This window comes from Trichosurus vulpecula, chromosome 2 (assembly GCF_011100635.1).
Source record: "Trichosurus vulpecula isolate mTriVul1 chromosome 2, mTriVul1.pri, whole genome shotgun sequence".
Lineage (NCBI taxonomy): Eukaryota > Metazoa > Chordata > Mammalia > Diprotodontia > Phalangeridae > Trichosurus > Trichosurus vulpecula.
In genome coordinates this window covers 400,582,291-400,654,379 of record NC_050574.1, presented here as the reverse complement: position 1 = coordinate 400,654,379, position 72,089 = coordinate 400,582,291, and the positions used below count along the sequence as shown (strand labels likewise).

At 36.0% G+C, this 72,089-nt stretch overlaps 1 protein-coding gene across 1 annotated transcript; it reads right to left on the bottom strand.

The window, feature by feature from the left end:
* Positions 1–29,666: 29,666 nt before the first annotated feature.
* Positions 29,667–71,739, bottom strand: LOC118838427 (arylsulfatase F-like). The gene is made up of 11 exons (XM_036745722.1): positions 71,706–71,739; positions 64,818–64,891; positions 62,993–63,142; positions 60,843–60,964; positions 51,525–51,656; positions 45,840–46,263; positions 41,736–41,872; positions 39,696–39,830; positions 33,710–33,872; positions 30,627–30,748; positions 29,667–30,028 (listed from the first exon to the last, which is right to left on the bottom strand). Exons 2-11 carry the CDS (start codon positions 64,829–64,831, stop codon positions 29,667–29,669), a joined length of 1,761 nt encoding a protein of 586 aa, XP_036601617.1. The 5' UTR covers positions 64,832–64,891; positions 71,706–71,739.
* Positions 71,740–72,089: the final 350 nt, after the last annotated feature.

Here is a 72,089-nt window from a genome sequence, read left to right as displayed (position 1 = left end):
AGCCAAGCAGGGCATAGCACACATGATCTAGAAACTGGGCCATGACTTATGACAGGTTCCTGCCCTTAAGACAGGAACCAATAACTGAATTTAAAACTTCATTAAAAATTTCTCAGTGTTTATGCATAATCTTTAATAGAAAATGAAACAATGTAGTAGGCATTTCATATTTGACTTTAACTCTGTGTTGTCCAGTTAATTCTTGGTTACTGTCTTCTGGAGAAAAAGACTAAGTTTTTGACCACTCTCCTAATTTGTTTAAAATTTATTTATTTTGTTAAATAATTCCCAAACGCATGTAAAAAGTTTTACATTCTTTTTATTAACATTTTAAATTCTAAGTTCTTTCCCCTTTGTCACTACCCCCTCCTTGAGGAGAGAAGTATTTTTATACCAAATATATATGTGACATCGTGCAAAATATTTCAATATTAGCCATGTTGGAAAAGAAAACAGACAAAAAAAGAGAAAGTTTTTTCAAGTATGCTTCAAGCAATATGCATTCTGAATTCATCAATTCTCTGTTTGGAGGTGAATAATATTTTTCATCATGAGTCCTTTGGAATTGTCCTGGATCATTGTGTTGGTCAGAACTGTCAAATAATTCACAGTTGGTCATCCTTACAATACTGCTGGTACTATGTACAATGCTCTCCTGATTATCACAATCATCTACTACAACTCATACAGCCATTCCCTAATTTATGGGCATCTTCTGAATTTCCATTTTTTTGTCACTACAAAAAGAGCTGCTATAAGCATTTTTTTTATAAAAATGTGTCCTTTTCTCATTTCTTTTTTCCCTTTGGGTTACTGAGCCAGTAGTGCTATTGCTGGGTGAAAAGATGTACCCAGTTTTAAAGCCTTTTGTGTGTGGTTCCAAAGTTTGCTCCAGAATGTCTGGACTAGTTCACAATTCCACCAACAATGCATTGATGTCCTAATTTTTCCACATCTCTTCCAACATGTGCCATTTTTCTTTTCTGTTATGGTACCCAACCTAATACATGTGAAGTGGTACCTCAGAGTAGTTTGAATTTGCATTTCTCTGATTAGTAATGATTTAGAGAAGTTTTCATATGATTACTGATAGCCTATAACAACAATGTTACTTGGAGCTACTGTGGCTGTGTAAGGCCAATAACACCAGCATACAGGACAGCTGCTAGCACAGGTTCTTTGATCTGTTTTTCTAAGGAAAGGAATTGTAAGGGGCTTACAATCTCACTGTAATTAAATATACATATATCATTCACTTAGTTCAGGGGAAAAAAAATCAGCTCCCTGAACTTCAGAGAAAATACAAACAGAAATTACAAGCATGAATTACAAGCAGAGAAAAACAACACAAATCAAAAGGCTTCTAACTGTCTCACCATAGCCATACATATAGTAACCAGAGAGAGAAGCACCAACATCTGGGTTTTCAAAGCTGGGGGGCTCCCTAATGGCTACCCAGCATCTCCACACCAACACTCTTCCAAAGAGTCTGCCCCCAAAGCAAAACCTTTCCTCCTGCAATTCTAAGAGTTCTAGCTTAAGGGCTACCATTAAAGTATATATACCCTTCTTCAGAGCCTGAGGACTTCACTCCTTTCCAGGGCTTCACACCTCTCATGACCTAATTAGCAAAAGGGTATTAGCCTTTCTACAAACAAAGCAAGGCTCAACCAAAGGCACTTGGTTGCCTTAGTGCTAAGAAGCACTCCAAAAGAAAAAACAGTGAAAAGTCCCACTTTGCTTGCCATTACATAGCCTTGATTTCTTCTTCTGAAAACTGCCTGTTCATATCCTTTGACCATTTCTCAATTGGTGAATGGTTTTTTTAAAAAAAATTGACTGAGTTTCTTATATGTTTAAGAAATGAGACCTTTATCAAACAAATTAGCTATAAATTTGTGTCAGTTTATTGTGGTTCCTGTAACTTTACTGACATTAATTATTTTAGCTAGGTTTTTAATTGATTCTTATGGTTCTTTAATTATACCATCCTATCATCTGCAAAGAGCAATAATATTGAACAATAGTGGTAGCAATGGACATCCCTGCTTCATCCCTGATCTTATTGGGAAGGTTTCAAGTTTATCCCCATTACAGATAATGCTTGCTCTTGTTTTTAGATAGGTACTACTTACCATTTTAAGAAAGGCTTCATTGACTCCTATGCTAGTAGTGTTTTTAATAGAAATGGGTATTGTATTTCTTCAAAGACTTTTTTCTAAATCTATTCATATAATCATGCAATTTTGTTGGTTTTGTTGTTTATGTGGTCAATATGCAGACAGTTTTCTTAATATTGAACCAGCCCTGCATTTCTGATTTAAAGATCACCTAGTCGTAACGAATGTTCGTTGTAAAATATTTCTGTAACTTCCTTGCTAGTATTTTGTTTAAATTTTTTTGCATCAATATTCATTAGTATTGAGATTGATTGTTCCTTAAATATTTGGTAGAACTCACTTGCAAATCAATCTGGTCCTAAGATTTTTTATTAGGGAGCTCATTTATGATTTGTTGAATTTCTTTTTCAAAGTTTAGATTATGTGAACATTCTACTTCCTCTTCTGTTAATCTGGTTAATTTACATTGTAAATATTCATCCATTTCACTCAGATTGTCAGTTTTATTGTCATATAATTGGGCAAAATAACTCTTAGTAATTGCTTTAATTTCATCTTCATTAGGGGTGCATTCATCCTTTTCATTTTTGATACTGGTAATTTGGTTTTCTTCTCGTTTTTGAAATCAAATTAACCAATGGTTCAGCTATTTCCCTACTTTCATAAAACCAGCTCTTAATATTATTTATTAGTTCAAAGGTCTGTTTACTTTTAATTTTATTAATCTTTTTTTTATTTCCAGGATTTCCACTTTGGTATTTCATTGGTGTTTTTTTAATTTGTCCTTTTTTCTCTTTTACTGATTTAAATTATTACTGAAACACTGCTTTGGTTGCATTCCATAAACTTTGGTAAGTTGTCTCATTGTTCTTATTTTTGATGAAATTATTGACTGTATGATTTGCTATTTGAGCTACACATTTTTTAGAATCAGATAATTTAGTTTCCAAATAATTTTTAAATTACATATCCAGAGTCCTTTATTGAATGGACTTTTTATTGTATTGTGGCCTGAAAAGGATATATTTAATATTTCTGCTTTTCAGCACTTTGTTGTAAAGATTTAATGTTCTAATTTATAGTCAATTTTTTGAAGGTACCATGTACAACTATGAAAATGATATATCCCTTTTTATTCTCATTCAATTTTATCCAGAAGTTTATTGTATTTTCTTTTTCTAAAATTCCATGTATCTCCTTCCCATTCTTATTTACTTTATGATTTGATTTATCTAGCTCCGAGAGGGGAAAGTTGAGATCCCCTACTAGTACAGTTTTACTGCCTATTTTCTTCTGTGACTCACTTGACTTTTCCTTTAAGAATTTGGATGCTATGCCATTTAGTGCATATACATTAGCATTCATATTAATTCATTTCAAATCCATACGTTTTTGCATCTCAGTTTCAGAGGCTGCATTGAGCGCACAATCATCTTCAAACAGAAAATCATGCATGAACACTCCCTTCATTTTGGTCTTGTCTTGTAGCCTTTTCAAGTTTAAGAATTTACCATCAGTGCAATAGTTGACCTTGATGTTGTGTTCATTCTCATTCAAAGCATTGCCAGCATGGCTGAAAACATCATGCTAAAAAGCATGGGAGCAAGCACACAGCCTTGTTTCACTCCATTGGTGACTCTGCTGCTTGGGCTAATTTTGGCCTAATAATTACCACCAAGAAAATACTGGTGCTCCATAAAGCACCACCACACCATCCATATGTGGAACCATCAGTTACAATTGAAAAGTTTTGAATTCTGTGGATAAATTCACTTACCTTGGTAGTGTACTTTTTAGGGATGTACACATTGATAATGAGGTTGATACACCTAGTTAGGGTTTGAGCGGCTCCGAAGGAAAGTATGAGAGAGAAGAGGTATTAGACTGATTACCAAACTGAAGTCTACAGATTCTTTGTGCTGACCTCATTGCTGTATGTCTGTGAAACGTGGACAGTGTACCAGTGCCATGCCAGGAAACCAAATCTTTTCCATTTGAATTGTCTTAGGAAGATTCTGAAGATCACTTGGCAGGATAAGGTACCAGACACTGAGTTCCTTACTCAAACTAAACTGCCAAGCATTCAAATTCTGCTTCAGAGAGCACAACTCCTATGGGCTGGCCACATTGTTTGAACGCAAAACGTATGCTTGCCAAAAAGACTACTTTATGGAGAATGCATACAGGGCAAGCATTCACATGGACACTCTCAAGTCTCTCTCAAGAACTTAGGAATTGATTGTGTGACATGGAAGACATTGGAACAGGACCACTCAGCATGGCATGCCCACATCAGAGAAGGTGCTGTGCTCTATGAGCAAAGCAGAACGGAAACATCTCACAGGAAGCACAGAATGCAGATATTTAGAATATCAACCCTAAATGTTCACATGGACTATTTGTGCCAGACATGTGGTAGGTCATTCTGAGCTCATATTGGTCTGGTCATCCATGGTCAGAGAAATTGAAACTTGACTCAAGCATTGAAACTTGACTTAATGTCATTTTGTTCCTCTTCGAGAACGAAGGTCAACAACCAACTAACCAACCAACCAATTCATTTCCTGTGGTACCTTTTAGTAAGATTTGATTTTCCTGCTTATTTCTTTTAATTAGGCCTGTTTTTGCTTTTGCTTTGTCTGAGATCATTATTGCTACATCTATAAAATTTATTTTGCTTCACCCCAGTGTCACGGATCTCTCCTTCTGACCTCCTATGTTGTCTTTGCCTGGGAAAATGTCTTATCCTGACCTTTTATTGGTTCTGCAACTCCAGAATCCAATTTGAGACATTATTTTAAAGTTGTTTGGAGGTAAACGTTGAGAGAGTTCTGCTGCTTTTTTAATTATGTCATCTTGACTCTGTCTCTAGAAGTTTCTGATGAATTTGTTTATCAAAAATCTTAATAGAAGGAAATAAATCACCTTTTGGATGATTTAAAACACTAACCTGAGCAGGGTCTAACAGAGACTCTGACCTTAATTTTTTTTGGTGGGGGGGACAGGTACAAAAATGATTGGAAAATGCATTTTGATGCAAAGTTCATTAAGCAGAATGATGGAAAATATACAATTACTATAACTGCATAACAACAAGAACAATAACATAAAAATATGAAATTATAATGACCATGCTTGATATTAGAGAAGAAATTAAAAATGTGCCCTCCTCCCTTTTCTTAAATAGGTGGGTTCCCTTGATAAGGAATGTTGTATAAGCTTTCAAACATGGTTGGTGTTTTTATTAGTTTTATTGAACTTTAAAAACCTTTGTTAAAATTATAGGTTTTCTTGGTAGAGGATGCAAACAATATGTATTTAGAAGCTAATTTATATAAAAAGAAAAAGGAAACAATAATACTTTTTAATAAAGAAAATGCATTTCCTAAAAGCATAAGATAGATGATTTAGAATCTGTTCTCCTCCTACTAAAATAAAAACTCAGATTCTCCAGTTATTTGTTAAGGAAGGAGATCTTATTTTGATTTCTCTTTCTTATTAATGTCCATGAATATGCAAAGCAAATGTAAAATTCTGCTATCTTATTGGATTGAAAACTCTGCTGACCTTACTATCACTTATCTCTATGTATAATAATAAAAATAAAATAATATTGTATAATAAAACTAGAGCTTGTGCAGGTGGCTTTCCCCTGCTTCTCAGAAGATTGCATGATTGTTCCTGCCCCATTCCAACCACTTCATTCAACGAGCATTTATTAAGTTCTGAATATGCATGATGAACCCTACTAAAGGCTGAGGATACAAAGAAAAAAGGGGAAAATAGCCCCTATCCTCAGGTAATTTATGTTCCACTGGAATTTCCATGACCCCTAGATATTTTAAAATCTTCTTTCATATGAATAGCTATGCGATCTTGGGTTAGGAAATAATCTAAGCTCTCTGATCCTCAGATTCCTTATCAGTATAGAGGGAATGAAACGATTTCCATTCCTGACCTCACAGAGTTGTTAGGAAGAGGAAAGAATATAATGTGTCTAAGAGCTCCTTGGAAAGCATATAGCATAGCATAAGTGTCAGTTGTATTTTTGTTATTATGAAAAACAATCATTTGCTTAAGTTGAGTAGATTCTCTAGAGAGGAATTATGGAAAATCATGGACAAAAATCACACAGAACAAGAAAATTTAGTAAGGTTGTGATTTATGTTGGTAGTGGAAATAAACTTCCAAGGATGTAATAAAGTTACAGTTATTTCAAAATTCAAAAAAATTGTTATCATCATCACTGTCATCATCATCATCACCATCATAACCATCCTTACAGAAAGTCAGTTGTAGTGGATAGAGATCTGACCTTGAGGTCAAGTAGATCTCGATTAAAGACCTGCCTTTAATACATACTGCCTGTGTGATCCTGGATAAATTAGTTAATTTGATGGTTTAATCCAGTCAAACTCAAATAGAAGTGGGGGGCCATATAACAATATATAACGATTCATGCAAGCCACATATTGACTTAGAAAATCCCATATTAACATTATCTATGTTTTATTGTATTTTTGTATATTTGGATAAATATTTCCCAGTTACATTTTAATATGGTTGGGTCAGGAAGTATTGCCTGCCTGAGGTGGTTGCATGTTTGACACCTCTGCTCTAGACAATTCTCTAATACAGACAAGATGCTAATGTGTATTGAACATGAGCGGGACCCTCATCTAAGAGTTCCCTATACCAATGAAATTGCAGGTCCAGCCCCTACCCTTATTCTATTATCATCATCATCATCATCATCATCATTATTATTATTGTTATTATTATTATTATTATTATCAGTGCTAATAATGCTGCTTCCCAGACTTCCCTCCAGTGTGGTGCCATGACAGGGGAACCCACCTTTATCTAAGTGTCTGATTGGCCTACACAGCCCTGGGAAGTAACTACAGGGAATAAGTTTGCAGAACAAGAATGAAGAACTTCATTTTTACTAAGGTTCATTCCATCATTCCCTCTTCTATGAAACTGATAGGCATAGTTTCTTCCTTTTCCCCCCTCTAAAAGTCACTTTAATAATGATTCAAGATTCCTTTGTTATTGTATATCCTTATTATGATGTCATGATACACTCCTGCCTATGTCTGGTCCAAGTTTTGTGGAACAGACTCCTAAATCATCCCATTAACTATTTCACTTAGCTAATGTTTCAGGCATCTCAATTAACTGTTTCATAATCTGAACCTGGACCCTGACATTTTAACATTTTTGCTGTCTTCTCAGGGCTTTTAAGGATGACTAATTGTTCAGTCATTTCAGTCATGCCCAACTCTTCATGACCTCATTTGGGGTTTTCTTGACAAAGATACTGGAATGGTTTGCCATTTTCTTCTCCAGATCATTTTTAAAATGAGGAAACTGAGGCAACTGGGGTTAAGTGACTTGCCCAGTGTCACACAGCTAGTATCTGAGGCTGCATTTGAATTTAGGTCTTCTTGACTCCAGGCCCAGCATTTTATGCACTGAGCCACCTAGCTGACCAAGAATGGCTTAGCCAACTGGTAATTCAGCCTGTTTTGTTTTGTTTTTTTTTTTAATCTAGTCTCATATCCCCTGAGATAAAGTGCTTTGGGGAAATACTATATATCCCAAAGTGATAACACTGAAACTAGAAAGGTTAATTCTAAAGCTATGGAATCTGATCCTGCTTGGACCAGAGCCAACTACCACCCAACTTTCCCTGACTACTTTTTCAAGGCTTGCAAATTTTAACCCTTTGTTTACCATAACAAATGTTAGAGTAATGAAATTTATTAAGAACAATATGCACCATAAATTTTACTCTAGTACTTCATCTTGCCATGGAGCAGAACCTGAGTTCTCAAAGGTAATGACAATAGATAGGGGCTATTAACTGTTGCCTAACAAACAATTTAGCTAAATGTCAACAAGCTCGTAGTAGGAGGTTTGGTCATATGGTGATGCATCTATCTAGCCACTGCTGCTCATGGAGATGGTATCATAGAGTGCTAGGGTGTTCTAAGGTGTAGTAGGGTTGTGGTTCTATTAATAGAGTCATGGGTATGTGTAGTATTAAATACTATTGATGTGTTCCATGTTCACAACAATATACTGTTGATTGCTACTTCACACATAGTGGTTGTTGTCTTTCATTCTCGAAGACCAAAATCATATCACTATGTTGAGGTCAAAGTATTATGTGTCTGACTGTGACTGGTCAGACCAACATGAGTTTAGAAGGCTCTACCTGAGTGGGTACAAATAATTCATATGAATGTTTGTGGTGGAGATATCTAAATTTGCACATTTTACATTTCTTTTGAACTACTGCAATTCTGCTTTGCTCATAGAAGACAGTGTCTTCTTTGATGTAGACATGGCATTCTGGACAGTCCTATGCCATTTTCCACTATGTCTCACAATTGATTCCAAAGTTCTGAGAGAACTTGAAAGTGTCCTTGTATCACTTCTGACTGTGTGAGCACTTGTACCTTATCTTTTCAGGTTATCTTCAGAATCCTTCTAAGACAATTCAAATGGAAACAATTCAGCTTCCTAGCATGGAACACATATGAGAAACAAGAGCAAGTGGTACCTTGCAAGGTTATTTGTTTTCCTCCTTAAAACATGGGTGTCCCCGCTTTCACCCTCCATACAGAACTGGATGTTCCCCAAAAAGAGAGAAATGAAAGATTCTTCCACATACTCTCATGTTCTCTCTTAGAACTGAACTACTTTGAAGAGTCCATAAGTGAAAAATTCTTCCCAAGTCAGCTATTCTTATATAGCTATTGTCTACTCCCGACATTTCTTAAATGACAGAAACCAATGGTTTGGCACCTGTTACAAGACAAGCATAGAACAGTTGTGCACAGAGACATTCAACTCCCACACAGATGTTTTCCCCTCTAACTATTGCTTCCCTCTTCAGGCCAAGTTTGTGTTAAAAGGTTTACTTACCAAACATAACAAGACTTGGACTGACATTGTGTGTCCACCTTCCTCCCAAAAGAAAAAAAATCTTCAGGGAACTTTGAGATATAATTTCTAAATATTGTTTAATCTTTCATACAGATATAGATAGATGTAGATTTATGTCTTGTATTTGTGTGTATCTCAGTGTGTATGTAATATATATATATATATATATATACATACATACACACATACATGAGAAAAACCTTCAACAGAACATAATATGTGAACCTATGAGGCCGATACCACGATTATTCTCAATGTGTACTAATGCAATCTCCTACCCAGAGAACTTATGCATTCTGCTCAGATTCCATAGCTTAACTAAGGGCAGAGAACTAGAACAAGAACTTAGGTTACCTGACTTTCCAGAGTCATCATCTTTCTGGCTGTCAAGTCAATCAGGCTAAAATTAAACATATTTAAATGGAATAAAATTTTATCTGCCTTCAGAATGGAGTGCAGTGGAAACATACCACATCTGATGCCATTGAGTTAAAACTGTATGTCATTTGTCCACTCAACCCAGTCCAACCCTGAGATCACTTAACCTCTATATACTTCAGTTCTCTCATCTGTGAAGGGGGGTATACTAATTGTACCTATCTCACAGGCTTGTTGTGAGGATTTACTGAGATGTAAATGTAAATGTAAAATGTAAATGTAAGATATAAGTGCAAATGCAAAACATTTTATAAACCTTTAAGTACTATCTAAATGTTAGCTATTATTATTGTCAATAAATCAACAACTAGAATCAAAGGGAAATGAAGCATACCCATTAATGATTTTTGGAAACCTGGGATGACTCAAGAATATCAAAACAGCCTGAACTAACTTGTAGCCATAACAGGGAAGTAGGTAGAGCTGAAATTTTCCCTTTTATCTGATTGATACTATATGTTTATCCAACCTGGCTACACCAAAGGCAGTTGTTCAAGATTCTTTCTGGATCATTTCTCCAAGAAGCAGGTAGCAACAGAGGAATTATTACCCATCAAAAGAAAAAAATAATGATGTGAAAGGGGGAAATAGTCATTGTAAAAGTGCAGTGCCCAGGTCCATTGGAGTTGTTTATTTGGTACTTAGACCATAAATGAAGCAAACTGACCAATAATGCTGAAAGACCTTTGATTTTGACCCATTTTACCAAATACAAAGAAAAGTACTAAGTTTAAGGCATTAAGAGGAGGCACAATAGGCAAAGATGGGAAAAGAGGAGGAAGGATCTATCAGTCACACACAGAGAAAATAACAAAAATGTGTTGCTGGAGGGGGGAAGATTATATCAGGTCTTAAGTGTGTTGATTTTTTAAACCTAGCAGACAGAAGAATGAAGACCAATAAACTAGGTGAAAGGTGCCCTCCTTCTTTGGTCCCCAGATTATCCAGGCTCTCTAACATTCTTCCAGTTCTTCAATGTGATACATCTAGAATATTCTGTTTTATAGGGTCAGGACTCCATGGCCACAGAGAAGGTTTATGGAGTGCTGTGTGTGAGGAACAACAAGGAGGTCAGTGTGATTTGAACATGAAGTAGACGGAGGGGAGTAATATGTGAAAAGATAGAAGAAAAATATGTGCGTATGGTGCCCATGGAACTTTATAAAGAAGAGAGGTACAACTTTATAAAGAAGAGAGAGTACACATATAAAGTGATTGAACAAATTTTCATCTCAGATATCTATTGCCAAATGGGGAGAAGGTTCCAGGCATTGGATTAGAAACCACATCTGAGCAAAGAATCTGATAGCCATATTGCAACATCCTTTTTCTCAGCCAAAACACCCACAAACCAAAAAAGATTTTTCTGATTTGCTTTGCGAGCCACCTTGCTTATAGCCACAGGGTATTTAAACATTCATCTAACTCAAGGGAGTAACTATGCAGAGGAAGAAGGTAAGGAAGTAGGGAATGAGAAATACTCATTGCCCCTCTGCTTCTGAAAGTCAATATGATTCATGCTTTCTAAGAGAGAAAATCAGATTCCTTAAATTTAATCCATTCTTTATATTTGTGTCCAGTCATTTAGAGAAAAAAACATTTTTATTTCTTTTAATTTTGGAAAATGTATGTTCCCTGAACTCATCTTTTATTTCCCATAATACTACTGCATGGATCTAATAAAATGAAATCACCAAGTGGCCATTATATTTCGATTAGAAATGTGTTGTAGAGGATGACTTAGTGAAGATTTTTTCATCTCTCCACCTCCAGGAAGTGATCTGAGCCATTTGGCATTCAAAGCTAGCAAAGCTGGGATTTCATTTGGACTTAATAAACTTTTCCATGTAACTCTGCAAAAACAACAAAGGAATCTAGATTTCATCCATAGTGTCGCAAGGTCTGGAATATGCATTAACAAAAAGCAGTGATTAATTTAGCATTTGCCCATCCTAAAATGAAACATTCTATATATCTATGTGAATTGGAATTTGACTTCAGTTGCAGCATTAAGTTCATTAACATCTCTCTTGCCAAGTTTGGGGAAAAATTCATTCATGACTATCTCCACATGAGAGTCTATTTTTCCCCAAAATATGAGTAGAAAAATCCTGCAACACACTATTTTTTTTTGAAAAAGTATACTGCCTAATTCAATTCAGGAAAAGAAGCATTTATTAAGAATCTAGTATGTGCAAAGTAATCTGCTAGGTTCTCAGAGAAGTACAATGTTCATATGAAATCTATTCCTTAGCTTCATAAAGTTTATATTCTAGTACAGGGATAGGACACATGTACAGATAACTGTAACATATGAGAATACATGAGAAATGCATTATAGAGATGAAAATAAATGCTAACTGAGGTTTTGGAGGAATGTTTGTTATAATACAGGGACATGATGGAAGGCTTCAGAAAGGAAATGCCATGTGACTCGGTCTTTAAAGATGGTTAGAACTTCAACAAATAAACAAAGGGAAGGAGGAAATTCCAAACATAAGGGAAAGATTGAGCAACACTACAGAAGTGGAAATTTGTAGCATACGTTAGGGGTAAAGAAAGTAGTCTAATACAGAGGTAAATGTGTGGCTAGGTTAGGCTGAGCTAAAGCTAGAAAAATAGGGTGGCACCAGATTGTAGGGGGCATTTAATTCTAAGCAAAGAGATCTGACCAGTATTCATTAGACAACAGAGACACACTATAGACATTTGATCAGTGTAGTTGTATAACCTGATCCGTGCATAAGAAAGACAAATTTTGTAGCAGGATGAAGAAGTTAGTTAAAGAGGGATTGGATGTGAGAAGAACTAAGCACAGATTATTTCAATAATCCAGGTGAATATTAATGAAGACCTGTAGTTAGGAAGTTGGAATGGGAATATAGAGAAAGAAACTAATGTAAGAGTTATGACAGTGATGTATTAAGTAGGAAGAAAGATGAGGGAGAGCAAAGAGGTAAATATAAAACCAATATTTTGAATACGGATGAGCTTAATAGTGATAGCACTAGAAAAAAAAGTAACAAAACCAAAAGAAGCAACAAATTTGGACAGAAAGATAATAAATTTATTTTTGAGACATGTTTATGGTGCAAAAAGATATCTAAGTAGAGATATCCTATAGGCAGTTTAAGATAAGAATATCTTGAGAGGTCAAAAGAGAAGTCAGAATTGCCTATATAGACAAGTCATTTAAGAAAAAGGGTAGAGGATGCCTATTGGAGCAAAACCCTAAAAGAAATAAGAGGGATCACAGGATATACAGCTAGAAATCACCTCAACTCTCATCTAATCATAGGATCATGGATTTTAAAATGACAGGGACCTTAGAATTTAAGTAGCTTAGCTCTCTTATTTTCCATATGAAGAAAATGAGGCCAAGAGAAGTTAAGAGACTTATCCAAAGTCATATGTGTAGCTAACAGTAGAGCTGGCCTTCAAATTCATGACCTCCAACTACAACAGCTAGCACTCTTTCTACTGTGGAACACTGACTCTAATACCATAATTTTAAAAATAAGCGTTGTTCATTAAGTTGTCTAAGAATCACACAACTGGGAAACCTTAAGGCCAGGAATGAAACCTAAGTCTCCTGACTTCAAATCCAGTGCTCTGGAAGGTGTCATTGTTATTTTTCCTTCATTCTTGAAGAGGACCAAAGATATCACAAGGGTGATGTCTTAACCTGCACATGAACTGGATTATGAGTAGGGCAGAGCTAAGCAAAGTCACCAACCTCACTCTTTGCTCCACAGTCATCAAAGTCCAGGGGCAAGACAAAGCTTAAGATGACTACTGTCAATGGCCCAGGATCTCTGACAGTTAAAGGGATTAGCTGTAATCATGAATAAGCCCACTTCTTTTTTGGCCACAATTAAGCAGGGGGTGGGGGAGACAAGAAATGATGCTAAGATATGAAGCTTGAAGGAAGGGAGCAAAGGGTACTCACACCATATTACTTCAGTATTCTCACCAAAATAAGTAACTACATTTCCTGTTGTAAGTGTGTTGGGTAGGGTAGAAGTTTAGTCGGGAGTTTGAGGTCTGGGAACAAATGTCAAAAATTTATAAAAGCTCACTTACCTTCTTTAGACTTAAGCTGTGAAGTCTGGCATGCATTTAAGACATTCAGAAAGGTATGGCTATAAATTATTATATATTTAACTTTTACCAACTATATCTGATATTTCTAGGATACTTTTAGAATGGAATGCTATTAAAATATTTTTAAAAAACATGGATAATACATTTTACATATTATAAAAATAATCTCATATTTTGATTATTTGAAAAAATACTAATGAAGAACACAAAAGGTGAAATCTCTTGGGGGAAAAATACCTTCCTGCCTATTCCCCTCTAGCATGACTGCATCTTGGCTACTCACTGTGTTTTTATATGATTGCTAAGGCCAATTGGATGACACAAAGTATGTATCTTCTTTCCCTTGTAGAAATGTGCTCTTTACTTTTCTTGAACTATGAATGAATAATGTTTGTTTTGAAAGAGAGAGAATCCTGGAAATTACTCTTTCTTCATTTTTACTAGCCTTTTAACCTCAGGCTTTTTTCTCATTGACATATAAGGTTATGCAGAATTCTCTTGTCAGATAATTTTTCATTTGGAAGTACAGTATGTCTTCATTTTGCAACACAAAAAAGAAATTTGTGCAGTTTGAGAAGGGAGAGAAGTAGAGCACTCTATCAAAAGTACTGAGTTAACTTATATTACCATATAATTATAAATAAAATAACATTAAATTGCAAACTACTCTACCAAGCAGATAGGAATCCTTATTCCCTTTCCTGGTAGGCTAAGCTCTTGGGGACAGAGATTCTTAGAAGAGCAGGTCAATGTTATTCTTTTGTCCATTTTTTGAAAAGTAAATATAACCAATTTGCCTCAAGGTCCTTGACCAAAAATGAAACGACCTTCCAGAGTAGCTCAATCCTGTCCATCAGTGGGAACAAAGGGAGGGGAATTTTTGTTTTTTTCTTTTGTTTTGTTTTGCCTGTATATTTAAAGAAATCTCTTCTACCACAGAATTGCAAAACAGTATATATTCCTATAATAAAAGACAAAATAATATCCCCCTTTTGCTTTCTCATCCTCAATATTGTCACCTTGTTATCCTATTCCAATGATGTCCCTTTTACAACCATTGGCATCCTTGTTCTGTGACGACACAAAATTTCCTAATGACTTTTTAAATTGCTTTGAAGAAATACAGAAATAGTAGCTTTGGTAGAATATCTGATTTTGAGGATACCCATCATCATCACTGATCACTTTCTTATAAGTCACTAATTATGAAATACACTATTACATTTCATACTATATTATGATTATAGACTCATGATGTAGTAGGAACCATGGCATTATCTCCTTCTACGCACTAATTCTGGAAGGTTTCCAACTATATTTATATATGATAACCTGTTCTTCACATTGGACTGATTAAGTGGTTCATTAAAAAGCAAATTTGATAATTTGGCAAATGTGTGCAATATCTGGTTCTATTAACCGTTATTCTTATCACTCTAATCTATCATTACTCTATTATGAGCCTCTCTGACCCTCAGTGTCTTTGTCTATTAATTCATGTCAATGTATTATTCATTAATCAAATTCATTAAGCACCTCTTATGCACAAGACATTGTGCTAAGCACTGGGGCATATGAAAAAAAGGCAAAAACACAGCCTCATCCCTCAAGGAGGGCATAGTTTTATTGAGAGGAGAAATCTGTATGTGTACATGCAATTAGTATGGAGAGTTGATCTAAGGTAACTTTAAAAGAAAGGCACTAGCAAGGCAGTCACAGGAGCCACAGGAAAGGCTCCCTATAGAAGAAGATATTTGGTGATAAAGGAAGGAAACCAAAGAAACTAAGCAAGGTAGGTAAAGAGGGAAAGCATTCCAGGGAAAGAGCATTTCTGAGCAAAGGTATAGTCAGAAGATGAAAGGTTTTGTGTAAAGAACAGCAAATAGTCCAAAGTAGTCAAATTGTAGGGTGTGTGGAGGAGAAGAAAGGGTGATAGGATAGGAGAAGTGGGGAGGGACTAGGTTATATTAAGGACTTTAAATGCCAAACCAAGAACTTTCTATTTGATCCTGGAAGAAACAGGGAGCCACTGGAATTGTTCCGTGAGGGGGAGGACAGGTGGGAGAGTGATATAGTCAGACCTGTGAGAGATGGTGAAGGCCTGTACTAGGGTATTGACTGTGTGATTGGAAAGGAGACCTATATGAGGGCTCTTGTGACAGCTGCAATGAAAAGGAATCTAGAAAATAATATGAGTATTATGAAGCTTGGGCAAGAAACCGAAGACTTTGGGTAGTCTATTTACTACTGTTGGTGTTCAGTAGTTTCAGTGATGTCTAATTCTTCATGACCTCATTTGGTATTTTCTTGCCAAAGAAACTGGAGTGATTTGCCATTCCCTTCTCTAGGTCATTTTACAGATGAGGAAACTGAGGAAAGCAGCTTACATGACTTGACCGAGGTCACACAGCTAGCAAGTGTCTGAGGCCATATTTGAACTCAGGAAGAGGAGTCATTCAGATTCCAGGCCTGCCACTCCTATCTGCTGAGTCACCTAGCTTCCAGGCAAAGTCAACAGATCCACCATAGTGAGGAGCAGATCCATGACAGTTATATTTTCATCCCTCCCCAGATGAACTCCACTCATTTTCATGTGATTTTCTCTACCATGCCAGAGAAATCTCTTCACTCTGGAAGCTCGCTGTACCTCTGGACTGCTTTTTACAATGAAAGTAGCCACCTTCTGTGGCCTCTCCCTCTCATGAGCTAGTTCCTCCAGGATGCTCCACGTAAAAGAGCCTTTCTGGACCAACAATGTCTCCATTCATCTCCAGGCTGAAGTCTTGATTCTCCTTCTATGGACTTTATCATTGCCCACCCTGAGATACCTTCATCACCATTTCTCACTCCACACATCTTTGAGATAACATTTATGAATTGGTTTTTTAACCCATTGGAATATTAAGCTCCGTGAAGGCCAGGACTATCTTTATTTCTTCTTGTTTTTATATTCCCAATTGTTTGGGTTCAACAAAATAGTAAGAACTTAATAAATGTGTGTTGACTTGAGTCAAAGCCAAGGTCTTCAAAAGAAAATGGCATGTTTGGTAAACAAATGTCTTTTAAAGAAGGCAGTGTCTCAATAGAATTAGAATCTAAGGAGCATAAGTTAAAATATTGGAATGTTGCCCTTCTATTATGGTCTCTATCAAGATCTGGTAAAAATATGTCTGCCTGGAGTCTTGTAAATCTAGTCAAAAGTGTCTTAAACAGAAAAGGAAAGGGGAGGAGTGTTGATTGTGTATAAAACCGCCACACTAAATACCACAGAATGTGGCTACAATATAAGAAGAAGGAAGGAAATAGTGACTCCCACAAATTCACAGTAGAAAAAATTTAAGATCTGAAAAGATTCATGGCTTCAGATATGTATGTACAAATGTACAAACTACACAAGCAGAGATAGGGACTAAACCAGTGATTTCATTGGCATAGGAAAAAGCCAGGAGAGAAAACGCCCTCGAAAAATGCAGGTCAGCACTTCTCTGCAATTTACAGTCTTAAGGAATTGTCTAGGGAACTGATGTGGAGGTTTTAGTGTACTTCAAGCTGAATTTGAGGCAGTTCTCAGTAGGAGCAACTGAAAAGGCTAATGTGATCTTGACCTTACATTAATAGAAGTATAGTTTCCAAGAACAAGGAGGTGAAAGTCCCACTGTACTCTCACCCAGTCAGATCACATTTGGAGAATTGTGTTAATTTATGGGTGTCACTGAGACTTGGAGGAATAGGATCTTGTATTTTAAAAAGGACATTAAGAAACTGTAACTTTCCAAAAAAGAGAACACAGGATGATGTAGAGACTTGAATATATAGCCTGGTAAAGAGAAAATTCAGGGGCCATGATAGTTACATTCAAGTATCTGAAGGACTATCATGAGGGGAAAGGATTAGATTTGTTCTGTTTGTTCCCAGAGGGAAGAACCAACAGTTGGAAGATGCAAAGAGGCGAATGTGAGTTTGATATCGGAAAAAAAAAACTTACTAACAATGAGAGCTGTCCAAAAGTGGAATAGTCTGCCTTGAAAGGTGATAGATTCCCCCTCATCAGAGGTCTTCAAGTAGAGCATAAATGCCCATTTGGGGGGTGTTCTTTAGAAAGTATTATTTTTCAGCTGTAATCATGGCTGGAGGCCATAACTAAATAATTTGATAAACATATATTATGGTGCCAGGTACTATGGTAAGCAATGGGCATATAAAACAAAGACAGTCTCTGCCTTCAAAGAGATTACAATCTAATAGAGACTGGGGGGAGGGGACAAACACAAAAAAGGAAGCTGAAAAATGGAGGATGGGGGAGGAAGGACATAATTAAAGTGGGGCATGATGGAGGGTTCCAGAAAAGTCCAAAAGTAGTGTAGCTGGTGGGAAATGGGGAGACAGTGACCTCTTTCTTTAAATAGAAGCCATAGAGGCCATGGTTCTCTCTCCAGTCATAAGATCCAATCAGAGGGACAGCAGGACCTGATGAGATATGAATAGCAAGTACCAGTCAGATTCAATCTTGCAGCATAAGGAGATTTCCAAATGATAAGTTTCCTAAGGAGAGTTCCAGTGTAGTCCAAAAGCAGTGTAGCTGGTGGGAAATGGAGGGAATGAAACATGATGGCCATTGAGGGCCATTGAAAATTCTGTTATTCTATGAACTCCAAAAAAATAAAAAAAAATTAAATGTGTTCGTATTCAATAGATAACTTTATTCTAAAAAATGAAAGAGGCTACCAGGGACATTGGTCATTTCCATGAATCAGGGAAAAAAAGATAAATTAATCTTTAATGTAGGTGTCTTAAATGAAGACCTGACAAAATTCATATAGTTTAAATTTCTTCCAAACTCTATGATTCTGCATGCTTGTCTGAAATTATGGAACACAAGTCTGAGAAAAGCTGGGAGTAGAATTCACATTCTCTAAGAATTTAGTTTGCTTTTGATTCCTTAAAAAGATTTAGTCCATCAACTCATTATTTCATGATGAGGTATGTCCTGAATAACCTTAACTGACAAGTCAAATACAGAAGTCCTATATATGTATATATATAAAACTCTAGAATAAAAACTTGAATATAGAAGTCTCAAAACTTAACTAGCAGACCACAAATTTTCACAAGAAATCAGATAATATACACTAAATACAATAAGCTACAAGAATTCTCAAGAATTTGAGACTTCCTAATTAGCAAGGCATGGTTTTTGAGGGTTGAACAACGACTCCTGCATTAAAATATGCCTATATATATATATATATATATATATATATATATATATATATATATATAATATCATACACAAATTTCCTCTAAGCCCACAAAGCAAATGCATAGTCAATTTCTAGATTTGTCCTGCCTTAACTCATACTTATGGCTTTTCTACCATCATCGTTTCTCAAATGTGGAGAAAACTAAGATTATAGTAGAAAAGGACAGTGTTTCTTCCTTGCAATTAGTTAGGGAAAGCCACAGAGCTATCTTCCAAGAGAAATTATCCATAAATGAGTTTTTGTGATTTTGAAAAACGGTTATTTTTATAATGCTTTTAATATACAAGATAAAACATCAAATCATAATGAAATGTCTAATCCTCTATCTCAAAGAAGATACATCTTCTGACTGTGCATTTTTCTTAGGGACATATTTCCTTTATTTTTTTAATCTCTTCATTTTTATCTGAATGGACTTCACTTAACTTAGAACTCTTGGGTTCTTAATTGCTCCACTGGCACAACTATAAGTAGAGAGCTGTCTGAATCTGATGAAATTATCATAGTGCCAAGACGCAATAAACTCAAATGGAGAAAGTATGTTTGTCAGGTGAACAGAGGTCAAGTTGAACTAACAAACTACAGACAGTCAAAAGCAATGTGAAATTCACTGTTTCTCCTAAACTCTCAGGGTTTCAACCACAGCTAGACCTTAGATCTTTAGTTGTATGTGATTCTTTCTTGTTGTAAATTACAAATTTTCAGGGTCTCTAATTGATATAATTAGATTTTACTATATTCTTCAGAATATATGATGATAATGTAGAGTGCCTTTAAAAAGTTTTATTGATACTTTTTTGTTTTTTATAGCATAGGCATTTCCACATATTTGTTATCTTGTCATAAGTACACCTTTATAACAAAATCAAAGAAAATAAAATAAAAGCAAAAAACATAAAGCAAAACCAACCCACATGGTAACCTTATTTGACAGCATGTACAGCATATTGCACCATTTGGCACTCCCTTCCCAACATTTCTACTGAAACTGGGGAGGTAGCCTTTATCAACATTTTTTTTGAAATCTGTTTCAATACCTATGAGTTCAGTTTTGTTTTAAGACAAAGGTATCAAATAAAAGGCCTGTAGAGCACTATTGGGCCCATAACATGCCTGATTCCATCCCAAACCAGATTAAAATGTAATTAGAAAACATTTAACAAAATGAATAAAAATGCAATAGAACATAGATGATTTTAATGTGTGGGTTTTTTTCTCTACATCACGATGTGTCTTATGGAAATTCTTATGTATGGTTTTAAAGTCCCTCCCCTCCCCCACTATATCAGTAAGGCAGAATTCATGACTTCAAAGATAACCATGAATATGCCTGAATGGCCCAGAATCGCAGGATATAAGGAATTCTCTAAGTAGAAGGCAGAGGAGTTAAAGCATTTATTGAAACTCAAAAATAGCAAACCCATGGACCAGTGTCCCCAGTTCAACATCCTCGCAAGAACCTTCCAAGACCAGTATGCCCATCTCACAATAGTGACCAGGAGGCCACAGAAAAACATTGTGGCAGCAAGCCAAGCCATACTGGTGCTTCTCCCCCACCCCCAATGCCAGGGCCCTCCAGCAAGAAGACCACCCACTGGCCTCAAGCCCCTGCTCAGCCCTCTCTGGTCTCCACAAGGATCAGTCCTGCTTTTCTGTAGTGCCTGCCACCGTCACCACTGCTTCCACTGCAATCTACAAACTGTGTTCCACCTAGCTGACTGCTTCCTTTCTCCTTCAGCTCTTAACTGCTCTCACCAACTGCCTCACCAACTACCTCTTAGCTCTGCTCCAACCTTTCAGCAAACTCCTCCCATTACAAGCTTCCATTGGCTCCAGTCCTAGCCACTCCCCCCAGGACCCTGAGAGCCCCACCCCCAAAGCCCACTCAAATGGGCGAGAAAGATCTCCCCATGCACTGATTGCCTTTACACCCACCCATTTCCATTTCAGTTTGACACCACTGGTTTTAAGTTCCTTTTCATTTACATTATCATCATCAAGTATTGTGTTTTTCTTGGTTCTGTTCACTTCACTCTGAGTTAATTCATGTAAATTTTGACATATTTATCTCAATGTCTCATTTTCTTTGATTCTTTATTATTTTTTGTGCACTTAACAATTACTAAGCCACCCAAACCTTTCAATATGAAAAGAACAGGAGTCTTGCATAAGAAATAAAATCTCTGCTATAATATCTTTTTGAAGAAAAGTATACATACATATAGACATAAAGATATGTATATGCACATCTATACTGTTATATGGAAGTATATGCTATGTATTATATATAATATATGCATACATGTGTACTTAAATGATAATGGTTCTTATATCAATACACTCATATGTGCACATAAAATAAATATGTATATATGTATGCTTATGTTTGTAGATAGACAGATACATAGATATATAGATACATAGATGTATAGATATGTATATTAACAAGGTAATCACAAAATTGCTCCTCTTGCACCTCCAATTTGTTTTTGGGGAAGAATCTTGCTTTTCTATTCTTTTGTTACCACACAAAGTTCTGTTATGAATGCTTTTTTTCTTTCTGTGTTTGATGTGTTTGGGGGGGGGGGGTCTATGCCCTATAGGTCTTTCCACAGGATCATTAGTTTAGAACTAAAAGGAAAATTAAATGCTGTCAAGCACCTCATTTTGCAAATAAGAAAACTGAAATCTCTGGTGTTAAATGACCTGATGAATGCCATACAGGGAGGAAATGGCAAAGCTGAGATTTTAACTTAAGTCCTTTGACTAAAAATCAATGTCCTTTGCTTGATGGTAACTATAAATAGGGCTCCATAGGGATTAGACCTACCCACAGGAAAACGCTTGTAAGAAACAACCTATGACTGTCTCATGGCTAGCTAACAGCCTACTTATGTCTTCTATCAGTCAAAAAATCTTTAGACTTAACCCATAGTATGCTCTGTTCTGTGTACCGAGGCTCCATGATAAAACGCTGGACCCTCTGGATTCTCCAAGAATTTGTGGTGTCAAGAATAGGAACTCTTCAGTTTCAATCCAAAAATAAAGATTCAGAGGGTGCTTGATGGTGGGGTTTTCCTCGGGATCATTCCTCTTCCTTTGAAATGATCCACCACCTGTGTGACTCAGAAAGCTCAGATCAGCAAGACAGGAACTGGGTATCCCAAGAAATTCAGTAGAGTAAGACTAAAGCAAAGTTTGAAAAGTTTTGTTTTGTGATAGCTCCAGATATCCTGAGCTTTTCCCAAGCCTCACTTAAAACTGGAGGGAGACTCTACAGGCTATTAGATTTCACAATAACTTGGTTGCCCATGTTTGAGTAAGATATTATGGAATGTTGGCAGAACTCATTGCATTTGGGGAGGGGTCATGACAGAGAGAGATACAGGAACATCAAACACCTCCTCAACAAAAAAAATTAATAAGCAATTTCTTCCAACCGTTAATGGACTTGGAAGCATTATAGAACAAAAAACAAGGATGCTAGGGTGTCTGCAATATTTTATTTTTCCTCTAGATCAACATTTTGGCTTCTGTAGAAATGTTTTATGCAATATACAATTCCCTTTCACCCTAGAAGGGTTGAAGTCTGAACAGGTGATCTGACTTGTCAGAGCCTCTTAATCTCCCTATCTATGTTTCCTTTCTTAATGAGCAGATAAACTTTTTTTTCTTTCTCCCTCCTCCTCTCCGGACAAGATTTGAGTCATCCTTTCCATGAACTCTTATGCCCATACATACCAGTCTGAACCACAGCCTGACTCAGACTATTACCAGAGACATTCATGCATTCACCATGTGGCTTGTGGATACATTTGTATATTGTAATCTTTTTGTGAGTTGAAGGACAGAGTCCTGGTTGCCAAGTGATACCTCTATGCTTTTAACAAGTGATTAAACTTACCATTGAACAGAATTACAAAAGATGACATCCTTGGAAACCTTTCTTCTCCTTGCCTCCCAAGGTAAGAAACTTATAGGATTATAAAATTTATAGGGTAAGGAATCTTATAGAAATAGTCCAGTGTCCTCATTCTGCTTAATGTCCTGCCATTATAAGAAATTCTTTGGAGTACTTAATGGGGATAATATGATTATGCCTTAAAGAACTCCTACCTTCTCTATATTTATAAACTTCCTTGCAAGCTTCTTCCCATATGAACTTTGCACCAAGTAAAAATGCATGCATCTTAATTATTTGCCTTTGACAAATTTTGGCTACAACAAACCTTGTAAGGTTTTTTTGAAATATTGGGCTGCTACTATTTCACCAAATGTTGCCTCTTCTAAAGCATCTATGGGTAATCAGATCCTAGTGGCAAATGCATCATAAAGATAAGATAAAATAAAATTATTACACAGCAAATTCTGACTTTAGGAGCTTGATGTTCAAGTATAAATAAGTCATCACAATGTTTACTTCTATTTAGGGGAAGTACATCAGTAGATGGAATAGGAGGACAAAAAGCTTCTTGAAGAAAGTAACATTTGCACTGAGTCTTAAAGGAAGACATTGATTTTGGGAGGAGAAAGTGAACTGGGAAAGCTTTCCAGGCACAGAGGACAGCCAGTTCAAAGGCACAGAGAGAGTAGATGTGTTGGGATTGCTGTGTGTGAAGAATCTCAACTAGGCCAATATGGTTTCATCATAGAAGGTGTGGAGTGGAATGATGTGTTAGAACACTAGAGTGATGGGAAGGGGACAAGTATAAATAGAACTTCCTACCAAACAGAGATATTAGCAACAGGAGTTTGTTAAGTAGGTAAACTGTTAGATCTACACTTTAGGAAAATCACTCTGGCAGTTGTGTGTAGTAGAGATTGAAGAGATGAGATACTTAAGACAGATAGACCCATTAGAAAGTTGTTAAAATAATCCAGGCTAGAGGAGATGAGAATACAAGCTAGGGTGATCACTAAGAAACTGGAGAGAAGAAGACCATTTGAAACATATTATGGGGACAGAAACAAGAAAACTTGGTAACTGACTGAATATAAGAGGTGTCCTACAGGTCTTAGTGCACTTTTCAGTTACTGAGGCTTAAAAGTGCAGAGACTTTTGGAATACCAAAGTGTATAGGGTAAGTGAGAATTCAAAGTAAAGTTTGAGGCTGAGGTTTTGAGCCTAGGTGATCAGGAGGATAGTGGCAGTGGCACTAGAGAAGTTTGGAATAGAAATGCGTTTGGGGGCATATATATATAGATAGATATAGATAGATATATACATATATACATATGTAGATAAAACTTTAGTGATATATTATATATTATAAATATATCACATCACATATGTGTGAAATACCTTTCTTCCTTCAAGACAAAGCACAAGAATGACCTTCTTCATGAAATATTTCCTGATAGCTCAAACTGTTAGCATCTTGAGTCCCACGCTTATTTGTCCTTAACTATTTTGCATTTATTCTCTTTACAATTTTTGATATACACTTATACAAGTACTTGTTAACTTCTCATAAGCTTATGAAGAATAAGGATTGTTACAATCTTTGTAATTCTGTTGCCAGCACTTAGCACAGTGTCTGACACATAGTAAATATTAAATGCATATTGTTTGACTGATTGAAAGAGAAGAGAGTTGAACCCATGGGAGTTAGTGAGAAATAACGTAGAGGTGAAAAAAAGAACAACACCTATAATAGATCCTTGGGAATACCCATTGTAAATTGCCATGACGTGAATGAAGAACCGGCAAAGGAGACTAAACATTAGTCAGACAGGTAGAAGGAGAAAAAAAGAGGAGTCAATGTTATGAAAACCCACAGAGGAGAATCAATCAAAGAAAATATGATTAATGGTGTTAAATGCTGAGAAAAAATAAATTAATAAAATGAAAAGTCTATTTGACTTGGCCATTGGAATCATTAATAACTGTGGAGAAAGCAGTTTTAATTGAATAGTGAAATCAGAAATGAGTTCAGAGAGAGTTAGAAGACCATGAAAGGAGAGAAAATGGAGGCAACAAATGTTGATGGCTTCTTCTAAAGGGTTTATCTTAGAATGGGAAGGGAGGTAGAGGGTAATAGTTTATAGAAAAATAGTTTGGGGATCTAGTGAGAGTTTTATTAAAGTTGGGGGAGGCATGGGCATTTTAAAAAGCAGTTAGAAAAGAACCAGCAAAGAGGGAGAGAATGAAGATGAAAAACAGAATAAAGAAAATGAGAGGAAATCTACTGGAGAAGATGGAAGGACAAAGGATCAGGGTTGCATATCTTCATTAGAAACTTCAATAAAGGAGAAGGTGGAAGGAATGATATCAGAGGCATATAAGATAGGGAAATGAGAAGATTGGGAAGCTCTGGATGAATGACCTCATTTTTTGGTGAAGTATGAAGTGAGATTCTCAGCAGAAAGTGTGGAAGGAGGGAATGTGGTGAGAGGTGTGAAGAGAGAGGAGGAGTTTGGAAAAGATACTGTGGTGAATGGGATAAAAAAATTGATTAGGAAGGACTAGAACATTGCCTTGCTCCTTTGAACATCCAAATGAGATTACATGCTGCAAATTTTGTAGTGGACTAAGACAACATGTTTTGGTATTTCCTGTTGCATGTGAATAGGGATGGAGGAAGTAGATTAGTAGGAGACTTCAAGGTTGGAAACTGGATGTGATTGGTGATATGACAAAGTGGGAGAGATTTTGAGAGTATATGATAGTGTAGAACTGAGGTGGTTCAAAAATGGGCAGCAATTGGAAAGAGAGAAGAATAGAGCAAGAGTAGGAGTGACAGCTGAGGAAAGTGTTGATTGGAGGTCATGATGAGAAAAGAATTGGGTCAGGGATTAGTAGGTATAGGGAAAGATGTAACAAAAAATGATTATAAGAAATAGGAATTTCACAGATCATGAACATGGAAGTGGAACACTTGTGAATGATGGAAAGATGATGCTTATGACCATCCCTACATAGGAGATAAGTTGGAATAAGATATTTAATGGAATAGGATATTTAATGGAATATATGTAATATTATATATGTAGATATATATACACCTAAACAAATAATATACACACATACCCTATAGAAGATCTGTAATATATATACTTATATATGAGAGATATATATTTTCTCTCTTCATACATATAGGTAAATATATATGTGTATATATATACCGATATAGAGATATAGATAGCTATAGTGTATATACAATTAGGCACATTATATATATATATATATATATATATATAGTATTTGATGAAATACATAAAAACATACATGCATATGTATGTATTCCATTAAATACCTAACTATATCAAAAATCTTAACTTCTCAATTCCTCAATCTCTTCAGCCCCCTTGATCTATTCCTTTGCTTACGCATAGCAATGGTCTTACCTTTCATCTTGCCATCACTTGCAAATGTTCTACTTCTATGTCCATGACCTATCAAATTCCTATTATATTTGGGATTATGTGTGCATATAAATACATATGTGTATATTTACACATATACATGCATATATACATGCATACACATGTATGTATGTATCTATGTGCATATGTATTTGGAATGTGGGGCACTAGAGGGAGGGGAAGTATAATAACATTGGAGAATTAATCCAGATAGAGTTGGAATGACTAGGTAGAGGTCTACTGAGGAAGGCAAGCTATCAAAAGGTCCAATATCACTCCTTCTTCTTGTGGGTGCCTTGTTCCTGTGTACTGTGGGAGCTCAGAATGCCCCCTTCGCAGCATACAAAAGCAGAAACATATATGTCCTGGGGAGTTTGGTGACAAGTCAAGAGACAATGAAAATCTTCCTTATGATGAGCCAACATCTTTCTATATACAACATTGCTTAGAGATGGGTGGGAATCAATTATAGATCATAGGTTTTTGAGTTTAAAAGAATTCTAGTTATCTTCTCTTCCAAACCTTTTGTACTTAAAAATGAAGAAAGTGGTCATCAGAGAGGTGAAGTTATTTGTTCAGTGTCATATTGTTAGTTAGTGACAATGCCAGGATTCCTACTTAGCACTTAATCCTTTGACTTTAAATCCCTCATTCTTTTCACCACACCGTAGATATCTCTCCATTGGTCACAGATATTCCACCAGAGTACACAAAAGCATTTCATGAAATCAGTGGAGTCAGGGAAAGGTCTTTCAGGGAGTTGTAATTTATATGTGCGTGCCTGATTTTTAAAAAAGAAACCAAAATTCTTTAATTCTTTAACAGTTCTCCTCTACTATGCTGTACCATTGTGCCCTCTAGTGGTAAAATTAAAGTTTGTTAAAACATATATAGTTTTCTAAATTATGCAGCCCTATAATAAACAGGCAAAGTTCTCAGAATTTATGTTCAATTAAAGAAAACATTTTATACCTTCATTTTATGGATGGGACAAACTAGTAATAATGAAATTGTAAGTTTATTTTTTGGTTAGGAAGAGATAATATAAGACAATGGGGAAAAGATTGCAAAGTTTAAAATAGTATGACTTCTTGTGAGAATTATTGATCTATTTGAGAATTAATAGTATAGAAAGAGTTTTGTTCATAGGCATAAAAATCAAGCATTCAATAATTATCTGGAAAGGAACACAGAAAGATCATCTTTTCTACCTCCTCATTTTACAGAAGAGAAAATTGGAGCTCTAAAAGTATCATTATAGTCTGCGAGCTAGAAAAAAAACTCAGAGACCATCTAGTCCAACCTCTTAATTTTAGAAATGAGGAAAGAGGCCCAGGAAGATTTAATGACTTTTGCAAAATTATGCAGGCAGTAAATGTCACAGGCGGTAGACAAATCCAGGTCTTCTGACTCGAGTTGTTGCTCATTTGACTACACCCCACTGCTTCTTCCCATATTACTTTGCCCAAGATAACATAGCCTTGGCAGGGATGAGACTAAATGCCTGTAACAACAATTTAGATTTGAAGATCTTTCCCACCCATTAATAGACCATGTGATCTGTTTAAATCACAGGAAGCATAGGTCATATGTGGTAGGAGGAGCTTCCTGACAGAAAAAGGAAAGTGTGTCACAGGAAATGCTGAGAGAGCAGTTAGAGCTGAGGGAGAGAACAGACACAGGCAAGCTAGCTGTGCTGTGAGTTTGTTGGTTCCAAGACCCCAGCAGGGGGACAAATGGCTTTGGGATGGAGTGGTTCTCTACTGTGATATTGTGTATTGAATTCTTTGCTGCTGTGATGGATTGGGCTTATTGGTTTTGGGATCTGGTTCTTTGGTGTCTGAATAAATGGTTTACTTCTTCTACCTTCTATATGGAGAGTATCTTATATTTTGCTATACAGAACCACATAGGCATTTTGAAAATTATTGTCTATGTTGTGATTATTGTCTTGCTAATACAAGGCCAAACCCAGATTTATGTTTTTTCTACTAAATCATAGTGCTGCTCAACAACTAAATACTAGATTCAAGAGTATATGCCCTATTCCTGTGTCCTAGTCCTGCTTCTGCCGCTTACTAATTGTGTGTCCTTGAAGAAATTATTTTGCCTGTCTAGATTCTCATTTCTTCTTCTTTTAGACATGGAGGTTGGTGGTGGTTCCTTCTGCTTTTAACACAATTATATTGAAGAAGAAATAAAAGAAAACATTCATGACTAACTAAAGTTGATTTTGACAACCTTAAAGAATAATAAGAAGAAACAATTCAGTGTGCAGCCTTCATTCCTTCTGGCTCTCAGTAGACATCAAAAGCTCTTTCCCTCTCTCACCTGTCTGAAAGAAAGTCCCTTTGTCCATAGTAAAGTACATACATGAATTGAAAATAGCCCCAGAGGGGCGGCTAGGTGGCATAGTGAGTAGAGCACTGGCCCTGGAATCAGGAGAACCTAAGTTCAAATCCAACCTCAGACACTTGACACACTGAATAGCTGTGTGACCTTGAGCAAGTCACTTAACCCCAATTGCCCTGCTTTCCCCCCTCCAAAAAAAAAGAAACCAAAAGAAAAAAAAAGAAAAAGGCCCCTGAAGTGGATATTTATGCTACCCACATTAATATCAATGTAACTACCCATCTCTCTCTTCATGGAATAAATGTAATTGCATTAAAGTACCTTTTAGCATCCCAATTTGTTAGCAACATCATCTCCTAACATTGCTTTGGAATGGTTGTATTTTTCTAAGACCAGTTTTGCATTGTATATGTTAGATACTTTTTTGAGGGAGGGGGCCACTCTCAGTCATTTGGGAGGGGACTTTGAGCTGGTGTTGATTTTCTTTGATTCTTTAAATATTTTGTATTTATATCTTGCTTATTGGTTGACTCTCCTATTTGCCTTGACTCTCATCCGTCTCAAAACTTTCTACAGTTCTATATGGATGAGTATTTGGTAGAGAATGGGCACACAAACACACACACACACACACACACACACACACAAAACAACTAGAAATTCTTGCTTCTTTTAAATTCATCACATTTTTGAGAAAGCAAGATATAAAGTCTAATAGCCATTTACTAGTGGGATCCAAAAGTGTCAGTGAGTGAACAGAAAGTCACATGATCATGAGATCATTTATTTCAATCTAGAACTCACTAATTTTATAGATATAGAAATAGAGGCTCAGAGAGGTTAAAACACATGACCAAGCCCATACATATAGATAGTGGCAGCCCTAAAATGGGAACCCAGTAGGTCTCTAAATCCAAATTGGGTCCTCTATCCATTGTATCATGCTGCTCCTGAATATTAAAGCTATTGACTTAGTTGTAACTTTACTGCAAGGCTAATCATTAGTCATTAAAAAATGGAAAGAAGCAGTTTTTTAATGGAAAGCATCTTATTATATTTTAAGATATAATTACATAGTAAAATTTCCAACTTCCTTATCACACAGACAGAATGGGAAAACACCACAGCATGGCCTCAGCCACACATGATCCTCATTATACAAAGTAAGTTGCTCTGGAACAGGTGTGAGTGTCTTTTGATGCTTCTTCACTGCTTTTTCTACTGTCTTAATCACTACATCATAGAAAGGTTCATTGTCTGGGGAAAGGGGCTTAGATTCAGAGGGATCGCTTGAGAGTTCAAACAACAAAGGTGGATCATGATGTGTAACATTTTCTCCTACACATGGGCAAAATAATATATCAAAACAACCTATTGCTCCTTTGGGTTGGAAAACTGGAGTCACATAATGGACTTTCCAAACAGCATCACCTAAAGGTCAAGAAGAAAAAAACACACATATATTCTCTTAGAGAAGCCAAGTCATATATAAAACTTTCCCCATTTTCCCAGGTATGACACTGCTAGTCCTTTGTCTATATTACAGCAACTTTTTCTCATTTTTCCTTTCCAAAATTGAGAAAATAATTATCTCCTTACTCTTAAGAAGTCATGTTATCATTTCCTTCTTTGTGGTAATAAACTTTGGTACAAAACTATGAATCTTTTTTCTTCTCATTTTCTTCTAAAATAGCATTGACTTGGTCTAGTCCTCAAAACAAATATTATTTTAAAATATTCCCTGCATCTTGGACTAATTATGCTGACATTCAGAAAGGTGTGAAGTTTAGAAAGAAGCTATCATATGTCTTATTGTTGGATTGTATCAAGTAATATTGTATAATGCTTAGATTAGTCAGGACTTTAGAGGTAAACCAATCCAATCCCTTTGTTTTTCTAAGGAAGAAAATAAATTTTAAAAACTGGCCCGAAGAGAATGAGCAACATTCTCAAGGTCACATCCAGGACTGGAGTAGAATTCTGATACTACTTTAGCCCATTTCCCACTACATGCATATTTTATACTCACTGTTCCTGGGCTGCCACCGTACAGCATGTAAAAATGGGCCACAGTAGTGGTACAAGAATTCATGCTCTGACTTTTGAACTTCTCCTTTCAATAAGGGCATTAGATCTCGTCCATCAATCACTCTGAGGTAATAAAAAGAACAGGTTTCACAATCTTGGAAATATCAAAGTGTTATAAAGAAGATAATTCCATTCCTCAATGAGACTACAAGCTATTGGAGAAGGCACAACAAACTCAGACATTGAAAACACCAATGATAGAAATATTAAAATATATGTGTGAGCTTTAAAGACAAATACTCTGTAATAGCTACTACAGCAAAGAAAATTAACCCATGGATTAATTAAAATTCTATTTATATTGTTTTAAGTGTGACCTTCTGCTTTAATTAACTTAGTGGATATTGGCAAATCCCAATGTATTCAATTTCCTATAAAAGTCATTAAATTTCACAATTTATACTTCACAAGCAAAATTTTCATATATTCCAATGCCTACGATTGAAATAGCAAAGAATGTTAACCTAACAAGTGATTATTTCTTATTCAATTAACATTTATACAGTGCCCGCTATTTGATGCTTGTCATGGGGGTAATCCTGGTAAAATCAAAATATTCATGATTACATAAAGGTCAGTATTTGTTCCAATCAACATACATAGCAAACCCTACATAGACATTATAATAGCCTATGTATTCATACTATACCTCTGCACCAAAATAACACCACCTGGTAAGCAACTTCCTGGTGATGAGCCAATCTTTTCCATATTTATCTAAGCGTGACCTTTGAACCACAGGCATCACTAACTCTTTACTCAAAGTGAAGCAGTCTTCTAGTGCTTATGATCTAATACAATAGCATTCAAGAACCATGGGTGGTCTCTGAGTCAAATGTTCATCAAGGTATGACTTTAGAAGAGGAGTATAGGTGATACAAAGACAAATAAAGCATGGCCCTTGCCTAGCTTTATAATCCAGCATGGGAGTTAAAACTCGTAAATACAATACATACAAACAGACTTAGTACGAACCAGAATAAGATTAAGTACACAGAGAAAGAAGTACAAGAGACAAAACTATGAGTCTTTCCTCCCTGAACCCCTAATATAAGCATATACAGAAACCTAATTTATTAATTTGATAATTGTTCTTCTCTGTTACACATTAGCCACATCCAGTCTTTAAGCCATTATATATGTGCTACTATCCAGAATGATGAAGGAAGAGTCACACATAGAACATAAAAAACAGGCCCTTGAAGATTGGAGTTGGTGCCACTGTAGTTTTAAGGTTTGTAACATTAGTCCCAAGGTCAATATTCTTTCCTCTGAATTCACCTCTTTCAGCGGTGAATATAAGGCAATATGTAACTAGTAGGATCTTTGGATATTTGTAGCAACATTATTATTTAAAGCAGTATCTCTGAAGGTTGCAAAAGGAGCAGTTTCACAGCCATGACCCATGTTTGGTCTATTTTTTTTCCAATTTGGATTCAATTGTGTTCCCTTATACATTATTTCTACTAGGACCAAAACATAGCAGAAGAAAAGCAGGATTTTATTTGGAATATTTAAGGTTTCTGAACAATAAAATAAGCTGTGATCCCAAATGTAGCCTCCAGAAATTGCAGAATGTTAATTGCAAACTGAGTTTATCGATCATGTACGCATTTATAGAAAAATAACCTTTACCATATTTCGCCTTCTCAATGGGTGGGGGAGGGGTAGAAGAAGAGAGAGCATTTGGAATTGAGCTAGATTTTTTAAAAAGGAAAGAAAGAAAAAATACCCTTAAGATCCATTTTTGAACACCATGAGGTGGAAAATTCTATATTTCTCAAAAGCTTTGAGATGTCAGAGATTTTATCCAAGATAGATATATCGATATTATTATAAGACTTAAATCATTCCTCTGCACACTATAAAAGCTTGGAAATTCCCTTGGAAAAGAAATTTTTATTTCAAATGCACTTTGACATTTGAAAAAAATCTAAAAAACTCAAATATTCTATTTCTTGAAACTAATGCTGAAATAGAGAAGAAAGTAATATTTTTAACAAAAGTTCTAAAAATTTAATAAGCATTTTAAAGGACAAAAAACACAACAACAACCTAGTGATTTACTCCAATTTACCCTTGCTCAGATAATGAGGCTATTTTCCTCTAATACATTCACATCAGACTCCCCTGTTCTATTAAAATAATTTCTACTTGGCACAGTTTATTTTAAAATCAATGGATTCTATAAATAGAAAGAATACATATTTGTGATTTTTTTCTGGGATAATGCAATTTACTGTAATAAAGATTTTTTAAAAATACTGAACCTTAGTTCCTAGAACAATGGACCTACTTAGTGGATAGAGAATTTTATTTTTTTTATTAAAAGAAGTAGCAATTATTTATTAAATCAATTATAATTTAATGTAATATGATAGATGCAACATATTGAATGAAGGAATGAAGATGATTCTATTAACAAAAACAGAACCAATTTAATTTTTCCCTAGCAATGTAACTTCCTAGATATGAGTAAAAAAAAATGTTTTAAAAAACTCCTACATTTGCCTTCACCTGGGTTCTATTTAAAAGACATATATGCAGATGTTGATAAATAAGTTTTTTATTTGGACTTAAAAGTATCATAAGACAGTTCCTGATGTGACGTAGAGCACTGGCTTCAGTGAACTGGAAGAACCACTAGTTGTTAGTCATTAATACCACCCCTTTCTTATTTCATGATGATTTTGAATCTTGAACATTTGAGACTGTAAGCATATCTACCCACATGGAAGAGTTAGTCTCATCTTCTATGTTCATCTGTCCTATACTTTCTCATCTTCATAACTATTCATGAAAGCATGATTACTGAAACAAGATCTATTTCTGCAAAGCTGATCTGCACTGGTGGAATCAGATATATCTTGTTTGTCTATGCAATCAAAAGATACAACCATATGAAAAAGGAAAACTATTTAGCAAGGAAAGCCTTGAGAAGAAAACTGAACTTTTAAAATTTTATTTTTTTTATGAGAAAGTAAAGATGATGAATACTTGTTTTCAATATTACTATTTTCTTACCTATCTTGTGGTAAAGTTGCTCCTACTACTGAAGCTAAAGTTGGGTAAACGTCCATCAAACTTGTAGGTTCCCCAATAACTTTTCCAGCTGACAACATTCCTGGCCACCTAACAATCCCTGGGACTCGGATTCCACCTTCCCAGCCTGCCATTGCTTTTCCACCTATATGTTAAGAAAAACATATCACCATTTCTACCTAAAATATTCTTTAGCAGTGAAAATGTTTATAAAATTTAAGCAGCACTAAGACTTTTGGGACATTCTGTGGACATACATACATACATACATGTAGATGTGTGTGTGTGTGTATCTCAAATATCAGTCAGTCAATAAGCGTTTGTTAAGTACTTACTATTTGTCTAGCCTTGAACTAAACAAGGCAAAAGCAGTCCATGTTTTCAAGAAGCTCACATTCCAGTTGGGGAGCTGTATGAACAATTTTGTACAAACAAGATAGATACAGATTAGATGGGAAGTGACATCAGAGAGAAGTCACTAGCAGTGAGGAAGGAGCAGAAAAGGCCTCTTGCAGAAGGTGAGATTTGAGTTTTAAAGGAAGCCATTTGGTGAAGGTAAGGAGGGAGAACATTCCAGGCAAAGGGTATACACAGAGAAAAGGAATGGAGTAAACTGATGAAGAATCTTGGGCAAGGAATAGCAAAATCAAACAGTATTTGAAGGTAAGTAAAGCGTAAGAAGACTGGAAAGGTAGGAAGGAGATAGGTCATGAAGGTCTTTAGAAACCAGGAGATTTCACATTTGGTCTTAGAGGTAATAGGGAGTTTATTTGGGGCAAGGGGTTGTGACATGGTCAGATCGGTACTTAAGGAAGGAAATTCATTTTCTTTCATAGATGGAGACATATGAAACTGTTGATTACCTAGTTCTGGTATTAGTCAAGCATGAGTTTTGAGTTTTTCTGTTAGTAGGGAAGAGGTCTGTTAGAAAACAAGCAACATATATTTACCAAACACCTGCTTAATAAAAGTAAAGATTAGACACTCCTTGAATACAAAAACAAAAATAAAAACAAAAAAGCAACATTTTTATGCAGGCATCCTTGTAATCAGAAGCATGCATTTGTAAGTCAAAGTTAGGTAAAATGTAGGACAACAGAAAAGCTTTGTGTTGTACAAATCTGAATCCGCCAAAGGAAGAAAAAACTTACAGTGTTCCAACCAGGATGTTGAAGGAAATGAGTGTCTCATATTGAAATCTAGAACAGTTCATCTCAGCAGTCTCTTTCAGTCACCATGACAACCACATTTCCATTATTATCTCAACTATTGTCACATATTTATATATTGGGTCCTAGTGGCTCACCTGTCCCCCAATCCCATATCACCAATTGGTTATTTAATGTTTAGCACTGAACTCAAGACATCTAATAGATAGATAGATAGATAGATAGATAGATAGACAGATAATAGATATATATAATAGATATAATATAATAGATATTATCTATACAATAGATATATACACATCTAATATACGTGTTCCGGTAGTCAATATTTCCCCTCCAAACCCCTTCTGAACTTCTTTAATATCACCGAGGGCCCCACCGTCCTTCCGGGCACAGGAGTGTGAAGTCTCAGGGTCACCCTTGACTCTTCATATCCAATTGCTCCATATGTTAGTTGTTGCCTACAAAGTCTTTCTCACCTTTTCCTTCCTCTCCAGTCACACAGCTAACACCCTATTTCTGGCCCACATCACATCTCATTTGCACTGTTGCAACAGCCTCTTATGTATTCTCCTTTGCCTCAAACCTCTCTCCACTCCAATCCATATTCCACAGTGCTATCAATTTAATTTCATAAAGTGGAGGTCTGCTCCGTAAACTCCAGGGGCTCCTTATTGTCTGGAGGATCAAATGGAAACCTCTCATTTTCACTTGTGATGCTTTTCATTACCTGACTTCTTCCCACCTTTTCAGTCTTCTGATACATTACTACCCTCCCTTAACTCTGTTATTCAGCCATATGGAACTCTTTGCTGTTTTGTATACACAACACTCCATTTCTTATTTGTGCGCCTTCATATTGGCTGTCTCCCACATGTAGAGAATATTCCCTCCTCACTTTTATCTCTTGAAATTCTTGGTTTTCTTCAAGCCTCAGATCAAGTTCCACTTCCACATGATGAGGTGAGGCAGACAGGAGTGCTTGAGGCAGATGGAGCAAGTATAAGATGTAGGATGTGAGCAGCCAGAAAAGTAATCAAAGAAGACTAGCATTGAAGCCCCCAAATGTAGACTTATCTGTGTACTTTCACAAAGCACTTCCAATTAACCTGACATTCCAGAACAACTCTTCCCCTCTTTTCTATTCTCTTTGTTCATCTGTATGGACTACATGACATCCTGGAGCAGTTCTCCCTTCCCCCTTTCCTATTCTCCTGGCTTATCAGTATGACAAAGGCACCTCCAGACCACCTGATGTCCCCTCCTCCCTTCTTCTGTTCCCCTTCCTCCTATTCCATAAAATTATATTTAAACCATACCTTTAACCTGGCCGATTGCTCTGCATGCCTTAGGGGAGCAGGACCTGCCTCTTATGCTCTGTTTCTCCCATGTGGAAACAGGGCCCTCTTGGGTGCATCTCGCTAATAGATACCTTTCTTTAAATTGGAGACTATCCGAGTGAATTCCTTCTGACACTAGAACTCATCCATTTATTCCTCATCATTTCTAATTATTCCTTCTCATTTCCTTATCCCTGTCTTCCTTTTTACTAAGTGCCCTCTCTCCTATAACCGCTTGGTATTCATTTTGTATATATTTAGCATATACTTATATGTGTTCCTGCTGTTTCTCCCATTAGAATGTAAGTTTTTTTGAAGGTAGGTACTTTTTCACTTTTGTGTTCACATTCCCAGTGCTTAGCACAGTTCCTAGCACATCATAATCTCTTATAACATGCTTCCAGACTGGTTAAGTTTGATTCAATAATTCCTTCTATTCAATTTAATGATGTACAATTTGGTGCTGGTTGCTGGAGTCACTGAAAAAGTGAATAAGACTTGGTCCCTGACTTCAAGGAACTTAAAATATCCCTCCTTCCTTGAAACTCTCAAGTTATTCTGGCCTCTCCATGTATTTAATTTTTTAGTGTATTATAACCCTGTGTATTTTATTCCTGTGCATTCCCCGTTAGATTGAAAACTGCTTGAGATCAAAGAATGTGTCTTTTTTTTTGGTCTTTGTATCTCCTCAGATCTTGACAGAGTGACTTCCTTATACATAGTAGAATCTTAATAAATCTTTGTTTAACTAAATAGACTTGTAAGAGGATGAGACAACTACTCAAATAACTATAATGCAAGGCACAATATAATAAAAGCTATAGATTAGTAAAAAAAAATTTAATAGACTTCAAAGGATAGATCACATCCTATGAAGAACAATCAGGACTCCATGAAGGAAGTAGCATTTGAGTTAGGCTTTGAGAGATGAATAAGACTTTGAAAGGCAGATGGGATAGAGGGAATATTACATAAACATGAAGAGATAGGAAATGCCTCAAGGCCTATTAAAACAAGCAATAATCCAGTGTAGCTCAAACATAGTACGGGGAAAGTGGAAGGAATGAAGGGGGATAAGGTTAGGTTGGAGACAGAACGGGGAGAGGTTTGAATGCCAAGAAATGAATTTGGATTTAAATTGGCAGTCAGCTAATTAGAGGTCTTTGAGCTGGGGATTCATATCATCAGAAAAATGCTTAGGATAATTAAGCTTTCAGTACTGTGTTCAAAGGATTTGAAAAGGGAGAGACCAGTGATGGGGACATTGACTAGCCATTGCAATAGAGCCATGCAAGAAAAAAACGAGGCCACTGTTGGTAGTGGGATTTGAAAAGAGGCTTTATCCCTGAGGGTACCTGAGCTGTAAGGTAGATTTTTGTTATTCCTTCTTATGGTTTAATTCCCAGGATCCATAGCCATAACAATCTCTTGTTCCAAGGTGTTAGATATGAGTTCTTACAATCATGGTTCAAAACATCTCTACCATGCTTGTGCATCCTTATATAATGATAAATAATCTAAACATGTGTGCTTAAATTGTAAATATCCATTGCAATTGCACAGTGAGATATAAAAGTGAGGTAATATAAACTTGTGAGGCTATTGCTGGCAAGATTCCTTCTTTGTCTGTTGCCCCGTAGAGCAGGTGGGTACTAGTCAGTGAGTAGGGAACTCTTAGAGTTGAATGCATAGGCTGCAATGCTGTATGTGCCTTGATAGGCCCCAATCAAGGCTTCAGGGGAATCTGTGTTTGCCTCAACCAGACCCCATCGAGGCTTGAGGGGATTTAGGGAGCGCACAAGCTGTGCCTGTCTCAATTGACTCCATCAAGACATGGGGTAGTTGCCACAATTCTTGTCAGCCCTTGCAATAAGGGTGATTAGGGAATGCTGTAGGAGTTGGTGTTCCCATTATCAGCAAACCCTCTTGTCAGAAAACTAGACTAGAATAAAGTAAGATTATTAACCCCTCCAAAGCTGTCTTCCTGTCTTTCCTGTCTGGCCAGATCAAGAGTGAACCTGTGCTAGTGTCTCCTGTGTGCTAGTGTCTCCACCTGTCTTACAATCCCACAATCACCCAAGTGTAACCAAATGAAAAGACATGTCCCCACTAGTTTCAGTCCCAGAAGAGACAGGAGGCCCATAACAACCATAGAGACAGAATCTCTGACCTTAGAGATACTAAGAATTTTTTTTGAGTGAGCTGCTATAGATATCACTGAGTCAGTAGATCTCAGGACTTTTAATGTATTTTATCATTTTGATATATTACCTCAGACTAAAGGAGTAATATGGCGTAATTAATGTGTGCTACACTAGGAATCTGCAGCCCACAGCTGCAAATATGGCTGAAGATTCAGCCCAAATTCCACCTTAAGCAGAAGGCCTGTCTTCTTGTCATTGTTATTATATAATATATATAATAATTATAATATACTAATAGTTAGTATTTAATTTTGACAAAGTGCTTTAAAAATACCTCACTGTATCCTCACAAAAACCCTGGGAGGCAGGTACTGTTGTTATCCCCGTTTTACAGATGAGAAAACTGACACCTGGAAATGCATTTTTGCCTTTCTTTGTATCCCCAGGGTTTAGCAAAGTCCCTGGCATAGAGTAAGCACTTAACACTTGATGGATGGCTGAGACTAGCTGTGCCATTGTTCATGGATGGGTCATCTAACCTCTCAGAGCCCCAGCTTCCTCCTCTATCAAATGGCAACAAGTGTTCACAGGGATGTTCTGAGAAAAGTGCTGTTGAAAAACGCTGTTGAAATGTGAGCTCTTAGTATTCCCTAAGGGTCCCAAACTTTCCTAATAAATAATATCCTCCAAGGAGATAGTAGACGAAGGGGTGGATGATTGTGTTGTTTCCAAGCCACTGGCACCAGACATCAAGGATTTTGCCTTGAAACACTACAACAACCACAATAGTAACAATATGCTTGCTATCCAGTGTGCACAACTCCAGGAGTTAAAACCAAGTTAGCCACTTTCGGTCTCCTACTCAATGTTCCCTTTCCAGGGTTCTGAGTTTCCTAATATCATTAGAAACCAGGTCAAGGATTACATCTAATCATTAGAGGCATCTGCAGAAGTCATCCCTACTGATTCCTTTCACTGTTTTTCCCTTTTTTCTGTTGTCTGATCCTTCCTCCATACTCTTTACCTTCAATATTTCCTAAAGTACAAGAAGTAAAAGAAATATCTACACCAAAAAAAGTCTCTTTTATAGATAAGTGTATGCTTGTCCTTTATACATCCAAGAGATCAGGTTAGAAAAACTTCCTTATGACCAGCATCTCCAGAATTCTACAAATAAGTTTTTTTTTTTCCATAGCACCGTTAGCTGATTTGGGTCACTTCACTTTAATATCTGCTTATGTTATTGACCAAGCAGAATATAGCATCAAAATGCTTAAGCCTAAAACAATCCTCCAATGCTCTTCATTCTTCTTACCTTTATATATTCCATTGTAGCCCCCTACATGAACCCTTCCTCTAAAGACTTCCAGATGTCCTCCATGGTCTGAGGCGAAGTAGACAATTGTGTTGTTTCTCAAACCATTTTCATCAATGGCATCGAGAACTTTGCCTTCAAGCGAAAAAAGGGGCAAATGTAATTGGTGACATCCAAAAATTATAAAGCTTTTAATATTTTATTATTATCTAATATTTTGTGAAAGTATAAAAAGAATGATGTACACGAGTATCTTCCTTCTTTTAATTATGTCCTATTTATCTCATATATAGTTCAATTTGTATATATTTGTTTGCATATTATCTACTCCATTAGATTGTAAGCTCCTTCGGGGCAGGGGTTATCTTTTGTCCCTTTTTGTATCCCCAGCACTAAGTACAGAGCTGATATATAGTAGATGCTTCATAAATGTTGATTGATTGATTGATAGATTACCATATGAATTACCAACATGTCTACAAAGGAAAATGATTTGTGAAAGTCATCTTAATTATCAGATGACAGAAAATGAACTTAAGTTTGAACCTGTCAAGTCACATTTTGCAGAAGATACTGTAAGACAAATACAGACATGCAATATACAATTTGATGTGAGATAAAAATAATGTTATGCAGGACACTCATGATATCCTATAAAATGCCATTTTTGTGCCATGAAGATCTAATACATTTACAAACCCCTCAGCTTACTAAACTGATGCAAGTACTCCATGTGGTTGGCCCACCAGAAGTAGTTACAAAATGTTCTTCATGTATTCCACAATCTCTCTAATGCAATTCATTACGTGTCAACACAATTCTTCTGAAGCAGCTACCAAGGGTCCTTCATATGGAGTAGTGACATCACCCAAGCAAGTTGCACCAGACCCGGTATACTTAGATTATTCATTTCCTTTCAAAATATAAATTCTATTTTACAGAAGGTTTTTTGACAGTATTTTTTAATTGTATTAGTTTAGGGAAATCCCAGGAAGGAATTTTTTTATAGTCTTAGTGTTCATAGACTTAGTGTTACCTAGGACATTAAGTATCTGAAACATTAAGTAACTTACCCAAGGTCACACAGCCTGAATGTGTCTGAGACAGGACTTGAACCCATGCCATCCTGATTCTGAATTCAACTATCTACTTGCCCCCTGTCTTCCGATGCTTTTTGCCAACAAATCCATAAATAGGTGAAAGATAAGCATGCATATATTTAAACCCATTGTTCAATATTTACCATAGCATACCAGTACATAGGTAATAGATAGGTAGGTAGGTAGATAGATAGATAGATAGATAGATAGATAGATGAAATCCAATTCTTCCTACGCAACATGGGTGATCTTAGTCACTTCTCTATATTTTAAGAACATGGTGGGGCTTCTAATATATAGGGAATGAGAAAGAGGAGAAATCCGTTTTGATAAGTGAGGGTACAGAGAAATATGAAGAGCAAAGGGTGCTCCCAAGTCCTGGTCCCATTCCAAAAAAGGAAGCCCTCAGCAACTTAAGACAGTAAAATGGTGTTGAAAGATCTGACTGTGGGAAGCAAGAGCATACTAATGAAGACCTCTTTCCATAATTATTATTGGCTGGATAAATTTTTGATCACTTTCAGGCCAGTTACTTAGAGTTTTCATTACATTCCGTATCTCCTCTCATGCTAATTGATAGCTCTACCAACCAGTAACAGTGGAGTACAATGTGTATGTCTTCTCTTTTCTTCTACTGATGCAAACCAAGAATCAGGGCACCAGTGTGAGGTCTAAAGTGTCTCTGGCTATTATGGATTCCCCATAACTGCAACCAATACTTGCAAATCCTCAGAAGGTTCGTCAGTGGCTCCCCAATGTTAACAAATGGAAAAGGAAGAGAGAGGAGGAAGATGCTGGGGAAGAAGGAACAACAGGGAAGGGAGGCCTTTCTAAAGCAACAAGGTGCAAAGAGGAAGCTGACTGACTGCTGAAGGGAAGCTTCACAATTATGTCTCAGACATCTACATGTTGTGTAATAGGAATAGGTTCTTTCACTTACCTACCAGAAAGTCCATCTCTTCTACAAAGTCTCCATAAAAGCTATGCTTGCTACTTCCAATAAACTTATTTGTTGTTGGAAGAGGTACATGGACATGTAAAAGACTATAAAATAGGAGGAAAGGTCTATCTTTGTTTCTAAAAGGACAGAAACAAATGGAGTTTTGCATGAGATTTAAAAAAACAATTTAACTACACACTTAGATTAATATAATGTTATATATTATGAAATTGTGATAATATAATATAATGAATATGATAATATAAAAATTTCCCTTATATTCACATCTATTAGATTCTTCTTGGTGCCCCCATATAATTATGATAAAGTCCTATATAAAAAATTAGGGAAAGGACTGTTGAGCAACATTTATTCCATAGAAACCTAGAAAAACAGGCTTAAAAAGCCTCTATTTAAAGCTTATAGAGAACCATTAATCAAAATATCATTACAAATTGTTCTATTCATTGCTACATGATCATAATGATGATGATGATTATGATATTAATAGAGACTAAACTTCACAAAGTGATTGCGTATATTATCTTAGTTGAGCCTCACAACAACTCTTAGAAGTACAGACATACCTAGTAGGGTATTAGCACACCATACAGACTGGGTGTGGGGACCATTCTTATTGATTCTCTCTTCTTCCTTTGGAGGAAGAATATGGGCAGTCTCCCAAAGCACACCCTTCTTGACATGCCCACGTTTGTAGATTCTTACATTATTATCGTCTGAATTTACACATGAGGAAACAGAGAGCTTAACTATCTTGCCCTTAGTCACAGAGCTAGAAAGAGTGAGGTGAGATTGTTATTTCAGGTGGTCCTGACCTCAAATATTAGACTCTCCCCACCATCCTAACCTCCTTCTTTAAAATAAGAACTCAACCAAGAGCTAAAAATGTTTGGGTGAAAATATAGGAAAGAAGATACTGTCAAAGAATGTGTCCTTAATTCCTCTATTAATCTGTCCTAGAAACTACAAAAGTACTAGACCTTTCAGCAATGCTTGTACTTTGGGATTTTTGAAAGGGTTGGGATAAAAGTGTTGTAAAGATGTAGCAGCTATATGAGGTTTTTGGTTTGTTTTATTTCTTCCATGAAACTGGTTTTGAAGAGATAGAATCATAACCAATATGATGGATGCCAATGGTTTACACTCAAATTCACTTGGAGATTTTTGGAGTAAACCAGTCAATCACCCAGTACTTGATATTTTCAGCTTAATGAATACCAAGTGTTTATACTACTATACAGCCAGAAAAAAAAATGTTCATTTCTAAAAATGGCCACTCAGACACAGGAAAGCAGGGAAGTGTTGGGAGATGTGTGTGTGTGTGTGGTGTGTGTGTGTGTGTGAGAGAGAGAGAGAGAGAGAGAGAGAGAGAGAGAGAGAATCCATTCAAACAGTACTGTGATATGAGTACAAAAGGTATTAATAAAACTTTGAAATACTGAAAAATGGTGACTAAGTAAAACAAGAAAGTGGATACAAACTAATAATTAAGACAGAGTTTTAGAACCTGTGTACCTGAGTTCGTGCTGACCTCTGCAACCTACTAATGTGTGAGCTTGGGTAACTCATTTAACCTTTCTGGGCCTCAGTTTCCTTGATCAAGGAATGAAGACATTTAGACCATTGGTCTAAAGATACTATCTAACTCTAAATCTATAATCCAAAGGATTGTCTCATAATTATCAGAATTCTATCAGAATTTTCTGTAAGAACTTAGAATAACAAGAGTTAGAGTGAGCAAATTAATTAATCTTAGGGCCTTCCCTCTGAGGCTGCCCCCAATTACATACATACATACACACACAAGTATATATGTATATACACATATATATACATACATGTATACAAACATATGTATAATATATGTTTTATATAGAGAGGCATACATATGTATATGTGTGTATGTGTACACACATATACATAACAAATACTCCTACATGCACATATAATAAATATGTGTGTCTCTATCTAAATATGTCTTTCTATAGATATAGATATATACCTTTTCTGTACATAGTTGTTTACATGTTATCTCCCCCAGGAGACTGGAAGCTCTTCGAGAACAAAATCAATGGAATTTTTGTTTGTTTTTGCCTTTCTTTGTATCCTCAGTACTTGCCTGGCACATAGTAGGCATTCAATTAATGCTAGTTGACTAACTGAGCTAGGTAATGACCAATGTCTGTGTAGGGGTAGATAGGTGGCACCATGGATAGAGTTCCAGGCCTAGACTCAAAAAGACTTCTCTTCCTGAATTCAAATCTGACCTCAGACACTTCACTAGTTGTATGACTCTGGGCAAGTTACTTAACCCTGTTGTTTGCCTGAGTTTCCTCATCTGTAAAATGAGCTGGAGAAAGAAATGGCAAACCACTCCAGTATCTTGGGCAAGAAAACCCCAAATGGGGTCACAAAGAGTCGGACACAACTTAAATGACTAAACAACAACAATGACCAATGTGTAGCTACAAGATAGTGATATTCCTATATTGAGGAAAAAGCTGATGCTCAAAAACTATAGAAGAAATCTACGAAGCTGGATATTAAGAAGCATGGGAAAAAAAAGATAGGAAAATAGTCCTAAACACAATTCTACCTATGTAGCATGTCTAGGCCTAAAATCAATGCAAAGTCAGACTTCATGAGATTGCTGCTTTCCTTCATTTGATTTTCTGAAGTCATGTTGGCTCTCTATGAAATTTCTGGTTAAAAAAAAACCTACCTAGATTAAATTGAAACTAAGCTGTTCTTTACTGGATTTCATAAGTATTTGTTTTTACCAGCATGAACCTGTTGGACTAGTTCCTAATAACTCTTATACAAAGAGAACAATTTACCTATATGGTTTGAGTTGAAGAGTAACTGATTTTTCCATCTTTTGGGGGGAAGTTTGGGGGGTGCATGATTATTCATTTTAGTTTTGCTCCTTATCAGTAGTGGTAAACTGTTCAACAGTGTTAAGCTTCACTTTTCTATAGTTTTCCTTTATCTTTCCTTCTCCAAAGAGCTGTTCAGCTCCCAGTTTTGAGTTGGACCTCAAAGTGCTATTTTATATAACAAATTGCATAATGACTAATCACTGGAAGAGATTATATCTCTTTTAAACGTTTCCCCAGAGAATTAAAATAACTTTCTGTCAGAAATCTCCTGAGAAAATATTGCTAATTCTTGTCACTGCTAATCAAGAACATGAAAGATTAAGTATTTTCCGTGTGAAGCTAATTCTGATATCCTCTGCTTTCCTCATTCTGGAATGACTTTACCTAAATCTCCTTCTTCCAATTTTTGGCCATGTTTTAAGGCCTAGACCATATGCTGCTGCCATCATGAGACCCTCCCTAACCTACCCCACCCCACTCCCCCACACACAGGAAAAATAAAGTAGAACCTATCCTTCTTTGTATCTCCTGTCATGCTTAGCACAAGGCACTGCAGAGTTGCTCTCTAGTAACTTGAGAGGCAGCAAGCCACAGGGAATAGCACTGGATTGGTTGTCAAGGACACCTGGGTTCAAACCTGGCCTCAAATGTCTACTAGTTATGTGACTGTAGCAAAGTCACTTAACCTTTCTGATCTCCAATTTCCTTATCAATCAAATGCATATGTTAATAGCACTCCACTTACAAGGATGTTGTGAGGTATGTCAAATTCTATAAATTTTACAGCATATTATACCTATCAATTATTATTATTGTGAATGTCTTTTTGGATGTTAGAGTACCAATAAGGTTAGAGTTCAATGATTGATTTTTAATTCAATTAATTCATTTAATAATTAATTAATCTAATTTATTCATTTAATAATAAATTATTTTTAATTTTATATAGTTTAATTTAAATTATAATTAATTAATTAAAATTATTCTTTAATTGACTTAAATAACATTTAATTTAATTAATTCTTTCTATAGGACCACAAAGCCATTCCACTGTCACAGTCAAGGGAAGTCATTGAATTCAAAGTCAAAGTCAAAAATTTGTCCAAGTCAAAGGCAAAAATTCATTGTAATAAGGCATCTAAATTAAAACATGAGTAAGCACAAGACCCAGGAAAGAGGCCTCTAAAGAAAATGTAATTGTTACCTTTCAATAAAAGAAACTGCCTCCTTCATCATAATTAAGCCAGCTCTTTCTGCCTTCATGGGTTGCTCTGTAATTTCATGTTGTCTCATGAGAATGCAATTCCAAAATATAGAATTTTGGAAACTGTAGAACCAAGAAAAGGCCACAAGGAAGCCGAATAAAATAATGCAGATAATAAACAACCAGGGTACGGAGACCAAATGAGTTAGTTTTCCCACGGTCAGTGTAATCACAGCAATGATGATTAGCTCCATGCAAAACCAAAGTTTACTTGCTATGGCTAATTCTGTTTCACGGGTGGGATCTGGCAAACAACTGGAAGCAAGAGTGTGTGGCACACCATAGAAATAGTCAAAGCCATAGTGGCTAGGATGATGGCAGTGGTCACTTCGGTATTTACAATTCAAACCTTGATGCCATTTACCTGAAAGTAAAAATAGAAAATATTACTTTACACTATGTTAATACATTATATGCATTGATGTATTAAAGACATTCTTGGTGGATCTTCCTTTTCTTAAGGACCAAATAGGAAAAAAGAAGTCATCTAAAGCCATATGCTTAGGCATGCAATAGGCATATAAACAAATGTCTATTTAACTGAATATATGCAAAGTCATTTTCCTCCCTAAAAAAGCTTTCCTTCAACAGATTCATTTATTGCACAGTGTTTTGTTTTGTTTATTGTTGTTTGGGGGGGGCGTTCTAAATAGCAGAATGGATATATTTTTGGTACTTCAGTGGAAAGAGAGCTCAATAGAAAGCATATAAAGTATTTCCCAAACCTTATGGAACCATGTGAATGGCAATTTCTTATTAACAATTATTTAAACTCCTTGGTGAATGACACAGGATCATAGGCTTCAGTAGAATGTGAGTTCTGTTGAGGTAGGGGGTGTTTTCATTTTTATATCTGTATCTCCAGTACCTGTTACATATTAGACATCTAACAAATGATTGTTGATTTGAAATAAGAATCAAACCAGAATATATGCAAAAGGACAACGGACAAATGCATGGCTAGCATGAGCAGTTTGCAGTATATTTCCAACAAAATTGTCAAAAAGTTATTTAAAGATAATTTTGAGGAATAACCTAATTGGAAATGGAAGTGATCTTGTCAAGAAGTAGTCCTATTTATATACTCAGGATTTGATAACTCATCTATTTGGGAGAGCCCTTCGGTGATGCAAATCACAAACCTGAGCATTCATGTCCATCTTATATGACTCTCATCCATGTTCTTCCAAATGTTCAACTTCGGAAGTCACCTCAATACATCAGAGGCCTTCTTTACTTTCTCCAGTTATTGTGAAGGTACAAATGGAGTACTCTACTGTCTCCTAGCTTTCACCATGTGTTCAGCTCATTTCTTCATTTTTCATGCCATTCCTTGATGATGTTCTTTATTTCTATACTTCTTTGGAATTCCTTATTGGTTATATGTTGAAGCCCACTCATACCCACCACGCACATTTTAATTATGCTGTCTTTAAGTCTCATATTTAGTTCTTTAGGGTCATTCGTGTTCCATATCTTATTGTCATATAGCACCCATAAAATGGTACTTATTAATAAGATAGTACTTATGGACAAGATAATAAGATAAGATATGTAAAATATGGAATCAGTGAAAGAGTTTTACAACTTTATGAAAGCAATTTATCCTCCCTTCCTACTACCTTTCAGTACTAGGATCAGCTCACTGGTCATCTGTACTGTTTGTCCTTGATATACGTACTCTTGGGCAAACTCCAGAAGGATATCAATTCAAATGTTTGCTGATCTATACAGTAAGAATTCTTCATAAACTTGGTCTTTTCTTTGCTGATGGAAAAGCCAAACTCCCTGAGGCGATTATAGATGTCTTCCTGAAGCCTCTACAATATCCAGTGGCTTGATAGAATAAGTACAATGTTATCTACATGCTAGAACATCTGAAGCACCTTAGCTTACCTCTTGTTCTGGCTTATATTTATTTGTATGAAAAGCAGAGAGAATCTTGGAAATGTCTCATTATAAAAGTTAAGTTCAGAATTCAAAAGAAAATATTCAAACTTAGCCTGGAATTTCTCTGCCTGACTTTTGTTAATTGGATATAATAGTATTCATAAGAGGAAAAAATTCCTAGGACCTTTCAATAGTACTATTTATTCATTGTACAGCTGTTCTGACAAAAGTTGCCCTATAAATCCTTGTGAGTTGATTAGAGCAATTTTGTTATCCTCCTTTCAAATATTAGTATACAATGAGAGTTATACTTGGCTGGCCAAAATTATTCACCAAAGCAATAAGGATTTTGCCACTCATAGACACGTATAATAAGAATAAGAACGATGGAGAAGTGAGTAGAGAACACTCCAAAGCTTATTTCTTATTTTGGATTATATTAATTTGCCTGCTAAACCAGAAAGGACTTTGGGGAAATGTCTGTCTGTCTTAGTTGTTTGTCTAGATATAGAGTCCTAAAGAAAATACTTAATCCTAGCCTGAGAACACTCTGTCTGCCTTTCATTAGCTGGACAGGGTGGCTTTGACCAAAGAGCCGTGAGGCTGCTTTTATTTAGGAGAGGTCCTAGCTATGAGAACCTATACTAATAAATAAACCATGAGACACCTGGAAGTCCTAAAGAGATAAAGGCAGAAAGCTAGCAGCAGAGAGCAATTCCCAGCAGAAACCATGAGAATGAGACCAGTGGAATAAACCCACTAGATATCAGTGAAAAAATACTTATCTGGATTTACATTATCAGAATTCACCAGCAGCCATCACAAGACCCATAAGGATCAAGGGAGTAATATTCCATACTCAGTAGGGAACAAGAACCAGTGAGAACTGTGCAGTGACATTACCAGAAGAGTGAGTTGTCACTTAACATGTATGTCCTGCACATGTAAGTTCCCTATGTGTATAATCCTCACTTATGATCCCTATACATGTCCCATCTCACCACTTACGATGTTTATATTTATGGGATAGGGTGCCCTTGGTATATGGGGACATTCTCTATTATGCCATTTCTTTTTTAAAATTTCATTTATCTTATTCTGAACTTAAGTAATGAAATAAATATTTCCATAACATAGCAGAATTTTTAAAAGGAAGATTACACATGAAATTACAAATCTATTATGTATAGCTTGCTATTCCTTTTAAATATGTAGTAAAGTTGTCATGTAAATTATAGACCAATTTCATTAATAAACATGGATGCAAAAATCCTAAATAGTAGCTAAAAGATTAGAGTATATTACAAAGATTATATATTATTCCATTTTAACTGTAATATTATGCCTTTGTACTAGAATGGGAATTCATGAGCTATTACTTTCAGTGAATGCAGGGCCACACAATAACTTAAACTTGGAGTAATTATTCTGGGGGCCTTTCATAAAAGAATGGAGTTACAAAAACATGGACAAAGGCACAGAGAACTTCAGGAAATTGTCAAAAATACACAGAACGTGAAGGGAGGGCTTTAACTAGAATTAGGAGAAGAGAAATCCAGTTCTTCCTCTGTTCACTTACCATACGATGTAAAGGTCTTCATTTCTTACAGCATCATATAATGATAGACTGGAAAGAGACCTTAGAGACCATGTAGTCCACCCATCTTAATTTCACAAAAGAAAAACCTTGAGCCCAGAGAGATGAAATTTCTTGTCAAATTCACACAAGTTAGGACTTGAAGCAAGGTCGTTTGTTTTCCAAGTAGTTTTCATCTCCTACTCCTCAAAGATTACTTTGTTACTCAAAGGTAACTGAGTTGTTCAGAGATGATCCTTGTTAGCTTTGTTCTTTCTTTCCTTATTTTTAAATCACTGATTGCATTGTCTTATCTAGCGCACAGGGATTTTGGTTTTTTTAATAAGAAAAATCAATAATAAAATGCTATCTAAAATCTGTTGTAGAAATGCAAGTTGTATGTGTTGATAAAACTTGTATGCACTTGTTCCTATACAGACAGATATTAGTCAGGTGATAGACAAGAAACACAATTATAGATATCTCACACATCTTTATGGCTCCACGCAGAGCACATTGTGAAAGATGGAGAGAGGTGGGGAAAGCAGGACAAGGAGCAAATTACAATCACAGCACAGCTGGAATGGCTTTCTTTCCTAAGAGTCTGTGAATAATAGTGTGATGTAGTGAGAAACTCAGTGAACTGGGAGTCAGGAAACTTATGTAAGTCTCATTTTGCCACTAATGAGCTGGGTAACCTTAGATGAGTCATTGAGTCTCTCTGACCCTCAATTTATTTATCTGTGAAATGAAGGCATTAGACTAGCTGATATCCGGATCCTCTCTCAGTTTCAATTCTTTAATCCCTCATATGTTCGTCGAGGTAAAATTTCATTGGAAATCTAAAAAAAAAACTTTTCTCCTATGACAATATGGGAGAGGTGGGATGGGAAGAGGTAGGGTAGCCCTGGAATACATTAAATATTAATGGTGATCAGAGAAGTTGTGTATATATGTGTGCACTTGTGTCTGTGTGTATGATTTTGTGTGTGTGTGTGTGTATGTGTGTGTGTGTGTGTGTGTGTGTGTGTGTGTGATGGGAGAGATGATCTTATCCCAGGTCCTGATTCTCATGAGCAGAAGGGTGGAATAAAATCCTTCATCAGGTGGCCAGTAGTGACTCTTGGAGACAGCACAAAGATGGGGATCATGCCAGCAACAGTCCCTGTGCCAGTGAAGCACAAGTAATATTGTAGGTGCAGCAGAAGGGAGTGATCAGTCAGGTGGAGCTGATAGGGTATAAGGCTTCTTGTAACAATAGAGTTTTGATCTTGACTTGGTTGGAGGCAGGTGATGGATTCAGATTAGCAGAGGAGAGGGAATTTTAAGAAGGAAAAATAGCAATGTCTGGAGCAAAAGAAAGCCTCATAAAGACATGTTACTTTAATTTGAGCCAGTGTCGAGGTTAATAGAGAGACACATGGTGGGTATGAGCGAGCTATAGCTAGGAGTTACAAAAGAGAATGACCGTAAAAGGCACTCTCAAAAAATGGACAAGAAAAAGTAAAGATTCTATTTGAGCTACTTGAGGGGAAGGAGGATATATTTGCATTTCTTTGCTTACTACACAGTGCCTGGCATAATGTAAGTGATGAATAAATGCAGTTGACTCACTGGTTGTATAGCAAAGGTGTGGGATAGTCATTGTCAAGTACTTCATTCAATCAACCAGTAATGAACTCCACTGGTATAGTCAGATGCCAAGACAAAGTGAGAAATGCCCCACCAGGACATTGGGCAAAGCCTCTGGATCAAACTGATGAAAGAGAAAGAACAGTGGTTGCCCAAGGTGGAAAGGCATGGTTGACTTAAGTCTTGCATAGAAGGAATACCTGCAATGATGTCAGCTCATTTGCACGTGAATACTTTCAGTATTTTTAATGTTACAGTGAAAGAAAACAAAGAAACATTTAATCATATGCTGATTACACATTTGAGTGTAATTTCTGAACTCCTACCTAAGCTGAATAGTTATTTTCAGTTTCTCAATTCATTAATGTCAATCAACTCTTTTAAAATAAATGGTTTTCCCCCAAATTCACATCCTGCCCACATTACAGAGTCTCATACTTGTCATATCTTTTGTGGGGGAGGGATGGAGGGGCTGGGAAGAAGGAATGGGAAGGAAAAGCAATTCTGAAACAGTGATTTCCACATACCTATCAGCGCTGTGCTATAACCGTGCTGCTTTAGGGTGGCTGCAAAAGTGGTTTCATTCCGAGGGAGCCCTCCATTGACTCCAAGTGAGTTGAAGACACTACGGGCACGAATGACATTTCTAGAGACCATTCCTGAAATTAAAGTGAAAAAAATCATGGTCAGCCCAGCCATGAGCCATGTGACCAGAGTTTTTATTTTTGTTTTCCATATCCTGCTCAAAACTGATTCCTTCTCATCCCAAGGATGTTTTTTGTTTGTTTGTTGTTGTTTTTTTTTCCTGGTCCAGATTTACTCCTCAGTGAACTCTCTCTACAAAAATGTAGATCAGCTAATCTACAATTTATATTCTTAGAATTTGTTTCCCTGAAAATGACAGGTTAATTGTCCATGATTACATAGCCATTACCTTCAGTGGTAATAATTGAACCTAGACTATTTTTACTCAGAGACTGGCCCTCCAACCACTATGTCAAGCTGTCTCTATTACAGGCGAAGAAAAAACATATCAAAATCTTCCCCTGGAAAGCATGGGCGCGCACACACACACACACACACACACACACACACACACACTATAACATCCAAATCCTAATGGTCCTCACGGTATTAATGACATCAACTCTGCTTCTCCCAATAGAAACCCAGTTCCAAGGAGATTGAGAAAACACTACTCGACTATCCTAGGTGTTTTTCTGCTTTCTATTTTTGCTCTCTATTTCTCCCTCCCATTTCACTTCCTCCCTCTTTCTCTTACTTCTTTTCTTCCTTCCTCCCTCCCCTTCCTCCTTCTCTTTCCATCTTCTCTCTCTCCTTTCCTTCATTCCTTCTTTTTTTCCTCCCTCCCTTCATCCCTCCATTCCTCTCTCCTGCCCTCCTTTCCTTCCTTTTTTCTTCTTTCCTTCCTTCCATCCTTCCTTCCTGTCATCCTTGCTTCCTCCCTTGTAGGGAGTTAGTGCTGACCCCAGGGCTGCTCGGACCCTAGTGCTTGGCCTGTTTCCTGGGTAATACCAGACAGGCTTAGCAGGAGTTGGAACGGTAGGCACCCAGAGGAAAGACTTTTGTCCCTAACAGCCCCCCTAACAGTCCCCCTCCTGCTCTGGTAGCCATCCTTTCTCATGCAGGCAGAGTCCATTCACCAGGGACTCACAAGCCCAGTAGGAGGAACACAGCTGGCCACTACCTAATGCTCTTGAACCAGTGCCTAACACAACAATGCTTTGATACTTTACTTACTGGAACATCTTTGATACTTTACAAGGGCATCCTGCCCCTTGCCTCACATAGTTCATACAGCTCTGATATCAGCTGGCTACATGCCTGAGCCTTCCCATGCCTCTGTAGATACTGTAGGACAGCATCCCGCTTTGTTCCCATACTCCTATGGAAACTACCTTACTACAGCCCTAGTTTTTCCCATACGCTTGTAGGAAACATAGTTTACAACAATCCAGATTCTTCCCACCAGATATCGGTCTTCCCATGCTCTCATCCCCTTACCCCTTGAACACCTGCTTCTGCTTATGTAGTGCAAAACCCTATAAAACTGGATAACGTCTGCCAATAAATCGGAGTTGTATCCATCTTTGGCTCCCACCTCATCATTGCGTACTGAGATAGGGCTACTTGCTGGTCAAAGACCCCTAACACTCCCTCTCTTCCTTCCTTCCTCCCTCCCTTCCTTCCTTCCTTCTTCCCTTCTTTGTTCCCTAGGGAGAGTTTTGGAGATTTCATGTGTGATCCAGACATGTGATTTCATCAGTAAAGGAAGCGTTCTTTAACAAAGATGGAAAATCAGCAATTTATCTGGAATTTAGAACACTGCTTCTGATGTCAAATGACTTGCCCATGGTCACAGAGTTAGGCTATGTTATAGAATCATAGATCTAGAACTGGAAGCTAATTCAGGAGGCATCTAGCTGGATAGTTGTTCAGCCCTCTCATTTGGAACATGAGTAAGCTGAAGCCCAGAGAGGATAAGCATCTTGCCCAAGGTCACACTGGTAGGAAGTGTCAGAGGAAATATTTGAATACAGATCTTCTGACTTTAAACCTAGTATTCATTCCACATATCAGGAGGATTTTGCTCCTCTCTGCCTTCACAGCCTTTCTCTATCTGCTATACCATGATGTTTTTCTCTTTTCCTTTCTGAAAAGTGAATCACAACCTAATCCCAGCATCTCATATTCACTGATTTGATTCTGTCTCTCAGGGGAGGGAGGCAGAAATAGCCATTGCTTCAAAACATGTCAAGACAGAATAGCTCTCACACTTGGAAAAATATATCAAAATCTTCCCCTGGAAAGTGTGCATGTGCACACACACACACACACACACACACACACACACACACAAAGTGTTATAACATTTTTGCATATTTCTCTAGACATTCATTCATTCAACAAAGTATTTTTTGCTCTTTTGTTTGTTTTTCATTGTGGAGTAGATCCTGCATGCCCAAAAAGTTTGGGAAGCTTCACAAGCAAAAGATATGATCTAGGATTTGGAAGAACTGAGAAAAAATATTATTTCCAAATAATAATCCCTCCTCCCTACATATATATACATATATATGATAAATCATCTTAAGTGCTTGTAACAATTAATATTCACTCACTGACACACAATAGATAAGAAAACCTCAAGATCCAAGAGTATTTCTAAATTTAGTGACAGTAATTTTCCTATGTCTGTTCACTTTAATAATTAGTTCATGGACTTCTGGGTCACATGAATAAAAAATAGCACCACTCTGGTGCTAGTGCAGTCTCAGTCATTCAGGAGCAAAAGTCCACTGGAGGCTATGCTGCAAAATTCTGAGCTACTGGTTTCGGTGAGGACAACCCACTAGCACCAGAGCAGAAACTCCCTGAACTGCAGGTGACAGGACAGAAAACTAAGGAACAGAGAGTTGGACAGGACACCTTGTGGGAGAGGGGGAGCAGAACTCTACTAATCCTGAGGGAAAGAGAAGTGGTGGTCACTGAGAAGTCACTTTGGGACAGAGACCTAGAGACTTAAGCTGGAACTGCCCAACATGGCAGAAGTCTGACACTGAGATCTAGACTGCAAAGAAACCACCGTCAGAGGGGAAAGAGTCAGGAAATAAACAATCTTGGAAACTGGAGAGATACTGAAATCACCAACAATATCAGGAAGAAGAAAACTAAAAGAACTTGAATATAACAGAAATATCAATAGGAAAAACAGCAACAGGAGATAAAGCCTCCAGATTTAGTAAACAAATCCAATAATCTATGAATACATACTGCAAAACAAAGGAAAATAATTCATCACTTGGTGAGACAGAGGACTCTGTGGAATATGAGAGGAAAACTGGGAACCATAACACACTGTTCCTGAGTGGTTCAAAAGAGAAATGAAAATTATAAGAGCAAAATTTATGGCTAGCAGAGTGAAAATATTGGGCAGAATAGAAAAACTGTAAGCTGTGATGGAAATTCTCACTAAAGAAATAAAAGAAAGAACAATGGATTGGGAATGCAAATATATAGAAGTCAAGGAGAATCTGGAACAGGCCTGCACAACCTATTCTGCCAACCACTTGTGGCCCACCAAATGAGTTCTGGAGGCCTGCCAAAATGTAGGCTTGCCACTGCACTCTCTCTCCTGTTTGTCATATGACCCTTGGCAACCAACCATCATCAGTCTGTCTCTAGTTTAACCTATCTGCAGCCTGAAGAAGTTTAGTTTATTTTAATTTTGGCCCCTACCTACTACCGAGGTGTGCAGGTCTGATATAAAAGCAAATATATACACACACACATATATATAATGCGTACATATATATGTGTGTGTGTGTGTGTGTGTGTGTGTGTGTAAACACAACCAAAATGCAAGCAAAACTTACTGATTTTGAAGGTAGGATGCATACAGACAATCTAAGAATTATAAGTCTCCCAGAACACAAAAGGACAAAAAAATCTTAACACCATGATGCAGAAAATAACAAAATTAACAAAATAGAATGTCCCAGAACTTCTTAACATAGAAAACGAAATACAAATTTAAAGAATTCGCAGATTGCATCAGGGGCAGGGGGGGAGGGGGAGAAGCAAACCTGCAAACTCTAAGGTATATAGTAGTTAAATTTAATAGTTGTTATCCAAAATAATAAATACTGCAAGTGACCCAGAGAAAGACCTTCAAATACAAGGGAAGAAAATTAAAATAATGCAAGACTGTTTTGCACCCACCAGAAAAGCTAAGAGGGAATGGAATAATATATTCTGAAGAGCAATGGAGCTCAGGATGCTGCCCCAAAATAATCTACCCTGCAAATCTGAGCTCAAAACCATATTGTAAACAAAAGTAAAAATGCAGAAATAATTAATAAATCCTTTATAGATTATAGCACAATAAAAATTGAAATTGACTTGGGGACCAAAAACAAAACACACCCAGATGGAGACTGCAATGAAATCCCAAATTACTAGTGAGTCAGAGAAAAAATCATGATAAAACATCAAACCAAAATTTCTGAGATGCAGCTAAAGCAGTACTCGAGGGGAAAATCATATCACTACAAACATGCACTAACAAAACGGGGGTGGGGGTGAAGGGGGGGAGAGGATTCATGTGAATTTTAAAAATTAAAAAGACAACAAATAAACAAATTTAAAGTAAGTACCAAAGAGAAGATAATAAAATTAGAGGAAATAGATAAGTTCAAGACAAAAAATCTATAGAAATGATAATTAAAACTACAAGGTGATTCTTTGAAAGAACTAATACAATTGATAACCTTAATCTGATTAAATCTGATTAAAAATATCAGAGCATAAAATAAAATGAACAAAATAGCAAAATCAGAAGAAATAAAAAAATAGTCAGAATATATTAGGAACAGTTATATGCTAAAAATACTGAGAAAATGAAAGAGATAAATACCTTCAAAAATATAAAATATCCAAACCATCAGAGAGAGAACTTGTATAATCCAATCTCAGAAAAGGAAATAGATCTAGCTATTTAAAAAAAACTGCTAAGGAAAACACAAACTTCTGTTCCCAATAAATTTTCTGCAGGAAAATTCTATCAATATTTTTAAAAACAATTAGTACCCATACTTTACAAGTTAGTTTTAAAAGTTGAGAAAATACCCTACTAAAATCTTTTTTATGAAACAAATACAATTTTACTACATAAACCGGGGAAAAATAAAACACTGAAAAAAATATAGACAAATATAATTAATAAATAGGTGCTAAGGATTTTAAAACAAAATCCTGTCAAACAGATTACAGAAAGTTATCCAAAAACTCATTCCTTATGAACAAATGAGACTCATATCAAGGATGCAAAGATGGTTCAACATTAGGAAAGTAATCACCATAATCAATCATATTAAAAGCCAAAGCATCCAAATCCATATGATCTCACTAGCTGCAGAAAAAGTCTTTGACAAAGTATAACTCATTCATACCAAAAACAGTACGAAATATGAGCATAAAATGAAAATTTTAATATCATAAAAAATCCATCTGGAGCCAAAGCCAAGCATAATATGAAATATAGATATTCAAGAAGCTTCTTTTGATAAATATGGGAGTGAAGCAAGGATGCTTGATATGATTCTAAAAATGATAGCTATAGCAATTCAACAAGAGAAAGGAATTAAAAGCATAAAGATATGTAAAGAGAAGCTAAAACTACCCATATTGCCTGAGGGTATGATGGTTTGCTTGGAAAATCCTAGAGAATCAGTAAAACAATAATAATAATAATAATAATAGCTAAGACAATTAGAAACTTCCACAAATTGCAGATTACAAAATAAAGCCTCAAAGATCAACATAATTTCTATATAATAAAAAAAAGACCCAGGAAGAAATAATGGAAAGGAAAATCCCATTCTAAATAACTACAAAATGCATAAACTATCTGGGGATCAACCTTTCAAAGCATGCAAAAGACTTGTATATATTTAATTATGAAGTGTTCCTTAAAGAAATAATGAACTTAAATAGCAGGAAGAATATTTAGTGCTCATGGCTAGGCTGTATCAATACAATAAAAATTAAAATTAATTTACACTTTTAATTATATACTTATCAATTAACCAAGATGATACATTATAGAACTTAATAAAATAAGAACAATGGTTAGAGTACTTAAGTGACTTTCTCTAATTCTACAGTTACTTCGAGCACAGTCAAGAGCTGAACACCATCACCTAATTATTTAGTTCAGCTATTTTAATTGATCAATAAACATTTAGTACTTACCATGTGTTAGGTGCTATGTGACAGTGTTGGGGAATATAGATTCTAATTTGTGAGAAAATATGTCCATGTATAGATATTTACAAGATACATGCAAAGTAGGTACAAGTTCACCTTAATTGGTAAGGCATCCTGCAGAAAGATGGTCACTTGAGTCTTGAAAAACTACAGGGATTCTAAGAGGCTGAGATGAGGAGGGATTACATTCTAAACATAAGGGACAGCTAGTGCAATAGGATTATTTTTACAATTTTAAAGAACCCATTCACTTGAGGAAGAATTGATTATCTTTAAAAATGGTCTCTAACAAAGGATCATTTGCGAAATGGGACTTGTCTTGAACTCTAGTCTAGGAGGTGTAACACTAGCACCTCAGAATGTTCTCAGCATATGCCAAGGCTAGCGTCAGGGTGACAAATGCAGACCCAGAAAAACTGTACTAGCTGCCCTGTAGTAGGATGTAGTAATTCTTATGACCTCATACCATACAGCATAGTAATAAGTTTTTGATAAACATTATTTGACTGGAAAATTCAAATTTAGGGTCCCCCAAAAGCCAAACCTAGCCAGTCTCCTAATTTCTACAACCACCTCACCATGTAGCCCTTCTATGCATTGACCCACAGCAAAACATGAATAGCATCTAAAGCATAATGTATTATGTATTAATTTTATATAAAACATGACCCAAATGGATACATACTAAACAAATTAGAGAAACACAGAAAATTTCTTATCACATACATGAATAGGAGAAAAGTTCGTGCCTAGATAGGGAATGGAGATAATCAAAGAAAGGTAAAGTAGATAATTTTGATTACATAAAATTAAAAAGTTTTTGCACAAACAAAATGAAACTATCAAACTATGATTAAAGGTAAACAGTTGGGAAATTTTTTGCAGCAAAGTTCTCTGATAAAGATCTTGTTTCCAATTAGCTCCAAGGAAATGATCCAAATTTATAAGAAAAAATTGCTTAATTTATAAATGGTCTAGGGATACGAATGGATATGACTCACTCACTTCTCAAAGGAAGGAAAAAAAATACCTCAAAACACTACTAGTTAGAGTAATGAAAATTTGAACAGTTTTGAGATTCTACCCATTAGAGTGGCCAAGGTGAAAAAAATTTTTAAAAAGTACATTCTGGAAGGGATATGGGAAAACAAGCATGTTGGTATGCTATTGGTGAGCCTGTGAATGGATATAACCATTCTGGAAAATAATTTGGAACTATAACAAAAATAAATTTCTAAATAGGGCATGCCCTTTGACCCAACTATGCCTAATAGTATAGAAATCAAAGAAAGAGGAAAAACTTTTTTAGTTACATAAACATAGCAGTTCATTTTGTGGTAATGAAATCTGGAAATTAAAACAAGTCTAACAATTGAGGAATGGCTGAATAAGCTGTGGAATATGAATGTGATGGAGTACCATTGTGCTATAAGAAATGAGGAAATAGATGCTTTTGTGTAAAGACTTACATGACGGAGAGTGAAATAGTCAGAACCAGAAGAATAATTTATATTGCAACATCAATATTATAAAAATAAAAAGTTCTGAGACTGTTTTATATTCCTAAATAATTAAATAAGTAGAAACAGAACATTTTATAAAATAGCAACACTGTGAAAAATAACTTTGAAAACTCTAAAAATTACATTTGATTCAATTATCAAGATTCAAGAACACCAATAACATATAGAAACATGCTAGACGTGGGGTGTAAAATAAGATCTATATAATTTTGTACAAAAATTGAGGGAATTTGTTTTCCTTGACTATTCATATTTGTTAGAAGAAAATTGTTTTTTTTCTTTTTTTTATCAGGTTGTCACAAGGGAAAGAGAGAAAATAGTTTCCTGTGAATTAAAAAATAGGTGTGGGTGTACTACAGACGTGAAATATCTCATGCACTTTCAGATGAGGTCTTAGTATTATTAGTTTTACTTAAATGTTTTAACTTGCAAGAAATTTCTCAAGAACAAGGAATAATCTCTTAATATTTGTAATGTAAAAACAAAACACAGCAATAAAACTTTAAAAAACAATTTTTAATGATCTAAAGGAAAGAGTGGGTTTAAAGTTATAGGGACTACATCAAAATCCTATTTCTGTCATTTCACACATGTGCAAACTTGTCACTTAACTACTTTGGACTTTGGTGTCCTCGTTTGTAAAGTTAGAGAATTGGACTAGGTGACCTCTAAGATTCCTTCCAGTTATAAATTTGTGATCCTTTGGCCTAACCAAGTATGACAAACGTTGACGGAGTGGTAGATACATAAACTACATGATAAACATAGTACCTTTATTCCTATCAGTTTTGGATGGTGTTCATAGGAGTTAATTAAAACTATGATCATGATAGTTAACATTGATATAGGCTTAGCATGTGCCAAGAGCTTTCCAATCATTACCTCATTTGATCCTCACAACAACTCTGTGAGGTTGGTGCTATTATCATCTCCATTCTCTATATGGGGGGTGGGAAGAGGTTAAGTGACTTTCCCAGGGTCAAACAACTAGTAAGTGTCTGAGGCTGGGTTTGAACTCCAGTCTTCCTGAGATTCCAGGTTCAATGCTCTATTCATTGCACCATCTAGTTGTCCCCTACCAGAAGATATATTAGTAGTGTTGTAGTCCAACTCACACCTTTAACAGATGAAAACACTGAGGTTTAGAAGGTTAAATGACTTGTGTCAAAAGCAGGATTTCAACCAAGGTCTCCTAATGCCAGAGGTAGTGCTCTTTCAAGCTATTTCAGGGGTGTTGAAACCATCTCCAGTTGGCCACATACTCACAACATTTCTGAGCGTGGTCCAAATCAGATCAAAAAAATATAATTGGGAAATATTTAACAAAATAATTTAAACAAACAATAAAATATAGACAACATCACATTTCAAAGCTGTCAATATGGTACCTGTAGAGATTGGTATGTACCAGTTAGTAGCCCCCAAACCCTTGAGTTTGACACCACTGCTCTCTAAGATTTATTTTATTTTCTGAAATCAATGGAGTAAAATACTTTAATAAATCAATGGCATAATATTCAAAGATCTTCAAACCTGTTCGGACTGGGTATCTGCCTGTGAGGAAAGCTGCTCTGCTGGGGCTACACATTGCTTCTGCAGAAATATGCTGAGTGAGTTTGACACCTTCTTTGCAGAGGCGGTCAATATTAGGAGTCCTAAAAAGGAGAGAGGGGGGAAAATGTTTTAAGCTAACTAAAGTTATATAAGAATGTGCAGTTAAGGTGGCTTGAGTTCAGACTCACAGAGCATTTAGACAACATAGATTTTCCAGTATTGCTTTCCCCTCCGACCAGTGTGCTCCATTAACTGAGGATACCTTAGAAAGTGAAAGCTAGGATCAAAGTGTTGGGGGCTCCATTTTTATTGTGGTTTTTTTTCAAATTCTTAAATGGTCACAGACTTAAGTGCATTTACATCAGTTGATAGAATAATAGCTTATCAAAACTGAGAGAAAACAATGGTTACTCCAACTTCCACCCAAACATTAATCTCCTCTACAGTACCCACACAAGTGGTTATATATCATGTGTTCAAATACGAATTTATTTATTTCCAAGAAAATCTATTCAATTTTTGGAGCCCTCTAACTGATAGGAAGTATTTTTTTTGAACTTACATCTCTCTGTACCTTCTATCTACTAATAGAAAGTCACTTTCTTGGTTCAAATGGAATATAATAGAGTCTTTCTTGAGATGACAGCCCCACAAATACCCTAAACTCCCTTTTATGTCTTCTCTCTTCCAGACTAAATATTTCTCAATTGTTTCTGGGTTCATTAAACTGACACTGGGACACACCATTGAGATTAAAGCATCATACTACTTGTAAATCCTTCATGAATGTAGATTTTAGAACTTAATTTAATGACTATTCATACACCAGACTTTTAAAAAATCATCCTCCTTAAAACAAACCCAAAATACAACAAAATAAAGAAACAAAAAAACCCTTGAACTTTCTTTCTTTCATCTTTTAACATAATAGCTAACAATAGCTGGAATTTATATAGTTATCTACAGTGTGCTAGGCACTTTTATAAATGTTACATCATTTGATCCTTACAACAACCTGGCAAAGTAGGTGCTTTTATTATCTTCATTTTACAGTGGAGGAAACTGAAGCCAATAGATGTTGTGACTTAATCAGGATCTCACAACCAGAAAGTATCTGAGGCTGTATTTGAGCTTAAGGTCTTTCTGACTCCAGGCCCAGCATTCTAATCCACTGCATTGCCTAACAGTCATTGCAATTATTTCTGTAAACACAGGTAAAATAATTTACTGAAACTGCTAACATGATCATTTTAGTGAAATTGGTATGTTAATTTGGTCAAAGCAAAGTTTTTAAAAAGTAGCACCAATTAACCCAGTTGTACAAGTTGTGAGTATTCCGAGCTGCCTGAATGGGGACCCAGTTGGGCAACTCAGCTCATTTTCTGTCCTCTCCTCTTCTCCCCCTGCCTCCCTCCCATCCTGTCCCTCCTATCCCTTTCTATCCCCTCCTTTTCCCTCCCCTTTCCCTCTTTCCCCTTACCTAAGGGTGTGCTGCTCAAAGGAAGGTAAGTTTGGATAACTGAAAGCTACCTTGTTAATTTGGAGTCTACTGGCTATATTTCTCAAAGACCAAGCCTTAAACCCAATTCACTCTGAATCTCATGGATTGGACAAGAATAGGTCCTTGCCTGAGAACCACTTAACGGCTATTTTTTGGGCCCTCCTGGCTCAGTGAATGTAAGTAGTATCTCTTTCTCTTTTGGCCAGCAACCCTGAGAATCTTCCCCTCCCAGTTAGATTTTTTTTTATTATAGGGGCCATCCTTTGACTCACCTCTTAAAGAGGCTTATTCACTGAATGGGTATTGCTTCACTCAAAGTGAGAACCTGAAAAGACCTTAGCTTAAAAGGGCCAGCATCTCCCATTGCATCCTGATCTATCTCCTGTCTTCCAGATGGATATCTGGCCACTGGACTCAGATGGCTCTGGAGGGGAAAATGAGGCTGATGACTTTACACAGCCCTCCCTCACTCAAATCAAAGTCAATTGCAAGTCATGTCATCATCTCCCTGATGTCGTGGTCCTCTTCAAGAAAGAAGAACAAACCACACAACCACATGTATATATATCCATCTACTTCATCATAGTTTTTAAACAAGAAAACAAAATTAAACTTGCTAAGTCCATACCTAAGTGTAACATTGCCAAAGCATCCCAAGTCACCAATTCCTAGATCATCTGCCATTATCAGTAGCACATTGGGTCTGGAATCAGGTACAGCCATTGATCCCCACATTTTCAACAATGGACCAAATAGGGACAGAATGATCAAGGAGCGCCTATGGAGAAAAATTAAAGATTATGTTTTGATGAATTAAGAATTTATCAAAATCACTTTTTGATGATAAAAATGAAAAAAGTATATCTGTTTCTGCTATGAGACAAAACATGGGCAACATCAATTCAGGCATTCAGTCCTGCTGATTTCTGTTCCTCAGTGAGAAGAAATTCATTTTAAACCAACTAATCCCAGAGGAAATTTTTGGGAATATTTTGTGTTAAGAAATTCTCTAGATGGGTCTCATAATTATTTTGGTTTTAAAAGTATAAAAATACATAGCATAAATTTCAGATAAACATAAACATAGACATCCAGAGAAATGGGTACGAGAACTCGTGAAAGGCTCATGAGAGACAACTAAATTATACAGTTGAATACCAAAACACCTTTTGTAGAACTTGTCTTTAATGTCCCCAGTCTTCCCTTGCTCTGTCCTTTTGCAGTGTCCAGAGCTTCTTCTTCTTTCCTCCCTACTTTCAGATATCTAGTATCCACCTTCTTTCTCCCTGATCACCCACAAAAGGGTCTAGAAAGGCTTTAGAAGTTGAATTTAAAGTTCCCTCTTTCAAGGCCACTTGTATATTAAGACTTAATTCTTATTGGGCAAAAGAAATCTTTGTACTCTATTTGAGAAATCTCAGCTATTACTGAGCAAGTGGAGTGGGGGAGAGTCAGAGGAAATATCTATAGTTTTCTTGAAACCACTCTACCAAGTAGATGTCTGGTCAAACTAGGTATAAGGTCAGCTCTGTTAGTAAGAGAAGCCAACAAAAAATTAACGTAGACCTTCAATTATATTATTCTTATAAGTGGAATCCAGGTGTTTTTTAATCCCATTCCAATAATATAATTTCAGATTGTGTCATTTATAAAGCCAGATGCCATCCATAAGAGAGAAGTAGGAATATCCTTTCAGAAGTTAATCTGGTTATATCTATGCTAACTCTCATTTATTATGCAGTATCAATAAACATAATCCTAACTACAAGGTAGACTGATGCAGTAATAATGTCTACACACTCCATTACTCATGGAATTTTCACAGGCAACTGGAGTCAAAATAAAAATTAATCTGTACAGGGGAATGGTTCCCAGTCCACCAAGACTGCCAGACTGCCAGGGGCAGACTAATAATCTGATCTCATTTTCAAGTTGCACACATGCATTAAAAAAAAGTATATTTACAACAGTCATGAATGGCCACTCCTCCATCTAGCCTTTAAAAAGCAGTTGATGTAATCCTGCTTTTTCTTTGAGGTCTCGAGTTCCTTCAAAATGAAGGATCTGGAGACAAGAAGTGAGGAGAAGTAACTGTTTCAGTGTGACCTTCAGAATTTAAGAAAGGATGTAGTGGATGTAGTTGCCAGCCTTTCCACTAATGCCCAATGACTATAAAACCTTTGGGATGGTATAATGAATGGAATAATCCAAGTACAGATCTGCTCAGGTTCACAGAGCAGATTTTGTCTCATCACTCACTGCATTTAAGTTTATTGTCTATTGGCTGGGTACCCAGAGCTTCCCATCCCAGGAAATATTGGGTTCATCAGAAGGAAGACTCCCACTATATTACACATTTGTAAGATTAATTTTTTTCAAACTCTACACAAATCTTGTCCTTTAGATAAGAGAGAATTGGAGAAGGAAAGATATTCAATGGCATTGTCTCTTACCAGTGCTCCATCATGTATCTCCAATTTTATGTATGCATATATTTCTTTTCTTCTTCAGGAAAGGGAATAACTGCCTGCAAAAGTCAATTCAATACCTTTAAATCAATTAAATTAGTAACTAAAGTTAGGAGCTTCCAGGCTTCTAAGAAATTTGCACTAGTTCCTACAAATATCAATGGTTCTTAGTTGCTATGTAAAAAAAATAAAGCAATACACCACTAGTTGAATAACCTGGTTTTTTTGTTCATTTTTCTTTTTCCTCTAAACATTTGCCAAATGCTCCAATTCAAATGCATAAATTTATGATAGCTCTAGAATCCTTGGGCTCCCCAAAACACTTTGAGAAATTCTCATCTGATACGAATTTGGGTCCTTGTAGCCCTTCAAAGTAAAATGTAAGTATCCCTAAAGGAAGGGAAGACTTCCAGAGCCTTGGAAGCCCGGACAAAGAAATCCTATCAAATGACTTTGGAACATCGGAACCTCTCTCCATTTTCATTATGTTATTATTGTTTCTTGGTTAATCTGGGCTCCTGAAGTCCCAAAGCTATCTGAGGATTAAGAATAATTAAGTGCCAGAGTATACCTGTATATGGGAAACTGTAGAAGCTCAACACCAAAAAAAGGCTGTCACACCTTATTATAAAGCAAGACTTCTCCCTCCCCTCTCCCACCACATACACATATTTATACATCTAGGTTTGCTTTCTATCATTAATATTTGTGAGCTCAATCTTCCAATTGTCATCCTGCTAAATATATTCAACAATATTAATTTACACCCAAGACACTAGGAATCTTCTCCAAATGATTCACCTCACCCTGATAAAATTCAATACAACCATGTTTATTGAAGGACTACTGGCCTGCTCCTTCTTCTGTATTTCAATGTGAAGAACATGCCAATAGAACTTTACCAGGCAAAAGTTTTGTCATCTCCACTCACCACAACCACAAAGTCTGAATTTCTCCAGCAAAATAATATATCGCATAGTCAGATGTTCCCAACTCACCTGTTTTAAGTTTTCTAGAAGAGGAATATAGTTAATTTTTCTTCTTGAATCTGATCCGGAAAAAAAAAAATATTTGCCAGGTCTTTAGCAGTGAGCAGCCTACTCACATTATATAGAGATAAAGCTGGGCAGAGCTTACATGTCTGATTCACACGCAAGTATGTATGTGTCTGATTTGCATTCCAGTGCAAGTCCAGAGCTATTAACCATCCTAGAGCCCCACCTCCTTTTCCTTCTTTGAAGGAAGTATAACATTCTTCAATTAATCATATAAGATTATTAGCTCCAAAATGACACACCCAAACAGGCAAAGTATAGTCCTATCCAAATTGTAGAAGTTTGGCTCAATCTTGCCAAATGCATAAGAACATAGGTTAAAGTGTCATATATTTAAAGCTAGAATAGTTGTTATTGACCATTGAGTCTAACCTCTTTATTTTACATATGACAAAACTGAGGCCCAGGGAGGCTAATGTAGTTGTCTGAAGTCACACTGCTAGTTATTGTCTGAGTTGAGGTCTTCTGGAAGTGATTAAGAAGATTAAGGATAACTCAGAATGATGCTTCTAGACAACTATGGCCCTAGACAACTAGCAGTTAGTGAAGACAGCTTAAAAGAAGCAAATGATAGTCCTCATCTTTTAGGAAAGTAGGATCTCAGATCATTTGCTAATGCAAGGATGTTCACGGGATGGATGATGAGGCAAAAATAAAAAAATTTTAGAAGAAGCTTCTGGAAAATGATGTAGGTAATTCATCTGTGTTAAGTAGATCAATTAGAACAAATGCTGAGGCAATGTAGCTATAAAAATATAGATATAAGTGTTGAAATCAGCACAAATGTTTGAAATTCTCAAGTGACATTCAGAAGCCCAAGAACCAGAAAAGGTTGAAAAGGAAACAGGTATTGGTGTCTGTTATCTTAGACGTGATTAGCAGAGCAGATAAGAGAAAGTAATTTCATTAGCTATATATTCAGCATTAATCATTATACATCAAAATACCTTAGGAATTATTGCAGATCAATAGGATAGAGTAATATCATTCATCTTAGGCTCATAGATTTGAGATGGAAGGGCCATAGAGGTCATCAGGTCCAGTCTTTATAGATGAAAAAACTGAAGTTTAGAGAGTTTATGATAGTCTCTATCTCTTTTTAGGGCTCCCTTCAAAATAGCTTAAACATGCATTATCTATGGCCCTTGATGGCCACTACAAAATGAAAGTGTGATCCTTGGCTTTTCTTTCTCTGTTATAGCAACCAGCCATTTCAGCATATATAGCAGATAAGCAAATACCAGATATATAGAAAGTTAGAGAAAGCAATTTCCAGAGGGAGAAAACACTCCCAGAGAAACCAGGGCAGTGAAACTATCACCTCCTTGTTTCTAGACAATCTCTTTTTTCAGCCTAAATTCATAGTAGCTTTTTCAGCTACCACGTCAAACCATTGACTCATATTGAGCATATTATAAGTCCACCACAGCCCTCAGACATTTTCCATATGAGCTTCTGCCTAACTATATTTTCCAGTCTGTACTTGTAAACATTGATTTATTAAGCCCAAGTATATGACCTTGGACCTCTCGCTGTTATATTTAGTCATGTTAGAAAGAGTTGATCCTTCTAATCCATTGAAATCTTTTCGGATCCTGATGTTGTAAGTTAATGTTAGGCAGGTAGGTGACACAGTGAATAGAGTGTTAGTCCTACCATCAAGAAGACCTGAGTTCAAATCTGGCCTCAGTTACTTAAAAGGTATGATTTGGTGGACAAGCCACTTAACCTCTGCCTCAGTTTCCTCAACTGTGAAATAGGGATAATAATAGCTCTTCTCCAAAGTTGTTGCTAAGATTAAATGAGATCACATCTGTAAAACGCTTAACCTGATAATCTATTACATAATAGATCTTATATATATGCTATTATTAGCTAATCTTCAGTAGTTCTCATATGCAAGTCTGATCATTGCTCTTCATCTAAATCATTGATAAAAATGATAAATAGTACTGTGTCTTATCCACAAGAGTACAATGAAATATTTCGTCAAGTCCTTCATTGAAATGTATTTATTGTATGTCTATGACATTAACCTGACATACTAGGTGAGTAACTCATCTGAAAAGTAAATGACATTAGTCATGATCTATTCTTGAAGAAACTGTGTTGGTTGTTGGTCATCACCACTTCCTCAATGTTTATCAACCATGTTTTAATGTGTTCACTACATTTTTCTGCAAAAGTTGGAATCAAATTCAACAGTCTATAGTTTATTAGACTCTCTTTTTAAAAGTGAGAAGACATTTCTTCAGTTCTGTGGCACTATTCTATTTTTTGATGATCTTTCAAAAATCATTGTCATTGCCTCAATGATCATATTTGACAGTTCTCTGAGTTCCCTGAGATATGATTTGTCTGTGGGTGGTGACTTAAACTCAGTAAGACCAACTAAGTACTCTCTTACAAGCTTTTTATTTATTTTGAGTTCCAACCTCTTGTTACCATTTTTTTATTTGGAGAATCAAAGAATCATAATACTAAAAGGAAAATTTATGGCCATCAACTCCAACCCATGCTTGAAGCAGGAATCTTTTCTACAACAGGTATGAAAAATGGCTCTCCATCTTTCACTTGAGAGGCATTAGGGTATGATGGAAAGAGTTCTGGGAATGGAGGCATTATATGCATAGGCTTGAATCCTATTTTATATGCTGATCACCTGGGTAATAATTCAACCTTTTCAAGCTACCATTTCCTCATCCATAATATGGAGATAGCCTTTGGAATCCACCTCACAGTATTACTGTGAGGATCAAATTAGACAAGGTATCCAAAGAGCTTTCCAAACCTGAAAGTGTAATACGTGTCAGCTTTCATTACCAATGCAGACTTCAGGAAGAAAACAAATACTCTGCCATCAACCTTCACAATCTGAAAACCATTCTTCACAGGGAAAACAGTATCTACTTATGCAATTTTTCACATCTGCTTTTGATAGTAAAATGATTATTGAACAATATCTTACAGTGCCCATTTAGGGAACTCCCACAGTCTGGATGGAGAAAGTCTTTCCCTAAAAGCCTTTGGGAAGATCTCTTTAAGGCAGGTAAAAGCCCCTTTAAGAGGAGAGTAGCAAGGCCCTCATAAAGGAAATAGAGGCTAGGCTACAGTCTTCAAATTGGCGGAGTCTAGAGGCTAGCAGAAACTTAGCTCTCACTAATTCCCATAGATCAAGCAGAACTTTTTTCTTTGATTTGTTTTCTCTCTTTTCTTTCTATGATTTAGTCTGTCAACTGCAGAAAGTATCTTCTCAATGACAGTGAGAGAGGAAGACTTTGCCAGTGAGGTTTTAAGAGGGGATTTTGTAAACCAATATTAGGGCAAAAAGTTCAGCTGACAAATTACATGAAATCTCATATGGGTCCCTAATATGGTCCAAAGAAGGGATTTCTCGATTACTACAAACTAAAACTTTAAGCTTGCTCCTAAACTTTTTGAGTAGATTGATTAGAGATAAGAAAGGAAAAAACTTGCCAGCGAGTACATGTATAGGTCTGTTTATCTGTGTGTCTATCTTGATAATTAAACCAAACTTTTCTTGTGGTCTGATCAACAAAAGGAAAATGGTATAGACAGTAAAAAAATTTCTGTAGATTTTTTAAAAGTCTTACCAGAAAGGGATCCTTTCTCTGCCTGTCTGACTTTGGTAAACTGGGAATGCAGTGGGGTGGGTGAACAAGAGACACAGATAAGAAGGCAGGAACCTTTGTTCCCCATTGCAGGAAAGTAAGAGATATCACAAACTAGAGGGCAGAGGTTTTTCCCTATAAATCTCCACATTGAGGTTGGCTTGTTTTTGTAAAATTTGCTTTTATCACCCTTTCCCCAGACAGTGTTCACTGATTAGTGGGAGTAAACTGGAATTAGTGAATTCTCAGAGTTTGCAGTATGACCATGGCCAAGAAGAAAGCTTCTTTTAAAATAAGAAAGAAACTGGAAAGTAAGTAGAAACTCGGTAAACTTGTGCTGAAATCAGTGGAAGCAAAATTAGTTCAAAATTTTATTTCAACTGAAGTATATAATAAGTTAGGGGAAGAATTATTGAAGATAGAATTAAACAAGACCATAGCATTAAAGAAGAGTATAGGAGTCAATTAAGCATGTGCTCACCTAATATGGAGGGTGCTTAGATTAGAAATGATCAAATTAAAAAGAATATATGCCTTACAAATAGCACTACAAAATGCAGATATCTTGAGAGAGCAATTTTTCAAGTTATTTTATTATTTCAATATTCATTATTTCAAATATTCAATGAGTTCTTTGACTCAATGACTTGGGTATTAAAACAAATAAACATTTTATAGAAAACAATTAGGACGCTTATAATGTAATACAAATATTTATCACTTGGAAATGTATCCTTAAATTTTCCAAAGCACAACTTATAAAACAAGATGCAGTACTTTGAGGGAGAACAATCTGCTTGCTATCAAAGAGCTAGTGAAATTAACATGCCTGTTTAAAAGTTTTTTTAAAAAGTGTATAAGTATTCTAGAATATGTAAGTCAAAGATACTGTTGTTTAATTTGCATTTATTTTAATTAGAGCCAATATGATGTTTACATTACATCTCAGCAATTATAGTCCCAGCATCACTTTTCAATTTGTGGGATTATAAAACTTAGTAATATATATTTAAAACAGTGAATTTTGAAAAAAAATTAAAGTACAAGGTGAAAATAATGGGTTCTTGGGAAATTTTATTTAGGTATTATCATTAGAGATTACAAATCTGGATTTGATCTTGTCAAAATTTTGTTCTGAAACTAAATAATAATTATTGTGTGTCAGAGAATTCAGTCAATCTTCTTTATATGTAAAGGGGATAATGATAAATAGCACTTACTTCCCAGGGTTGTTGGAGAAATAAAATTATTCTAAAGTGCTTAGCATAGTGAGAACCATATAAATGTTGACTATTGTTATTGGGTTTTGGATAAAGTGATATATCAAGGCACTAACATGAACAATTTTCTTAGAAGGACAAGTGAAGATTTAGCCAAATGCATAGATGAAATTTGACTTGAGAAGAACTTGAGATGTTTGGCATTATGGGTTTTTCTTTGTAATATACTCCATAGACTTCTAGTTTTTCTTGTATCACGGAACTGTGGTGAATATCAGATGTTATTAGAAACATGAATTATCTTTTAATTAGGAGAATATGTTTTTAATTACATATGATTATGTGCAATTTCTCAAAAAATTGCAAAATGCTGTTAGAAATCTCACTTCCCTATTGAGCTATTAAAATGAATGTGATACTACTCTTTCAAAAATTTTAATAAGGAAGTGCCCTTTGCCTTAAAATGTAGAATTTTTGTGATTCAATAAAAAGTTTGAGAACCCACCCAATGAGGGCTGTGCATTAAATTTATAACTGTGCTTAGATGGATAAAATTATAATATCTTATTAATGCTATGAAAGAATTTATATTGTAAAAGTCTAAAACAGTGAAAGGTTACATTGAAATTGACTAAATTTGGCAGTTTTATATCTTATGAATTGACTGCTAAAAGATAGCAAGATTATTTTAATACTACTCAATATTCAATGGGTTATATTTTCCTCTAAACTAGCTTCCTAAGGGTAAGGACTTTAGTCTTACTATTCATAACTTCCCTATAATGTAAGTTAGCAAGTGGTTTTAAAAAATGGAGAAATCCCAAACTAAACATTCTAAAGTACCACAGAAAGCAGGCCTCTAAAATTCTTTACAGTAATCTTAATTCACTAGAGAAACTATTAGTTGAATATTTAATGAAATATTTTTGTTTTCAATTAAGAAAATAATAATAACAAATGACTTACCTTTGGGAGAAAAAGCAAGAGATGTTTGTGTGTGATGTTCCTTAGCACTTCCTACTTCACCTAATTTACAAGATTTTGCCAGCTCTGTTGACAGCATGTTGTGAAACTCTGAGTTGCTGCAATTTAAGGAAATGCGAGCTCTCCCAGCCAACATAGAAAAATTTACAAGTTAAAATTTAAATTATAAGTGTGTTTCATCTGAGGCCATTTAGAAAATCATTCAATGATATCTGTTAATAATTAGTAGGTAGTGAAGTCACATTTTTGAACCAAAAATTAACTTTATGAACTGTATGTGTGAACTACTATTTACTATATTTGTGTAAAACCCAGAATGTGATATTTGTGTGCTTGTCCAATTTATCAAACATTTAACCGTCTTAT

Bases quoted from the DNA above. Each gene is read 5' to 3' on its own strand.
- LOC118838427 (XM_036745722.1), bottom strand. The intron at 60,965-62,992 runs GTATGGACTTAG...TCTCCTTTTTAG, and splicing joins TTTGGCAATGTTACACTTAG to GACTCCTAATATTGACCGCC. The intron at 30,749-33,709 runs GTAAGAAAATAG...TTATTACCTCAG, and splicing joins GCAACTTTACCACAAGATAG to AGTGATTGATGGACGAGATC.